At 40.4% G+C, this 72,089-nt stretch overlaps 1 protein-coding gene across 1 annotated transcript; it reads right to left on the bottom strand.

Moving 5' to 3' along the window:
* Window positions 1–25,989: 25,989 nt before the first annotated feature.
* PIWIL4 (piwi like RNA-mediated gene silencing 4) lies at window positions 25,990–67,402 on the bottom strand. Its single transcript, XM_079928765.1, has 20 exons — window positions 67,177–67,402; window positions 65,896–65,974; window positions 63,494–63,625; window positions 60,288–60,502; window positions 55,723–55,844; window positions 53,034–53,114; window positions 50,770–50,967; window positions 48,693–48,804; window positions 44,320–44,443; window positions 43,124–43,241; window positions 42,486–42,597; window positions 39,854–40,038; window positions 37,796–37,868; window positions 34,031–34,231; window positions 32,852–32,955; window positions 31,051–31,121; window positions 29,526–29,679; window positions 27,502–27,627; window positions 27,249–27,396; window positions 25,990–26,536 (listed from the first exon to the last, which is right to left on the bottom strand). The coding sequence occupies exons 1-20, from the start codon at window positions 67,261–67,263 to the stop codon at window positions 26,420–26,422; spliced, it is 2,559 nt and encodes an 852-aa protein (XP_079784891.1). The 5' UTR covers window positions 67,264–67,402; the 3' UTR covers window positions 25,990–26,419.
* Window positions 67,403–72,089: the final 4,687 nt, after the last annotated feature.

Here is a 72,089-nt window from a genome sequence, read left to right as displayed (position 1 = left end):
TTTTGAAAACTCAAAATAAAAAATACTCCCTTCTCATCCTTGTTCCAAACCACCCATTTTCGCCCTTTATGTTTTGTTCAGAAACTGGAAGCAACATAAAGAAAGTACTGTTTCCTTAATTAGGTAGTGCATTGAGGAAAAGTATAGTACAGTCTCCTATGTTCATTGCAGCCCTGTTTACAACAGCCAAGATGTGAAATCAACCTAAATGTCCATCAACAAGTGAATAAATATGATATATACATACAACAGAATAGTATTAAGTCTTTTAAAAAAAGAAAATTCTACAATATGCAACAACATAGAGGAACCTTGAGGGCACTATGCTAATTGGAATAAGCCTGTCACAGAAAGACAAATACTGCATGATTCTACTTACATGCGGTATCTAAAACAGTCACATTTATAGAATCAAAGAGTGGAATGGTGGTCACCCGGCTGGGGACAGAGGGAAATGGAGAGTTAATAATCAATGGGCTTCAAGTTTCAGTTAAGCAAGATGAATAAGCTCTAGAGATCTGCTGTACAACGTTATACCCATAGTCAAAAATTACGTATCATACACTTAACTATTTGTTGAGGGCACATCTCATATTAAGTGCTCTTATCACAAATAAATAAAATAAAATAAAAAGTTTGTGCTTCCTATAAAAATGCCGCACCTTGTGGAGTGATGTTGCCTCTAGGCAGTAAAGCCCTTGGCAGCAGGGATGGCTCTGATGACTCTGCACCTCCCGTCATCTGGCTCAGTGGTTGACAGAGAGGAGATGTGGAGTCAAGTTTCTCAAACAAAACCAATTAGGGAGCGTAAATTGCTGGCTTAGAGCAATGCCTCTGTTACATGTCAAGCTGATGGCAGGGCAGGGGCGAGTGCTCCCAGGCTGCATCTCTGCAGGAGGGCAGGACTCCTGTGTGACCCATGGGAGAGGGGAAGCAGGGGGACACGATTCACATAAAACACCAGCATGAAGGTCCTCATTTACCTAATGTCTAGTTCCTCAAGGCATCCCAGGTTCTGTAGAAAGTTTTCATGCTTTTTGGCTTCTGCCCACTCAACTCCTTACATCTCTGATACTTCTTTTTTTTTTTTTTTTGGTATAGTTTTTAAAATACAAAACTTGCAGAGAAATAGCAAACATCTCATACCTTTGTATCAAGAAGCGTCCTGACAGGAAATATACGGCAAAGGAGTGAGCAAGGTATAGGAAAGCCACAAGAGATAGTGCTGTACCCCAAGGATTCGGGAAACCTTAGCATCTTAAAGACACAAGGTGGGGACCTGTTACCAGAACCTGACAGAGAGGGCTTCCTAATAGGAGCTTGTATTTCTGCAGAGAGGGAAGGAGTGGAGGAATAAATACCATGACTCCCTCCCTTCCCTCCCTCCCATCTCTGCCCCTGTCCCAGCTGGATGAACCCAGTGGGAGCCAGAAGGCCGAGAATCTGAGCAGAGGGACCAGCCTCCTGGGGCATCGCAGGGTGGAGAATGGCGAAGTGTGGATCTGGAGAGCAACAGGGAATAACCCCCATAACCCTCCACCTGGAATTAACTACTGGGAACATTTTGCTACTTTTGCTCCTCATTTAAAAAATAAATAAATAGAACTTCACAAGGTAGAGTTAGAAGTCTTATTTGTTCACCTCACTGTTCCATTCTCCCCCTTCATCAGAGATAACCAATTGCATGAATTTGGTGTATGCCATTTGTGCATATGTTTTTTTTTTAACTTTTATTACGTATATATAAATAAGCACTGGATAGCATTATTTTGACATTTTAAGATTTTTATATAAATGTTTTCATGTCGTGCATATAATTCTGTGAATTGCTTTTTTCATTCAATGGTGTATGTGTTTTGGAGAGATTTGCACATTAGTATATATCAATATATTCATCTTAACTGTTGAATAGTATTCTACTCTATTTATCTATTCTCCTACTGATGGATACTTACCTTGTTTCCAATATTCACTATTCAAACAGTGCTGCATCCAGGCTCAGAGGGTCTGAACATTCTCAACTTTGCCAGAAATTGTCAAATTACTCTCCAGAATGGTTGTGCTAATTTATATTCTCACCAGCAACACATGAGGGTTCCTCTTCCCCCACATCCTCACCAACTTTCTGTGTTTCAGATTTTAATTTTTGCCTACATAACGGGGATGAAATGGTGTCCCGTTTAATTGCCATTTTCCTAATCACTAGTGAAGGTGAGCAATTTTTCAGACATTTATTGACCACCTGGCTTTCCTCTTCTGTGAATTGCCTGCCTCTATCCTTTGCCTACATTCTACTGAATTGTTTCTCTTTTCCTTTGTGCTTTGTAAGCCTGTATGTCTGTTCTGGATGTTAAATCTTTGTGTAAAATGTGAATTGCAACCCAAGACACTTCTAATTACCTCAGGATGAGGTTTTATAAAAATCTGAATCAAGGGCTTAACAGATACAAACATCTTCAAGGAAAGGAAAAGGCAAGGTGGCATTTGCTCACATTGCTTCAGGAATTTTTTCCAGCATACTGGAGAATAACAGGAAAGTCTCTAAAATTCCAAGGGAATCCCTGCATTAAATTGGGGCTTGATTATCTCTTCTCCACAGAGGTGCCTTGTTCCCTGGCTCCAGCTGCATGGCATCCTGAGGGGAAATTGTTGCTGTGTTTTCAGCATCGGCTGTTTGGCCTTGATGACACACTCCATGATGAATTGATGCTGCCAAGGAGGCATATATGTGCTGCATTTCAAGCCACTAATGTATGTGAGCTAAATCCCCCAATTCATCTCTCAGGAACAACTGCCCGAGGACAGGGCTCTCTCTGAAGACTCTGGTGACAGATTTAACTCAACACTGGCACCTTGTTTTAGAAAATGCTTCTTCAACGAGCAAAATAATTCACATCAGGACATATCAAGAGACACCTCTGTTTGGGGAGAGGTGGGGGAGAGGTAAGGGAGATTAGGTCCACCCATCATTTGTTCACCTGTGCAAATGTGTTTCTACTGTGTGGGCCCATCACTGAACACACTGCACACATGTCAGTGAATTAGACACAGGACCTGCCCTTGAAGAATTCACAGAGTAACAGGGAGAAGGATGTGTGAACCTGTGGTTAACATACAGTGGTAGGTGCCATAGAGAGGAATGTGCAAAGGGTTATGGGACCACAGATGGAGGGACTAATCCTCCAGCTCCTTCCAGACTCAGCTCGAGAATCTTCCTACCCCATTTCTGTACACCACTCCTCTCTCTTCACTTCCCACATTACGTTGGCATTGTCTGCTCTTGGGTTCCTCTCCCCAACAAGGCTTTAAGCCAGGGTGTCTCAACTTCAGTACTATTGACATTTCAGGCCAGATGAATGTTTGACTAAGGGAGGGGCTGTCCTGGAACTTTGCAGAATGTTCAACAGCATCCCTGACCCCCTACCCACTACATGCCAGTGTCACACACATGTATATACACAAACAGCACACACTCACATACATTATAATAACCAAAAACGTCTCTAGACATTGCCAATGTCCCCAGCTGAGAACCTCCTATAAACTCTAGCAAGGCAGTAACTACATTTTTTTCCTCGCTGATTCCTGGTGCCTTGGACAAGCCTGGCACTGTGAACCAAACAGAACTTTGTTTGGAGGGATAAGGAAAAGCCTTGTGTTAAAGAAGTATCAGATTTGGATTTTGAAGGATAGAGAGGAATAATCTATGTCAGCACTCTCCTGCAGAACTTTCTGTTATCATGGAAATATTCTATATACTTTCTAATACAGTAGGCACTACCATATGCAGCCTTTGAGCACCTGAAACGTCTGAACAAGAAACTGAATTTTTAGGGACTTCCCTGGTGGTCCACTGGTTAAGAGTCTGCCTTTCAATGCAAGGGACGTGGGTTCGATCCGTGGGCGGGGAATTAAGATCTCACATGCCGCAGGGCAACTAAGCCTGTGCATTGCAACTGCTGAGCCTGTGTGCTCAGGAGCCCATGAGCCACAACTAGAGAAAAGCCCGCACCACATCTAGGGAAGCCCCACACTACAATGAAAGAGCCCATGCACTGCAACAAAAAGATCCCACATGCCACAACTAAGACTTGACACAGACAAATAAATAAACATAAAATTATTTTTTTAAAAAACTGAACTTTTAATTTCATTCAGTTTTAATTTCTTTAAATTTCCAAGGCTACATGTGGCTAGAAGCTGCCATATTGGATAGCACAGCTCTAAGCATTGAGTAGCCCGCCCCACTGTAGGCACTACTCACCAAATGTGAGTTTGGGTTTGGATAATTTCCCAGATATTAAGAAACATATTTACACTACCAGTTTCTCTAACCATTATCCAAGACTAAAGCAATATGTTATGGAATAAAATGAATATTATCATGCTTTATTCTACAGAGGTGATAAAGGAGCCTCACCCCACCAATCACAAAGCAACCAGGGACAACGTTCTTGAGGGGCTTGAAGATGGATGCTGGTGGAATTCTCAGAATCACCCCATTTATTTAAAAGCAGTCCATCCATCTATCTATCCTTTCACACTTTTATCCAAGGAGCACATATTGAGAAACTGCCATGAGTTCTCACTGACATCACAAAAAAATATGCAAAACAGTCAGAGAGACAAATGTGTAAACAACTAACTAGAACACATTACAAGGAGAGCAGTGATGGAGTCCTGTGCGTGAGACCTTAAGTGCCTGACATGGATAGAGAAAGCTCGACAGCGAAGCTGATGCTAAGCTGAGCCTTAGAGTTAGGGAGACAACTAGGTGAGTCACTTTTCTAAATGTATCTGAACTATAAAAAAAAAAAAATCACCTAGAGGCTATTTTTTAAAATAAATTCTCTGGCTTCTTCTCTGGAAATTCCTGGCATAGAACTTAGAGTTTCACACATTTAGCAAGCACCCCTGGAAAATCTAGGAAAGAGGTGTTAGGAGGATGGGACCAATAATTGCCATGTGTAGATAGGAACAATGTCAGGTCTTAGTGATGGTCCTGATACCTGATATGTACCAATATATCATACCTGCCATATAATAAATAGTGGGAGTTTAAAAATAGGCATTTTTTTCTCAGATATCAAAAGCAATTGGAAACGTGGGAGATTAAGAAAAGTAAAAGAATTAAAGAGAAAAGAAAAGCCTATACATAGGCCCACCATCCAGACCTGATCATTGTCTGATATTTTTGATAAATATTTTGCTGGTCTTTTTCTTTGTATACACATACACACACACAAAATTGGAAAAATACTGTACCTATTCTGCTTTTAAATAAACTTTTCTATTTTAGAATAACTTTAGATTTAAAGTTGAGAAGGTGGAGATAGCCTCATCCACCAGAGGGCAGACAGCAGAAGCAAGAAGAACTACAATCCTACAGCCCATGGCACAAAAAACACATTCACAGAAAGACAGACAAGACGAAAAGGCAGAGGGCTATGTACCAGATGAAGGAACAAGATAAAACCCCAGAAAAACAGCTAAATGAAGTGGAGATAGGCAACCTTCCAGAAAAAGAATTCAGAATAATGATAGTGAAGATGATCCAGGACCTCGGAAAAAGAATGGAGGCAAAGATCGAGAAGATGCAAGAAATGTTTAACAAAAACCTAGAAGAATTAAAAAACAAACAAACAGAGATGAACAATACAATAACTGAAATGAAAACTACACTAGAAGGAATCAATAGCAGAATAACTGAGGCAGAAGAACAAATAAGTGACCTGGAAGACAGAATGCTGGAATTCACTGCCATGGAACAGAATAAAGAAAAAAGAATGAAAAGAAATGAAGACAGCCTAAGAGACCTCTGGGACAACATTAAATGCAACAACATTCACATTATAGGGGTCCCAGAAGGAGAAGACAGAGAGAAAGGACCTGAGAAAATATTTGAAGAGATAATAGTCGAAAACTTCCTTAACATGGGAAAGGAAATAGCCACCCAAGTCCAGGAAGTGCAGAGAGTCCCAGGCAGGATAAACCCAAGGAGAAACACACCGAGACACATAATAATCAAATTGGCAAATATTAAAGACAGAAAAATTATTGAAATCAGCAAGGGAAAAATGACAAATAACATACAAGGGAACTCCCATAAGGTTAACAGCTGATTTCTCAGCAGAAACTCTACAAGCCAGAAGGGAGTGGCATGATATACTTAAAGTGATGAAAGGGAAGACCTACAACCAAGATTACTCTACCCAGCAAGGATCTCATTCAGATTCGATGGAGAAATCAAAAGCTTTACAGACAAGCAAAAACTAGGGAATTCAGCACCACCAAACCAGCTCTAAAACAAATGCTAAAGGAACTTCTCTAAGTAGGAAACACAAGAGAAGAAAAGGACCTACAAACACAACCCAAAACAATTAAGAAAATGGTCATAGGAACATACATATCAATAATTACCTTAAACGTGAATGGATTGAATGCTCCAACCAAAAGACACAGGCTTGCAGTATGGATACAAAAATAAGACCAATATATATGCTGTCCACAAAAGACCCACTTCAGACCTAAAGACACATTCAGACTGAAAGTGAGGGGATGGAAAAAGATATTCCATGCAAATGGAAATCAAAAGAAAGCTGAAGTAGCAATACTCATATCAGATAATATAGATTTTAAAATAAAGAATGTTACAAGAGACAAGGAGGGACACTACATAATGATCAAGGGATAAGTCCAAGAAGAAGATATAACAATTATGAATATATATGCACCCAACATAGGAGCACCTCAATACATAAAGCAACTGTTAACAGCTATAAAAGAGGAAATTGACAGTAACACAATAATAGTGCGGGACTTTAACACCTCAATTACACCAATGGACAGATCATCCAAAATGAAAATAAATAAGGAAACAGAAGCTTAAAATGACACAATAGACCAGATAGATTTAATTGATATATATAGGACATTCCATCTAAAAACAGCAGACTACACTTTCTTCTCATGTGCGCACAGAACATCCTCCAGGATAGATCACAGCTTGGGTCACAAATCAAGCCTCAGTAAATTTAAGAAAATTGAAATCGTATCAAGCATCTTTTCTGATCACAATGCTATGAGATTAGAAATCAATTACAGGGAGTAAAACATAAAAAACACAAACATATGGAGGCTAAACAATACGTTACTAAATAACCAAGAGATCACTGAAGAAATCAAAGAGGAAATCAAAAACTACCTAGAGACAAATGACAATGAAAACACGACGATCCACAACCTATGGGATGCAGCAAAAGCAGTTCTAATACGGAAGTTTGTAGCTATACAAGCTTACCTCAAGAAACAATAAAAATCTCAAATAAACAATATAATCTTAAACCTAATGGAACCAGAGAAAGAAGAACAAACAAAACCCAAAGTTAGCAGAAGGAAAGAAATCATAAAGATCAAAGCAGAAATAAATGACATAGAAACAAAGAAAACAATAGCAAAGATCAATACAACTGAAAGCTCGATCTTTGAGAAGATAAACAAAATTGATAAACCATTAGCCAGACTCATCAAGAAAAAGAGGGAGAAGACTCAAATCAGTAAAATTAAAAATGAAAAAGAAGTTCCAACAGACACCGCAGAAATACAAAGCATCCTAAGAGACTAGTACAAGCAACTCTATGTCAATAAAATGGAAAACCTGCAAGAAATGGACAAATTCTTAGAAAGGTATAACCTTGCCAGGCTGAACTAGGAAGAAATAGAAAATATGAACAGACCAATCACAAGTAATGAAATTGAAACTGTGATTAAAAATCTTCCAACAAACAAAAGTCCAGGACCAGATGGCTTCTAAGGTGAATTCTATCGAATATTTAGAGAAGAGGTAACGTGCATCCTTCTCAAACTCTTCCAAAAATTAAGGAGGAAGGAGCACTCTCAAACTCATTCTATGAGGCCATCATCACCCTGATACCAAAACCAGCAAGGACTCTATAAAAAAAGAAAGTTACAAACCAATATCACTGATGAATATAGACGCAAAATTCCTCAAGAAAATACTAACAAACAGAATCCAACAACACATTAATAGGTTCATACACCATGATCAAGTGGGATTTATCCCATGGATGCAAGGATTCTTCAATATATGCAAATCAATGTGATACACCATATTAATAAATAGAAGGAGAATATCCATATGATCATGTCAATAGATGCAGAAAAAGCTTTTGACAAAATTCAACATCCATTTATGATAAAAACTCTCCAGAAAGTGGGCATACAGGGAACCTACCTCAACGTAATAAAGGCCATATACGACAAACCCACAGCAAACCTCATTCTCAGTGGTGAAAAACTGAAAGCATTTCCTCTAAGATCAGGAACAAGACAAGGATGTCCACTCTCACCTCTAATATTCAATATAGTTTTGGAAATTCTAGCCACAGCAATCAGAGAAGAAAAAGGAATAAAAGGAAATTAAATTGGAAAAGAAGTAAAACTGTCACTGTTTGCAGATGACATGATACTATACACATAGAATCCTAAAGATGCCACCAGATTACTATTAGAGCTAATCAATGAATTTGGTAAAGTTGCAAGATACAAGATTAATGCACAGAAATCTCTTGCATTCCTATACACTACTGATGAAAAATCTGACAGAAAAATTATGGAAACACTCCCATTTACCACTGCAACAAAAAGAATAAAATACTTAGGAATAAACCTACCTAGGGAGACAAAAGACCTGTATGCAGAAAACTATAAGACACTGATGAAAGAAATTAAAGATGATACCAACAGATGGAGAGATATACCATGTTCTTTGATTGGAAGAATCAATACTGTGAAAATGACTATACTACCCAAAACAATCTACAGATTCACTGCAATCCCTATCAAATTACCAATGGCATTTTTTTACGGAACTAGAACAAAAAAATCTTAAAATTTGTATGGAGACACAAAAGACCCCAAATAGCCAAAGCAGTCTTGCGGGAAAAAAACGGAGCTGGTGGTATCAGACTCCCTGACTTCAGACTATACTACAAAGCTACAGTAATCAAGACAATATGGTACTCGCACAAAAACAGAAACATAGATTAATGGAAGAGGATAGAAAGCCCAGAGATAAACCCACGCACCTATGGTCAACTAATCTATGACAAAGGAGGCAAGGATATACAATGAGAAAAGACAGTCTCTTCAATAAGTGGTGCTGGGAAAACTGGACAGCTACATGTAAAACAGTGAAATTAGAACACTCCCTAACACCATACAAAAAAATAAACTCAAAATGGATTAGAGACCTAAATGTAAGACAGGACACTATAAAACTCTTAGAGGAAAACATAGGAAAAACATTCTTTGACATAAATCACAGCAAGATCTTTTTTGATCCACCTCCTAGAGTAATGGAAACAAAAACAAAAATACACAAATCAGACCTAAGGAAACTTCAAACCTTTTGCACAGCAAAGGAAACCATAAACAATACGAAAAGACAACCCTCAGAATGAGAGAAAATATTTGCAGATGAATCAACAGACAAAGGATTAATCTCCAAAATATACAAACAGCTCATGCAGCTCAATATTAAGAAAACAAACAACCCAATCCAAAAATAGGCAGAAGACCTAAATAGACATTTCTCCAAGGAAGACATACAGACGGCTAAGAAGCAAATTGAAAGCTGCTCAACATCGCTAATTATTAGAGAAATGCAAATCAAAACTACAATGAGGCATCACCTCACACCAGTTAGAATGGGCATCAGAAACTCTACAACAACAAATGCTGGAGAGAGTGTGGAGAAAAGGGAACCCTCTTGCACTGTTGGTGGGAATGTAAATGGATACATCCACTATGGATAACAGTATGGTGGTTCCTTAAAAAACTAAAAATAGAATTATCATATGATCCAGCAATCCCACTACTGGGCATATACCCATAGAAAACCATAATTCTTTTTTTCTTTTTTTTTTTTTTTTTGCGGTACGCAGCCCTCTCACTGTTGTGGCCTCTCCCGTTGTGGAGCACAGGCTCCGGATGCGCAGGCTCAGAGGCCATGGCTCACGGACCCAGACGCTCCGCGGCATGTGGGATCTTCCCGGACCGGGGCACGAACCCGTGTCCCCTGCATCAGCAGGCGGACTCTCAACCACTGCACCACCAGGGTAGCCCCCAACATTATTTTTGAGAACCATTCATGTAGGTCTACATAGAACTAGCTAGCTCCTTTCTTTTAACTTCTATATAGTATTCTATAGTATGACTGTAGGATATTTAATTCATTCTCTTCCTTTACACACGTACAGGAGACTCTCGAAAGTACATACCTCAAAGTAGAATTGCTGGTTTGTAGGGTATAGGCCTTCCAGTATGGTTGTACAACTTCACACTCCAGAAACGATGTTTAAGTTTGTTTCCTTGCATTCTCAACAACAATTAGTATCAGAAGACTTTTTAATTTTTTCCAATGTTAGGAAAGTGAAATTAAATCTCATTAGTATTTTATTTTGAATTTTCCTGATTACTAGTGAACTTGAGCATCATCTCAAGTATTCATTAGTCATGTGGTTTCTTTTACCGTGAATTGCTTGTTCATCTTTTTGCCCACTTTTCTATTGGGTGTTGTTGTTTTTTTTTTTAATTAACTTAATAGCATTTTTTTTCACATTTTTGGAGTAATAATCCTTTTCTTATTGTACATGTTAAAAATATATTGTTTCAGTCTGTTGTTTGTCTTTTAACATTACTACTATCTCATTTGTCATTTGGAAGCTTACATTTTGACATGGTGAAAGTTAACAATTTTTTAAATTTATGCTTTTTAATGTATGGTTTAAAATATATAAAATACATTTCTCTACCCTAATATCTTAAAAATATTCCCTCTGTTTTCTTCTAATTGTTACAATTTTTGTTTTTAATGGTTAGGTCTTTAATCTACATGAAATTTCTTTTTTTCATGTAAGATGAAAATCTAACTTTCTTTGAGTAGGAAGCACAGCTACCTGGTCCCTTTGATTAAGTCATTCATCCTTTCCTTTCAGATCTGTAATGCCAGCTCCATTAAATAAGTTTCCATACATGTACTTGCTTTGGAATTTCTAATCTGCACAACTGATCTTTTATCTATGACTCAACCAAAGCCACACTGTTTTACTTATTTAGCTTTAAAATAAATTCTGATAATGGGTGGAATAAGCATTCCTTTCTTGTTATTCTTTTTCAGAATTACATTGGATATTTTGGGGCTTTTATTCTATCACATTAATTTTGAGATAACTTTACAAGTTTTATGAAAAACCATGTTAGGATTTTTATTGGAATTGCATTAAAAATTTAGATTTATTTGAAGGAGCGTTACCATCCTTACCATATTGAATCTTCCTATTCATGAGTACTGCATATCTGTTTACTTTTTTAAAGGTTTTTATATGTTTTTCAATACCATTTTTGAAATTTTCTCAGCAAAAAATTTTACAAAGTTTTTGTTTTATTTACTCTTAGGCATCAAATTACTTTTATTGCTAAATTAGATTTTTTTCAATTTCTTTGTATAATGCTAGCCTGTGGAAATGCTATGTTTTTGTTTTTGTTTTTTTGTGGTACGGGGCCTCTCACTGTTGTGGCCTCTCCCGTCGCCGAGCACAGGCTCCAGACGCTCAGGCCCAGCAGCCATGGCTCACGGGCCGAGCCGCTCCGCAGCACGTGGGATCCTCCCGGACCGGGGCATGAACCTGCATCCCCTGCATCGACAGGTGGACTCTCAACCACTGCGCCACCAGGGGAGCCCTGCTATTTGTTTTTGAAGGTAGTTTTATATGATCTATCCTGTTGAGTGATTTTATTAGTTCTGAAGAATTTCTTAGGTTTTCTAAATAGACAATCACACCATGAATGAATAATGATAATTTATATTAGATGTAATTATAACACAGTATTGATGATGTGGTAGTGGATATCTTTGTCTTGTTTTTGACTTTAATGGAAAGCTTCTAAGCACTTGTTTTATGTAATATGATAAAATTGATTATGATATGATGTACGTTTTTGTCAGATGCCTTTTTTTCAAGTCAAGGATGTTCAAGTTTTCTTCTATCTACACTTTGTTAAGAATTGTCTTTTTAAGTCACAAATTAGTTCTAAATTTTCTTGAAAGCTTAGTCTGCACCTTTTCAGTGATCATGTGGATTTTTTTTTTTTTTTTGTCTCTTTTACCCTGCTAACATGGTGAATTACACTGACAGATTTTCTTAAGTTAAAACTTCTGTACATCTCTGGGATAAATCATGCTAGGTTATATTTTTTAAATGTATTCTTCTATTCAGCTAAACTGGATCTGTTAACATTTTACTTGGATTTTTTACATCTATGTTTATAAGTGAGTTTGGCATGTGGTTTTCTTTTTTATAGTGTCTTTGGTTTGGGAAGCAAATTATATTGTCTCATAAAATAAACAGAATGGCTTTGTCTACTTGTCTACTCTCTGGAACAGTTTGTATAAGATAGGAATTATCTGTTCCTTGACTATAGTAAAACTCAGCTGTAAATCTTTCTGGCTCTGTTTCCTTTTTAGGGAGGACATTTTTGACTACCGATGCAATCTCTTGTTATTTTGTCACTACCATATTAGCAGTAGGTAACACTTACACAGTACGAGGCCCTTGTTCTAATCTAAGCATTTCAACAACAAATATTTATTTAATCAACACAACAGTCTTATGATCTAGGTGTAGTTATTATTCCCATTTTACATATGAGGAAACTCAGGCAAAGAAAAGTTAGGTAGCTTGCTGAAGTTCACACAGTTAACAGCAGAGCCAAAATCAAACACAGGCAGTCTGGCTGTAGGAGCTATGCTCTTAACCACTATAATATAGTAAATTTTTCTATTCATTTTGGGATAAATGGTCTTAATTTACATAGTTCTAGAAAATTATACCTTTCTTTCAAATGTTCAAAATTATTGGCATAATGGTGTTATTAACATGATATTTTAAGATCTCTACTGTGCATTTTTTACCCCTAACATTGTTTTATTTCTGCCTTCTCTTTTTCTTCATGAGTCTTGCTAAAACTATTTTCTACCGGTCTCTCCCCACAAAGAGCCAGATTTTAATTGTAGGATGTATAGATTTGCTTTAAAAATAATACAGCAAGGAATATATATATATATATATATATATATATAATCTGAAAAAGAATATATATATATATATAATCTGAAAAAGAATATATATATATATATATATATATATAATCTGAAAAAGAATGTATATATTCTTTTCCCATATAGGTTATTGCAAAATATTGAGTATAGTTCCCTCTGCTATACACTAGGTCCTTGTTGTTTATCTATTTAATATATAGTACTGTGTATATGTTACTCCCAAATTCCTAATTTACCCCTCCCCTCCAACCTTTTCCCTTTGGTAACTGTAAGTTGTTTTCTATGTCTGTGAGTCTGTTTCTGTTTTGTAAATAAAATTTTTTTGTATCATTCCTTTAGTGTCCACATATAAGGGATATCATGATATTTGTCTTTCTCTGTCTGATTTACTTCGCTTAGTATGATAATCTCTAGGCCCAACCATGTTGCTGCAAATGGCATTATTTCATTCTTTTTTATGGCTGAATAATATTGCATTGTGTATATATACCACATCTTCTTTATCCATTCATCGGCTGATAGACACTTAGGTTGTTTCTATGTCTTGGCTATTGTGAATAGTGCTGCTCTGAACATAGGGGTGCCTTTATCTTTTTTGATTTATAGTTTTGTCTGGATGTGTGTGTAGAAGTGAGATTGTTGAATCACATGACAACTCTGTTTTTAGTTTTTTAAGGAACTCCATACTGTTTTCCATAGTGGCTGCCCCAACTTACATTCCCATCAACATTATAGGAGGGTTCCTTTTTTTTTTCCACACCTTTTTTTTCCAGCATTTGCTATTTGTAGACTTTTTAACCATGGTCATTCTGACCCGTGTGAGGTGGTACCTCACTGCAGTTTTGATTTGCATTTCTCTAATAATTAACAATGATAAACATCTTTTCATGTGTCTATTGGCCATCTATATGTCTTCTTTGGAGAAGTGTCTATTTAGGTCTTCACCCATTTTTCAATTTTGTTTGTTGTTGTTGTTATTGAGTTGTATGAGCTTAAACAACCAATATTAGTTTAGATTTACAACATATTTTACTAATTTCTTTACTCATCTTTGCTTTGTTCAGTGGGTTTGTTTTCTGTTATACTGAAGTACATTCTTTAGTAGCTCTTTCAGCAAGGGTCTGTGGGCAGTAAACCCTCATTATATTTGAATTTTTAAATTTATCACTCATTCTTCAAAGTTCATTTAGCTGCACATAGATTATTCTTCATTATTCTTTTCTCTCAAGACTTTAAAGATATTATTCAATTTTTTTCTCACTTATTCTACAGGCAGTGTTATTGCTTCTTTGCAGGTGGTCTGCAAGTCTACACTTCTTTCTGGAAATCTTTTAAGATTTTCCCTTATACTTGATGTTCTATAATTTCATCAAACTGTATTAAGTATGAAACTTTCTTATTTATTCTCCTTGTGATTTTTTTTTTCACTCTAAGAATGTACGTTCCAATTTTGGAACATTTGAAGGCATTATCTCTTGAAAATTGCCTCCATCTTCTACCTGTTCTTTGTATTTCCTATTTCTGGAACTTCTACCAAATGTGTGGTGAGGTGTCTCATTTTACACTCCACGTGTAGCTCTTTGTACTGCATTCTAAATCTACTGATTTCCTAAAGTCTGCTTTCTGATTTATTAATCCTCTCTTTGTCTGGTTAACAAATCGATTGAGGTATTTATTTCAATGATTCTATTTTTAATTTTCAGGATTTATATTTGGTTCTCCTTTAACTCATCAATTCTCTTCCAGATTTGGGGAAAATAGCTTAGATACAGTACTCACTTTACACTAAAATATAATATAGATGGATTCACAGGACTATAGGAAAGGAAATAAAAACCAAGAAAAGGTCATATTTGTCAAATATCTAGACAGGGATAGATTTTCTAGGTTTCAAATCACACTCTGCTTTAGTAACATTAAAAGAAAACAGTGATAATTTGAATATATAAACTTAAAATTTCTGAAGCTGAAAAGACAACATAAACAAAATTTAAAAGCACATGGTAAATTAGAGACATAGGTACCAAAGTATGACAAATTATTAATATCTTTAAAATACAAAAGCCTTTGGGCTTCCCTGGTGGCGCAGTGGTTGAGAGTCCGCCTGCCCATGCAGGGGACACGGGTTCATGCCTCAGTCCGGGAGGATCCCACATGCTGCGGAGTGGCTGGGCCCCTGAGCCATGGCCGCTGAGCCTGCGCGTCCGGAGGCTGTGCTCCGCAACGGGAGAGGCCACGACAGCGAGAGGCCCGCATACCACAAAAAAAAAAAAGAAAAAAGCCTTACAGAAGTCAAGAAAAACACAAACAAAAAATACAAATGGCAAGAAGGACATGCTCTCACTCTCTCTTGTGAGAACACCAGAATCACAACTAACTGCTGAACAGTCATCGACAGGAAGACACTGGAACTTACCAAAAAAGATACCCCACATCCAAAGACAAAGGAGAAGCCACAATGTGATGGTAGGAGGGGCACAATCCCAATAAAATCAAATCCCATAACTGCGGGGTGGGTGACCCACAAACAGAAAACACTTATACAACAGAATTCCACCCACTGCAGTGAAGATTCTGAGCCCCATGTCCGGCTTCCCAACCTGGGGGTCCAGCAGTGGGAGGAGGAATTCCTAGAGAATCAGACTTTGAAATCTAGTGGGATTTGACTGCAAGACTTCGACAGGACTAGGGGAAACAGACTCCACTCTTGGAGGGCACACACAAAGTAGGGTGCGCATTGGGACACAGGGGAAGGAGCAGTGACCCCAAAGGAGATTGAACCAGACCTACCTGCTGGTGTTGGAGGGTCTCCTGCAGAGGCGGGGGATGGCTCTGTCTCATCATGAGGACAGGGACACTGGCGGTGGAGGTTCTGGGAAGTACTCCTTTGTCTCAGCACTCCCAGAGTCCACCATTAGCCTTACCAAGGAGCTCAGAAAGGCTCCAGTGTTGGGTCACCTCAGGCCAAACAACCAACTGGGAGGGTACCAGCCCCATTCATCAGCAGTCAAGTGGATTAAAGTTTTACTGCCCTCTGTCCACCAGAGAAACAGCCAGCTCCACCCACCACCAGTCCCTTCCATCAGAAAATTTGCAGAAGCCTCTTAGACAGCCTCATCCACCAGAGGGCAGACAGAAGAAGCAAGAAGAACTACAATCCTGAAGTTTCCAACCCTGTGGAACAAAAACCACATTTACAGAAAGATAGACAAGATGAAAAGGCAGAGGGCTATGTACCAGATGAAGGAACAAGATAAAACCCCAGAAAAACAGCTAAATGAAGTGGAGATAGGCAACTTTCCAGAAAAAGAATTCAGAATAATGATAGTGAAGATGATCCAGGACCTCGGAAAAAGAATGGAGGCAAAGATCGAGAAGATGCAAGAAATGTTTAACAAAAACCTAGAAGAATTAAAAAACAAACAAACAGAGATGAACAATACAATAACTGAAATGAAAACTACACTAGAAGGAATCAATAGCAGAATAACTGTGCAGAAGAATGGATAAGTGACCTGGAAGACAGAATTCTGGAATTCACTGCCATGGAACAGAATAAAGAAAAAAGAATGAAAAGAAATGAAGACAGCCTAAGAGACCTCTGGGACAACATGAAAGGCCACAACATTCGCATTGTAGGGGTCCCAGAAGGAGATGAGAGAGAGAAAGACCCAAGAAAATATCTGAAGAGATTATAGTCAAAAATGTCCCTAACATGGGAAAGGAAATAGCCACCCAAGTCCAGGAAGTGCAGAGTCACATATAGGATAAACCCAAGGAGAAACATGCTGAGACACATAGTGATCAAATTGGAAAAAATAAAAGACAAAGAAAAATTATTGAAAGCAGCAAGGAAAAAATGACAAATAATATATAAAGGAACACCCATAAGGTTAACAGCTGATTTCTCAGCAGAAACTCTACAAGCCAGAAGGGAGTGGCATGATATACTTAAAGTGATGAAAGGGAAGAACTACAACCAAGATTACTCTACCCAGCAAGGATCTCATTCAGATTCGATGGAGAAATCAAAAGCTTTACAGACAAGCAAAAGCTAGGGAATTCAGCACCACCAAACCAGCTCTAAAACAAATGCTAAAGGAACTTCTCTAAGTAGGAAACACAAGAGAAGAAAAGGACCTACAAACACAAACCCAAAACAATTAAGAAAATGGTCATAGGAACATACATATCAATAATTACCTTAAATGTGAATGGATTGAATGCTCCAACCAAAAGACACAGGCTTGCTGAATGGATACAAAAATAAGACCAATATATATGCTATCTACAAAAGACCCACTTCAGGCCTAGGGACACATACAGACTGAAAGTGAGGGGATGGAAAAAGATATTCCATGCAAATGGAAATCAAAAGAAAGCTGAAGTAGCAATACTCATATCAGATAATATAGATTTTAAAATAAAGAATGTTACAAGAGACAAGGAAGGACACTACATAATGATCAAGGGATAAGTCCAAGAAGAAGATATAACAATTATAAATATATATGCACCCAACATAGGAGCACCTCAATATATAAGGCAACTGCCAACAGTTATAAAAGAGGAAATCGACAGTAACACAATAATAGTACAGGACTTTAACACCTCACTTACACCAATGGACAGATCTACCAAACTGAAAATTTATAAGGAAACTCAAGCTTAAAATGACACAATAGACCAGATAGATTTAATCGATATTTATAGGACATTCCATCCAAAAACAGCAGACTACACTTTCTTCTCAAGTGTGCACAGAACATCCTCCAGGATAGATCACATCTTGGGTCACAAATCAAGCCTCAGTAAATTTAAGAAAACTGAAATCATATCAAGCATCTTTTCTGACCACAATGTTAGGAGATTAGAAATCATATACAGGGAACAAAACGTAAAAATCACAAACACACGGAGGCTAAACAATACGTTACTAAATAACCAATAGATCACTGAAGAAATCAAAAAATACCTAGAGACAAATGACAATGAAAAAACGACAATCCAAAACCTATGGGATGCAGCAAAAGCAGTTCTAAGAGGGAAGTTTATAGCTATACAAGCCTACCTCAAGAAACAAGAAAAATCTCAAATAAACAATATAACCTTAAATCTAAAGGAACTAGAGAAAGAAGAACAAACAAAACCCAAATTTAGCAGAAGGAAAGAAATCATAAAGATCAGAGCAGACATAAATAAAATAGAAAGAAAGAAAACAATAGCAAAGATCAATACAACTGAAAGCTTGTTCTTTGAGAAGATAAACAAAACTGATAAACCATTAGCTAGACTCATCAAGAAAAAGAGGGCAAGGACTCAAATCAATAAAATTAGAAGTGGAAAAGGAGAAGTTACAACAGACACCACAGAAATACAAAACATCCAAAGAGACTACTACAAGCAATTCTATGCCAATAAAATGGAAAACTTGGAAGAAATGGACAAATTCTTAGAAAGGTATAACCTTCCAAGACTGAACCAGGAAGAAATAGATAATATGAACAGACCAATCACAAGTAATGAAATTGAAACTGTGATTAAAAATCTTCCAACAAACAAAAGTCCAGGACCAGATGGCTTCAAAGGTGAATTCTATTGAACATTTAGAGAAGCACTAACACCTACCCTTCTCAAACTCTTCCAAAAATTTAAGGAGGAAGGAACACTCCCAAACTCATTCTATGAGGCCACCATCACCCTGATACCAAAAAAAGACAAATATACTACAAAAAAAGAAAGTTACAGACCAATATCACTGATAAATATAGATGCAAAAATCCTCAACAAAATACTAGCAAACAGAATCCAACAACACATTAAAAGGTTCATACACCATGATCAAGTGGGATTTATCCCAGGGATGCAAGGATTCTTCAGTATACGCAAATCAATCAATGTGATACACCATATTAACAAATTAAAGAAGAAACACCATATGATCATCTGAATAGATGCAGAAAAAGCTTTTGACAAAATTCAACACCCATTTATGATAGAAACTCTCCAGAAAGTGGGCATACAGGGAACCTCCCTCAACATAATAAAGGCCATATACAACAAACCCACAGCAAACATCATTCACAATGGTGAAAAACTGAAAGCATTTCCTCAAAGATCAGGAACAAGACAAGGATGTCCACTCTCACCACTATTATTCAAGATAGTTTTGGAAGTCCTAGCCATGGCAATCAGAGAAGAAAAAGAAATAAAAGGAATACAAATTGGAAAAGAAGTAAAACTGTCACTGTTTGCAGATGACATGATACAATACATAAAGAATCCTAAAGATGCCACCAGAAAAGTACTAGAGCTATCAATGAATTTGGTAAAGTTGCAGGATACAAAATTAATGCACAGAAATCTCTTGCATTCCTATATACTAATGATGAAAAATCTGAAAGAGAAATTAACGAAACACTTCAATTTACCATTGCAACAAAAAGAATAAAATAACCAGGAATAAACCTACCTAGGGAGACAAAAGATCCATATGCAGAAAACTGTAAGACACTGATGAAAGAAATTAAAGATGATACCAACAGATTGAGAGATATACCATGTTCTTGGATTGGAGGAATCAATATTGTGAAAATGACTGTACTACCCAAAGCAATCTACAGATTGAATGCAATCCCTATCAAATTACTAATGGTGTTTTTTACAGAACTAGAACAAAATAATCTGAAAATTTTTATGGAGACACAAAAGACCCTGAATCGTCAAAGCAGTCTTGTGGGAAAAAAAACAGAGCTGGAGGAATCAGACTCCCTGACTTCAGACTATAGTACAAAGCTACAGTAATCAAGACAATATGGTACTGGCACAAAAACAGAAACACAGATGAATGGAAGAAGATAGAAAGCCCAGAGATAAACCCACACACCTATGGTCAACTAATCTATGACAAAGGAGGCAAGGATATACAATGGAGAGAAGACAGTGTCTTCAATAAGTGGTGCTGGGAAAACTGGACAGCTACATGTAAAAGAATGAAATTAGAACACTCCCTAACACCATACACAAAAATAAACTCAAAATAGATTAGAGACCTAAATGTAAGACAGGACACTATAAAACTCTTAGAGGAAAACATTGGAAGAACACTCTTTGACATAAATCACAGCAAGATCTTTTTTGATCCACCTCCTAGAGTAATGGAAATAAAAACAAAAATAAACAAATGGGACCTAATGAAACTTCAAACCTTTTGCACAGCAAAGGAAACCATAAACAAGACAAAAAGACAATCCTCAGAATGGGAGAAAATATTTGCAGATGAATCAACAAAGGATTAATCTCCAAAATATATAAACAGTTCATGCAGATCAATATTAAAAAAACAAACAACCCAATCCAAAAATGGCAGAAGACCTAAATAGACATTTCTCCCAAGAAGACATACAGATGGCCAAGAAGCACATGAAAAGCTGCTCAACATTACCAATGGTTAGAGAAATGCAAATCAAAACTACAAGAAGGTATCACCTCACACCAGTTAGAATGGGCATCATCAGAAACTCTACAAACAACAAATGCTGGAGAGGGTGTGGAGAAAAGGGAACCCTCTGGCACTGTTGGTGGGAGTGTAAATTGATACAGCCACTATGGAGAACAGTATGGAGGTTCCTTAAAAAACTAAAAAATAGAATTACCATATGACCCACAATCCCACTACTGGGCATATACCTAGAGAAAACCATAGTTCAAAAAGACACATGACCCCAATGTTCACTACAGCACCATTTACAATAGTCAGGTCATGGAAACAACCTAAATGCCCTTCGACAGATGAATGGATAAAGAAGATGTGGTATATATATACAATGGAATATTACTCAGTTATAAAAAGAAACGAAATTGGGTCGTTTGTAGAGACGTGGATGGATCTAGAGACACTCATACAGAGTGAAGTAAGTCAGAAAGAGAAAAACAAATATCGTATATTAACGCATATATGTAGAACCTAGAAAAATGGTACAAATGAATCGGTTTGCAGGACAGAAATTGAGACACTGATGTGGAGAACAAATGTATGGACACAAAGGGGCAAAAGCCGTGGGGGTGGGGGTGGGGGTGATGTGATGAATTGGGAGATTGGGATTGACATGTATACACTGACGTGCATAAAATGGATGACTAATAAGAACCTGCTCTATAAAAAAATAAAATTCAAAAAAAATATATATATATATAAATGGCTAATACACATTTTCAAATTGTTTTCCTTTGCCAGTAATCAAATATATATAAATAAAAACGAACTATCTGACATCTACCATATTAACAACATATTTTGCTTCTAATGAGAATATACAAAACTTGTTAGCTGTGAGAGCCTAAGATATGACATTTTGGGGAAAAAATTTGCAATATATACCAAGCACCTAAAAAGTATTCTTTTTGATTTATTAATTTCACTTTTAAGAATCTAACCCAAGGAACAAACCCAAAATACTGTGAAGAAAAATTATGCCATCTTTTTATAGTAAGGGAAAATTCGAAACAACCTAGAGCTACAATAGAGAGCGAAATATGCAGTGGAATGGAGGAAGGATGGGCTGGGAGTTTGGGGTTAGCAGATGCAAACTATTATGTGTAGAATGGATAAACAACAAGGTCTTAGTGTACAGCACAGGGAACTATATTCAATATCCTGAAAAAGAATATGTATATATATATATATATATATCACTTTGCTGTACAGCAGAAATTAACACAACATTGTAACTCAGCTATATTTCAAGAAGATAAATTTTTAAAAAGAGAGGGGAAATTGTTACATCTGTACAATAAAATATTATTCAATCATTAAAATTTACGCTTACCAAATTTTTAACAAAAAACATGTTATAATCATATGTGAAAAATAAAGTATATAAAACTATATGTAGGGTATAGCTAAAGGACTAGATGAAAAGTATATATCAGAATGTTGACAGTATGTACTTCTGGGTAGTAGGTGTATTGGTGACTCTTTTTCCACCTCATTATATGTTTTTGTACATTCCAAATATTCCATAATGAAAGTCTATTTTTTTTTTTTTTTTTTTTTTTTTTTTTTTGTGGTATGCGGGCCTCTCACTGTTGTGGCCTCTCCCGTTGCAGAGCACAGGCTCCGGACGCGCAGGCTCAGCGGCCATGGCTCACGGGCCCAGCCGCTCCGCGGCATGTGGGATCTTCCCAGACCGGGGCACGAACCCATGTCCCCTGCATCGGCAGGCGGACTCTCAACCACTGCGCCACCAGGGAAGCCCAAAAGTCTATTATTTTTATAAATTTAAAATTAATTGAGGATTTTTTAAAACTTTCTCAGTAAATTGGAAGGAACTGGATTCCGTCTTAAATTCTTCAGTCATCCTCACTCTCTCCCCCTTCAAAACAAATCCTTTGCTCATCTTTCCCATCAGGACTGTTGGATTATCTTGCCCAGGGGGTAATGGGTCAAGTTGAAAGTGAAAAGTACAAATTTACCTGAGCAACAAAACTCAGGCATTTGACAGCACTTCTCAGAAGCAGGCATTTCATGTCTGAGATGTTGAAGTGTGTTAGGAAGAGTTAAGAGTAAACTGTCCTATGGGAAGTGGCTAACTTGAAATCCAATATTTTAAACATATGATATCTCAAGATAAATAGTTTTCTTTTAAATTTCAGGTTGTGGTCAATGGGGATTCCTAAGACTACGAATCAGCTCATTTTTATTAAAAACGTAAAAATGACTTAGTGGTTAAGGAAGTTGTGTCAGTTTGAGTCCCTCAAGAAACAGACACCAAGGCAGAATTAGACTTTTCAGAGATTTATTGAGAGAAAAGCCTGTGAAGGATGAAAGTGAGAGGGGGTAGTTAAGCACGGAGAGCATACAGACCAAGATGCCAGTCTGACATCCATGAAAGGAGAGGGGGAAGGGAAGTGGGTTGGTAGGAAGAGCCCCAGACTACAGGGCAGTTCTGAGAAAGCCTTGGTCAAGTCAAAGAGGACTGCCCAATAGTGGAGTCCCATGTTGGGCAGAAATGGCCCAAATCTAGCACCTCTGCTGGGCCCAGTCAGTGGCAAGGAGCAGCCTGGGGTGAGCCTGCTCTCAACATCACCACTGCAGTGGACCCTGAGCGTAGCATCTGGAGGCTGTCAGCCAGTTGCAGGAGGTGTGATTAGTGCCCTTCATGGCTGCCATGGAAATGTATTCAAAGTATGCTCTCTTCCAGAGCCTGCTTTCCAACCCCCAAATAAAAGCAAAACCAAAAAACTCACTCCCTAAAACAGCAACTGGTAGACTGCTTATATCTAGAGAAAACATTAAGCTTTCCTTTAAGCAAGATTGTAGAATTCAGAACCTAGCATAGCACCTGGCACATTACATGGACCTGTATTTGCTGACTAATAAATTATGTCACTTCATGTCTCATGAAGTATAATAACATGGCGCTCTTGTTTAAACCCAGATACCCTAGACTGGACATTTCTACACATTTCTACAATGTGAACATTGTTAGGTGTCTTTACAGGTAGATACATTGAGGCTCAGAGACGTTAAGTCACTTGCCCAAGGTCATACAGCTGGTAAGTGGTGGTTCTGGGATTCAAACCCAGGACTACTGCCCTAGACCAGTAGTCCTCAACCCTGGCTAACCGTCAGCATCACCTGATGATCAGACTTCACCTCAGACCAATAAAATCATTATTTCTGGAAGTGGGCCCAGGTGCCAATGTTTTTTTACAAAGCTTTTAAATATAGGAAGTTCTAATGTTTCCATGGTTGAGCGCTACTGGTCTACTCCAACCCCTTCTCACATTGCAAATTGGGTAACAGTCTCATAGAGGAGAAGTTATCACATCCCAATCACATCCCAAAGCTAAAAGAGTTGGAACCAGAGCTCAAATGAAGAGTTTCCTAATCTATGCTGCCCTCTGGCAGCTCACTTGGGGTTGGCTATTCTTCCACAATCTGTTGTACCGCATGGACCAGGCAAAGGCCGGGGGCTCGGCCTATACGACAGTCCTTGTGTGCCCCCTGGTGGGTTAAAATGGTAAAGAGCCGCTACCTTGGACAGTGCTTAATAGGTAAAAGGATGAAGAACTCTACAGGCCTGTGGCTTGTCTCATCAACGTGCTGCATGTAGGTTTATACAAGCCGGCTGTTAGCTGGTGGCGCTTTACATCATCCTTGTACTTGGAAGGAAGAAAACCACGTCGTCAACACAAAAACACAACCACTCTGGATTTATACAGTGCCTTGCCTCTAAGACTTGCTATTCAAGGCCGATTTTAAGGCATATAAGGCACTCCCTCATCTAAGAACTCTGGGAGAAGTTTTTTTTTAATCTTTTATTAAGGCAGTAGAGTCTTGTGGTTCACCTCTGAGGCTTTGGAGTCAAACACACCTGAGGACAAGTTCTAGCTCCACAATTATTAATTTTATAAACTTTGGTTAGCCACACGGCTCAGTTTCACCACCTGTAAAATGGTCATTATAATGCCTAATTCATATAGTTGTTGTGAAGAGTTAATGTGTATGTAAAGTGCTTAGCACTGTGCCTGCAATGTATTAACCCCCCCTCCACCCTTATACCCCACAAAAGGTTATTGTTACTATTACTGGAGTGGACCCATGGTGGGTGCATTTTTGCCCGGCCCGGACAAAACTCTCAAACAGGAGAAGACTGTGCTCTCTTAAACGATCTCTGCATTGGTGTCTGCTTCCCCTCATCCCTCAGAGAGAACCTTCTGCTCTCTGCTTCCCACTTCACCGCAGCCTTTCACACACTCTCTCCCCTGGGAGAAGAATCTGGAACTCTGAACTTTCCTGCATCGAAATATGCTCATCCCTGGGGCAGTCTTGTGAAAGGGAGAGAAGATGAGGAGAAACCAGCAACGGAAACTGAGAATGAGTGATGGATGCAACAGGAGAGAAACCAGGAGAGTGTTATCCTAGAGGCCACGTGGAGTGTCTCAAGATGGAGGAAATGACCAACTGGGTCAAATGCTGTGACAGGTCAGGGAAGGTGAGGACTGAGAATTGACCATCGGATTTAATAAAACGGAGGTCACTGGCCACCTTGACAAAAGCAATTTTGCTCTCGTGGTTGTGGTGAAATTCTGAGTGGAGTATGGAACTGGGTTCATTTTTCTGTAAAGAGGAGCAAAGAAATGGGGTGGGAGCTGGAGGGCAAATGTTTCTGTTTTAATATGGAAGAAATAAGAGTAGATTTACAATGCTGATGGGAATAATCCAGTGCGAGAGGGAAATTGATGATGCAGAAGGGAGAGGGAAGGATTGCTAAAGCAGTGTTCTTGATAGAGCAGAGGGAACGGGATTTAGTACACCAGTGGAGGGCCTTCCACAGGAGCGCAGACACAGTTTATTTATGATAATGAGGCGAGGGGCAGGGTCTATGCACAGAGATGCCCTTAGGTGGGTAGATGGGATGGTAGCCTGTGCAAGTTCTCTCCTCATGGCGTCTGTCTTTTCTGTGCAGTAGGAAGCAAGGTCATCAATGAGAGCAGTTGCTACTAAGTGAAATAAAATTCCCTAAGAGAAATAAAATTCCCTAAAAGAACAAATGAAATCTGAAAAAGAATATATATATATATACACACACACACACACACATATATATATATATCACTGAATCATTTTGCTGTACACTTGAAACACAACATTGTAAATTAACTACACTTCAATTTTCAAAAAGAGAGAATAAGTGAAATATTCATTTTTAGAAATATAACTCAAAGAGTGATGGTGAAGTGGTCTACTGGGTAAGAGTCTTTGCTGAAAACCCTTAAATAATGAAATTCACATGAAATGCCAACTGAAATCTGAATAACAGTAAACACACATGTGATGCTCTGAATGTTCTTTATTTTCTAACAACTATTTAAACCACTCAACAAAACGCTCTGTAACATAATTTAAGAAAACTTCTGCAAATTTTAGTGTAGAACGTAGACCCCGTTTGCCTACCATCAAAACATCATGCAAACATTTATTTTCTTAGAAGCTATTTAGCTTTGTAGTATTACTTTCAGATGATAGTACATTTTAATTCCGTACACCACAATAAGCATTCACTTCAAGCAAGTAACCTTTAAAATAAAACAACATACATTTCTTTTGAACCATTTCAGATTCAGTTATTTGGGGTTTTTTTCTTTTCCGTAAGTTAAAACTAAACTGAATCTCCTTCCCCCAGTCACAGCCTCGAGCTCACAGCAGATTTGTACGAAGTACACCAACGACTCCTCAGAAACCTCCGCTAGGGATGCCCGTGGTTCGTGTCATCACAGGTAGAAGAGAGAATTGGCTAATTCCAAACTTGGTTCTTTATGAGTGCTTTGTGCCACCAGAAAGGTCAGCTTGTGTGCATACTGACACGGGGCTGGAACACTGATTAGGCCCTAAGGAGGAAAAAGTATTGGTAATGATTAAGAGAATAACTTCCTCTTCAAAGTGATATTTTTTTCCTGAGTTTTTTCATCCACTAGTTTTATACAAGATAGAATGTAAGTCAATTGGAAGCAAACTCAATCAACAAAGGGCACCCTTTCTCCTGGGAACTTAAATTCACTTAGCAAGATGGGAGAGCAGAGAGGGCCAGTCTGGCTTCCCGGTGCTGGGACCTGCGAGCCACATGCTTAGGGCTGATCTAAGTTTCCTACAATTTGATGGTCCAAGGGGCTCAGAGCAAATCTTGACTTTGGACTTGGTGAGCAGCTCTGGGCCTAATGTATAGGAATACAGAACAGAGCCAAGCCTGTTACTTTCCCACCAGACACAACATCTGAGTTGTCTTCAATTGCCTCATCTGTAACTTGGAAATAACAATACCCTGATTTCCTCCCAGGCTGGCATAAGAAAATGTATATAATAAAGTCTTCTAGAAAAATTATCAACGCTAATGCATTATAGAGTTACTGCTATTTTACGCCTATGATAGACTGGGTTTCATCCACTGTGGACTTAAGAAGTCATTCATTCATTCATTCATCCCTCCTTTGTGGAAAATCAGGCATTGTGCCAGGGGTTGGGACACCAAGGTGAATTGGGTGACAATTCCCTGGTAGGCACCTCGAGTACCACTCTGTACCTAAATAAACAGCTGTCACTTACTGGCCAGTTGTAGTAGAGGTGGCACAGTTTGAATGTGAGTCTCTGCATGTGGTCAGGCTTCAGGCCGTTGTCATCATAAATGACATTATAGTAGGTGGGATTAAGGGTTCCCCGACAGGCAACCCGGCTGATCAAGTAAAAGTCATACCTGAGGGGAAAAGAAGGACTGTGAGAAAGAAAGCTTGCAGAACAGGACTGAACCTGACCACACACAGTCAAGCTTTGTTAAAAACGGATTTTCTAACAGACTTGCCATTCAGGCCGCGTTGCTCCTGAATCCACGATGGTGCCAAGAGGTGGGTTCTGCAGAGTTCGGCCTGTTTCCATCAAGAATCGTGGCATGCACTTCTTCCTGACCACGATCACTGACAGTTTGGGGCTTGGAACAAGAGAGGCAAAATAATAAATAAATAAATAAATAAATATGGAGAGAACTAAACCAAGCCATGCAACTTTCTATCTATTTATATATATTTTTTGGTAATCTTAAAATGAAATAAATTGATCAGCGAAACATTGCAAAACAAAGAAAAATTACCCCCAATCTCCCCTCCCCCAGAGACACAAACAATTTTTTAAATCAAGGATTGTCTTCATTTGTTGCAAAAGCGTGGTATGCTCAGTCATTTGACCAATTTATATCACTGAGGCGGGACAGGGGAGAATGGTTCACAGGACAATGAACTACAATCAGCACTTCTAAAGAAAGATTTTTCAGAATTATCCGTGGAGACAATACTTTCTTCCCATTAGCAATCATCTCTATTTTCACCTTCAGTCTTCTCAATTTCTGAATAGCAAAGGAAGAACCAGAAGTTCCTCTTATTCTTCAAATCAACGCTTCTGAATCCTGCAAAACACGCACCTGGGAGGATCGATGGACGGTCCACATACGCATATGGGCCAAATGCTAAATGACCAAGTGTTAAGTCAGTATTTGGTAAAATCCAAATCCAAATCCAAATATTCCCATCATGGAAGAAACCTCTAGGATGCAAGGGTCACTGAAATTTCACTTTAAGTGTTTTAATTTTTTTTTTTTTTTTTTGCGGTACGCGGGCCTCTCACTGTTGTGGCCTCTCCCGTTGCGGAGCACAGGCTCTGGACGCGCAGGCTCAGCGGCCATGGCTCAGGGGCCCAGCCACTCTGCGGCATGTGGGATCTTCCCGGACCGGGGCACGAACACGTGTCCCCTGCGTCGGCAGGCGGACCCTCAACCACTGCGCCACCAAGGAAGCCCTAAGTGTTTTAATTATTTTAAAAATATATTATTAATGTTTTCAATCTTGAAACTTTTTAAAAGTTGATGTTATAGTGCAGGAGAACTAACTCCTTAGCACCGTCAGCTGCTAAATTTACTCCTGTGATCCCCAAATTGCATGGAGGTGATTCTTAATAAAATCTAACTAACCCAAGGTCAGCGGGGAATGAGAAATTTTGGCTTTGATATTTTGGATACAGCTAAAGGTGGTTCTGCCTCCAAACTATGATTCTCTCCCTCCTTTCTGATGGTTACTAATGAGGTCAAGGCTCAGCTCCTTTGGGGCTCGTGGCTGCGACACTTTGGTTGACGGTGGTGACGACGGTGTAACCCTACAGACCAAGCTCTATGCACAACAGAATAAGACGCTTTCTGAGCATTTTAAGAAGCCAATTTAAGATCGTCATCCTCCTCCATTTTCTAGTTCTAACATTTTTCTTGCACTTAACACTTGACACAGTCATGGAGGAAAATATACCCAGACACTGAATCTAGAAGTGTGACAGCAGAGCAAGGTACTTGGTGTTTAGCATGGTCTGATTTTCATATGTAGCCCAGCTTTCACAGCACACACACCACTCTCAGCCCCTTCTGCAGACCTGAGCTGCACATCAGTGCCTGCAGGTCAGAGGCTTTTGCCCTGTGTCTTGATTTAGGCCTCAAAGTTGAAACCACAGCTTGTTTTTTCCCCTAGCATGTTAATAGGTGTGAAGCATCTTCACCTGCCAGCAGCCCTGCAGGCTTCCTGCTGAATCTCAGTGTCAGGCACCCTGGAGGATTCCTGCCTTCTTCTGGTGCCCCAACCCAGGGCCCCCAAAAGCTCATACCACCCAGACTATTTACGTAATACCATCCCAACTACCCTCCAATCTAGGGTTGGTTGTACTTGCATAATGCAGAAATGTAGTGAAACTTAACTGCATGGAAAAAAAAAAGAGATGCTGGCATATAGTAATTTTAATAGTTGCGATGAATATGCTAGAATTGGAAGTGGGGGAAGGATACTAATTTGATACCTGGTATTTGAACTTGCTTCTGTCACACTGCTCAGTAGCTGTGGAACTTCATATTCAATGAGTGTTCTTAGCTGACCATCCCCTACACCGTCACGGTACACAATTATCCGTCCTGGCAAACCCTGGTTATGCTTGTACCATCTGTTCAGTGCCCCTGCAGGATTTGGTGTTAGTAAGAAAAGAATGACTTGCTTGATGCCAACAAAGAATAACATTCCCATATATTTTAACATTTAAATAGCTTGCTAGTTCAGACCATGATAAGACAGGGTAATACCTAATTTGGGTTGTATTTGCAATAATATAAAAATGGATACCTTTCCAGAACATTCCTGCAACTCTGCTATTTAAGGAATCATTATGGTTTCTATGGCATAATGTATTCTCAAACTTAGCATCTCTCTTTAGTAAAATTTTAATATTTAAGCAATAAATTAAAATTTAATTCATGCAATAGACATACAAATTTCCCAAACCCATATTAATACTAATTTAGTTTCTTTAAATCTATAAATCCTCTCAATAAGGACAGACTGGATAATTTTATGTAAATTTCTTCTCTAATGAGCATAAATATGAAAACATAAGGAAACGACTTGGCTGTTCCTCTAAAAGCATCTCTTCACGTGGATTCACCCATCACTCTCGCTGACAATATGAACTCTGAAAATTTTCCACTCGCTCTAAGAAATTGCCTGAAGAGCAGAGGCCAGACAGTGACTCCTGCCCAACAGAGGCTTTTCATAACTGCTAATAAGGTTTTGAAGTGAGGGGAAAGTAATATGATAAAATATTTCTTTTCATGCATATACGGCACCATTGTTTTAGGAGAGTTTATTGCCCAGGAAATTCATTTGTTTGATAGAAGATGACCGTATATGTAAGCCCACTACCAAAATATGTCACCAAATTCACCTTTTTTGGAAACAAATATTTATGACCCCCCAAAGTTGATAGCTGGGACGATGCAAATCGGGGAGTGATTTGCACAGGTCACAATGCTAGGGAATGACCAAGCCAGATTCAGACCAGGGTTGGAAAGGGCATGGGAACCCCAGACCCCCTCTTTCTACTGCATCCCATTGTAAGGAGGGCACCCTCCCCATCTGCTGCCTTTCCCATCTTCTCCTGCCACGCCACACTTGATGTGTCAGCATCCCCATCCCAGTCCCAAAAGCTTCTCTCCTATTTCTAGACCTAATGCTGGTCTGTCATAATCCTTGCTCCTCCAGGGTAGGTTTATTCTGACCTTCAAACTGCTTGCAAGAGCCACCAGCAGCTACAGACTTTTTTTCCTCCTGGCTTTTAGTTTATCACACACAGACACAAATGTAAATAACAGAGTAACAGAGCCTGTCTGTTAGCTTGAGTCAGGCCACAACTTCAGGGTCTCCTACTGGGTGGCAGTCAACTCAGGCAGGCTTGAGAAGTCTGTTTCCACCTGTCTGGTCTGCTAGAGGCTTATGAATTTGGGGTCTGAAAGAACAGTGCTTGGAGCCCACCCCCATTGTTACACTTTCAGTACCAGTCATGAAAACTTTTAAGCAATCTGCAACATCAGCCGTTGTTCTCTGAAGCATACAGCGGGAGAACCATCTAAAGTAAGCAAAGAACAAAAGTAAAGTTCAGTTTCAAAATTTCTATTCTAAGCATGCATTAGTATTAAGAAATAGACATAAGTAAATTAATGTTCATAATTTTATATACACTGTATGATTACAATTATATTAAAATGCTCTCCCTCACTGCCCCCCCCTCAATAAAATTTATTGATACGAGAAACTAAAGCACAGTGCTAGCATCAGACGTCTCTGGGTTCAAATCCTGGCTGGTATACTCACCAGCTACATGACTTTTTTATGTGAACCTAAGCCTCAGTTTCCTCATTTGTGCCAAGGAAATTTATAAGATAGTAAGGTAGTTACTACCTCATAGGGTTGTTGTAAAAATTAAACTAGATAATATATGTAAAGTACTTAGCACAGCACTTGGTACATAATAAGCATTGATAAATAGAGGCCACTACATTATTATTATAAGGGAATTTATTAGTTTAGCAGATCTACTTTAAAAATATTCAAAGATTTCTCAAGCATAAACTTCATTTCTATAGGTAAGCTTTCGGGAATTGAAATCTTAACATGATTAACTTATTTAGATTTCAGAAGCAAGTTCTCTTGCTAAAATTATTCATTAAAAGCACTTGGAAAATGAAGATCATGACTTAGTGGTATATATGTGTCCACGTTATTCCAGTTCTCTAAATCTGTGCAATAATAACGATGCAATTAGAAATGCTGCTAACAGTCGGAAGTCCCTCATGTGCTTGATTAAGGAAGTGACATACAGAACAGGGATCTCATACAACCTGGGCTGAAGTCAGGGGCACGCAGTTACATTGCTGCTTTTCCTGTCTCCCACAATCCCCAATATATACCTGATCACAATTTAGAGGAGTACATCACATAGCTTAATTCTAGGAAGAAAACATGGTTCAAAACAGCCTCAAAACACATTGTTTAGTTACGAATATTGAAACACTTCAAAGAACTACAATTTAACATGTACTATGAGTCAATGCTTAATGTGTTATCCCTCATCCTTGCCTATGTTTTTTTTTGTTGGTTTTTTTTTGCGGTACGCGGGCCTCTCACTGCTATGGCCTCTCCCGTTGCAGAGCACAGGCTCCAGACGCGCAGGCTCAGCGGCCATGGCTCATGGGCCCAGCCACTCCGCGGCATGTGGGATCTTCGCGGACCGGGGCACGAACCCGTGTCCCCTGCATCGGCAGGCGGACTCTCAACCACTGCGCCACCAGGGAAGCCCCTTGCCTATGTTTTTAATAGCTGTGTAAACCACCACCACATCAAGTTTCTGTGAGCATTAAAAACAACAATAACAGCAAGCATGTCTTGAGCATTTACCATAATAGGTAAGTGACAGATCAGGATATAAATCCAGGCAATCTGATTCTCAACTGCTTGACATCGTGTATGTAAACTTCCTAGTATGGAGCCCAATACAGTGCAGGTGTTCAGAAAACAAATGCACAAGAATTTCTACACGGCCATCATTTGGGGAATATGATTTGCATACGAGCAATAGCTTGTCCTAATGTATGTATAAAAATGGTTTTTTAATGAACTACACTTTACCCCAATATTATCCATCACATTTATAGATGTAAGTATAATTTATGACCATAAGTGTCCATATTTTAAAAATGAGTGAAGAATACAAACTATTCCTTTCTGTAAAGTCTTTAGTTAAACCACAAGTAATAGTCTAAATAACTGAAGAGTATGTTAGGGTAATTTTAAAAGTACCTGGTGATTCTGGGGTTAATACTGGCCACAAATCCAACCACCACCATTCCCTGGTTGAATGCATCTTTACAGACATCAATACCAACCACCATCAGGGACTTTAACTGTAAAATTAAAATTTTTCATGATTTAATGGAATGAGGTGTTTTCCCAAGCAATGATGTATTATGAAGTTTTTAAAAGACTGTCCCTAGTTATTGAATTATTGAAGTTAAGCTATGTGCCAGGGAGATCAAGGTCGAGATGAGGCAGATTATTAAACCAGAAACCAGAGAAACTTAAAGATGAAGGGAATAATAAGAACCTGCTTCAAAGAAAAACAAAAAGCAAAAAGATGGAGGGAACAATATAGTACATACTTTGCTTAAGAGACTCATTGTAATAGAAAATGGCCACCATCCTTTATGGGGGTGGGCAAGGGCCATCAGTGGCTCAAGAGATCCTGGTAAAGTGGCCCGTCCATTTCTCCCCTGTCTCGAGGCTGAAGGAATCTGAAGGGAAATTCCATTCCCCATTCTTCAGCTCTCTAAGGAATCCTCACTTGTCTATGTCCTCCAGGAGGGGCAGCTGGGGGTAACCTTGTACATCCTGGTTAAGGGAATAGGCAACATTCCCTCATTCCTCACCCTCCTCACTTCCTCCCATGGTGGCCATAGCTCAGGAAAGAGGAGATGATTTTCTCAGTTCCCAACACGACTTGGAGGTTTGTATCACAGGCTCTGCCGGTTCCCCAAGCTCTAGTGGGGGCGTCCCATCCAGGATTCAAGGCTACTCTGCAAAGTATCACCCTGCTGAAAGCAGGTAAAGGCACAGGCCATGGAGCACAGATTTTAAACCACGGCTGGGAGGCTCCAAATCAAGTGCCTCCAAGTCGATGCCAAACTAGATTCTCTTTCACGAGAGATTCTGTTATTAGCTTAACCGAAGCTCCATGAGAACACGGAGGCCACGCCTCCGTGGCCACGCCTCGGAGTGGGGCCACGCCTCACCTTCTGGATACCCTCCCAGTGGCTGGTGTAACGGAGCCCAGAGCAGACAAACATACAACCCACCAACCCACCAAACAAAGCAAATATTTCTAGGATCACGTGAAAAGATCTCCTCCTACTTTGATTTAATTTTTAAAATTCATTAATAGATAGATTGATGACTAAAAGAAAAAGAGTGACGGTTCCTCACAGGGATCTCCACAGCCCACAGCTCGCCTCCGAGTTTACAGGTCATCTGCAAGGCAATCTTGGTGGCGATGCTCATCAACATTCCCTGTTTATTCAACGTCTGAGCAAGCACACACTGGCTGGGGACGGGGCAGTCGGAGCTCAAATATTTTTTAATGGAATCATAATAGCTATTCTGATTAGAAGGCAGAATACACATTACCTGAAAGTCAAAAAAAAAAAAAAACAGAAGAAAAGAAAGTTCATTTACTTATGTTCAGAGGAAGCTTTAAAAAAACACGAATATATGGATGCAAACATCTTTTGCCCTCAAGTTCCCAAGAAGCAAATATTAACATCCCCACAGTTCTTCTCTTTTCTATTATTTTTTTTTGTTTGGCCACACCACACAGCTTGCAGTATCTTAGTTCCCTGACCAGGGATTGAGCATGGGCCACGGCAGTGAAAGCACCAAGTCTTAACCACTGGACCACCAGGGAATTGCCCCTACAGTTCTTCTCTTAAATGGCCTTTAAAGAGCAATGAATCTAAGCGATTTGAAATGCCTTCTCATCAGCCATCCACTCTGCAAAGCCTCCCTCCAACCCTACCACTTCCCTTGGCTCTTCCTTCCTCCTTGCTTCTCTGCCAATCTGATTCTGCCAGTCTCCTCAAATTCCCTTCCATCCTAGCTCTTCCTCCAGCTGCCTCCCTTACTGCAGTGATCCTTCCCTGTAGCTCTCCAGCTATCATCCCCACTGCCTCCTCCCCAACTTCATCCACAGATAAGCAAAGTGGAGAATTAGCTTAAATTGTGGTCTTTTTCCCATTAGGCGCTGGACAGGCAAAATAAAAGGAAGAAGCAACAACACATTTTTTGTTAACCTGGACTTGAGTGTAAGGTATGAGGGGAGGGAAAATAAGGAAAAAGAAGGTTCAGGTGCTCTGGTATTTTTAAATTCCACCCTTCTCTCTCACTGCCTCTACTTCCCATCAAGTACTTCCCTCACAGAAGGACCTCTCCTGGCCTAACTCCATCTCCTTCCTATGTTTTATTCTCTACTTTCAAAACACCCAAATTACAGAAAAGATAGGCACTGTCATAATTAACAGAGAACAACGTGATTTTTGTCACCTATAGGACTGTTCATTATCATAATGTCAAGGGCTAAAATTATTTACACTTAATTATATAAAGTTGGGAAAAATATTTTTAAATTATCAGCAAAATTCTCTTAGGGGGGTTTCCTGCCTTCCATCCCATGAGTCTGGGGCTAAGCAAGGTAGGTGGAAGAACAAGGAATAGCCCAATGGGGACCAGGACCAAAAGAAGGCGGGAGTCAAGTGAGACTGGTAACACACCACGGATAAAGAAGCAAGTATGTGGAGAATAATAAGGGCCATGTTTCTCACTATTAGAGAGATGAGGTACAAATATGGAAAGGGGGAACACTTTCCTGTGGCACTGGGTTGCAACTGGAGGCGTGAACACGTTTTTAATCTTTAAAATTTTAATAAAATATTTTAACATATACATAACTACATACAGTAATAAAATGGATGCAAGTGTGTATGTATATATATGTACACACATACATATACATATTTCTTAGCTTTGCCCATTGGGAAAGCCTAGGGCCAGTGACACCCCAGTAGCAAATAAACACACCCAGCGCCCAGATCTTGGTTTCTAAATACTGTTCTCTACCAAAAGGAATCAGGGCTCATTGGGAAAACATATGATTCTAGAGTTCGACAGCAAAACTTAGATTAACCTGGAATGTCTTATTGTGCCAGACAGTAAGGAATTGTTCCAAGAAAGTTGGGAAGGTGTCAAAAAGACACACAAGTCAGCTTGAATGGGGCTCCCACTGGCAAAACCAAGGACAATTTGGATATCGAAATAAATAACAGTAGTGATAGACTATAAGCTGGTAAATAAAATAGGAATCCATGAATCCATACTGATGTAAATAAGTGAACAAACAAACAAATGGGAAGAAGAGAAAGCTCTTCCTTATAATGCCAACTAATAATTATAGAAGGAAGTACAAAATTAGAAAGCCACCATTTGGCCACCATCAGAGTAGTAATGGATTCAGACAAGAATTATCAATGGATTCTAAAACTAGTAGGAAAAATCTGATGAAGAACAGGATATTTTCATAGTCTCAAAGTATCTCCCTACCAAAAAAATAAAGAAAAAAACCTGATTAATTACAAAGAGAAAAAGTGTAACTTTACAATGGAGAAAATTGACAGAAACCATCTCAATCAATGGAGTCCCCCCTGGGAAGATGCAGTAAGAACACAGAATCATTGCTGTGATACTCCTGCCAAAAGCGCATAACCTGAATTTAATCATAAGGAAACATTAGACAAACCCAAATTGAGGGACATTATATAAAATAACTGGTTTATGCTCTTCAAAACTGGAAGGTCATCAAAGTCAAGGGAAAACTAGGGAACTGTTACAGACTGAAGGAGAGATGAAAGCGACAGGGAAACTAAGGGCAACATATTAGATCCTTTTAATGGAAGACATTTGGGGGACAAATGGAGAAATATGAGTGGAGTCTGTGGATTAGCTAGTTGTACTGCTCCCTGATTTTGATGGTTGTTCTATGGTTCCATAGGAGAGTGGCCTTGTTTGTACGAAATGGGTGCAAATGTATTTTTTAAAAGGTAATGGGCATCACTCCTGTAACTTACACTCAAATGGTTCAGGAAAAAAATAGGATAGATAGGAAGGGAGGGAGGTGGAAAATGATAGAAAATCATAAATAAAATGTCAAAAATTGGGGAATCTGGGTGAATGATATATTACAGTTCTTTGTACTATTCCTGCAACTTTTCTGTTAGTTTGATTTTACTTTTTAAAGTGAAAAATAAATGCTCTTAGGATGATAACTTCCTGTATTGTAACATCCTTACGGGCCATTTTTTGTGGAAACAAAGAGATAGCTAAGCTGCTTTGCATGCACTATGAATAGGAAAGTTGGGAGTTGGGATGAATGAGCTAGGGGGATCAGACAGGAGATGGGACAGAAAAGCACTGCAGTACTGTGGGAGACTGAGAGAACATTTCCAAGAAATAGGAATGATTGAGAGATTTTTTAAGAAAGGGATGTCAATTTTAACTTGTCTGGAATGTTGACATGTGATATAACCATGCCTTGGCCCCAAACCCTCAGCAAAGTCAGATACATCACACACACACAGGACACACACAGGACACACACATACACCAACACACACACACATACCACACGCACACACACACACAATACTTTGGGAAATGAAGCAATTGTAGGTGTCCCTCAGGGTGATGCAATGCAGGAGGAAAAGGTACCCATGAAAGCGGGCAAGAATTCAGAGGAGGCAGGGACATGGGGCCATAGGTGACATGGAGACACTTAAACCTTCCAAGAATCTCCTGAAACAATGGGGAGAACACAGGGTGCCCCAACACTTATGGGATAAGATGGGAGTCAATTTATCTTAAATCTTGAGTGAAAGATGATCCTCCCAGTAAGTTGGAAAATATGTAGACATCCAAGAGGCTGATACAGGAGTAACAAAAAGTATTTAAAAATTAATATTAGAAACATGAAAGGAAAACAAAATATTGATTAAAATATCAAGATAAATACTTTCTTGAGTGCTTGGGGAAATGCACAGCAATTTGTAAACATATCATGGGAGAACATGTTCAAATTCCTTCTTTCAAGGCTATTAGATATGAAGAAAAATTAAAATTATACCTCAAGAATTATCCTATACTTACCAACTGAACCTCAGGATCAACATATTTCTGTATAGCGTGAAGAAATGCAGCTGGATTTTCTTGTACTTTTATGCTACAGAAAAAAAATTAATTTTGAAAATGCATAGTTCCCTTCTTAGTAGCACATAATCATATAGAACTAAAAATAATATTAGTTGATTTTTATAACAGACTATAAGTTGAGGAAAAAATCATTAAAGTGAAAGCTTTTGAGTCTAAACTTGCTTCTCCCACACGTGATACACCAGCAACATTTCATTACCATTTTTATTAACTTAAAAAAATAGTTTGGTGAAAAATGAAATTTTCTCCATTGTATAGAGTCCCTACAGATGCTATTTGAACAATTCTGTTGTTCAAAATGGAGTTGAAAGTGAACTTCTGAAACACAAGTCTCAATATCAAATGACTGAAACAGAGTTCAAGTTAAACTGGGATTAACAATTCTCTAATTCTGAATCTCCCTGGGAACTTTAAAATAAAAATCATTAGGTTGATGAGATCAAGATGTTCAGTTAATCTGTATGATTTATACTAAAACCTTCCTTTTTTCCTTAATGGCACACTGTGTGGAGCCTGGAATATTTAGCCATAATCAATCAATCAGTGGACAAGTATCAATACTTATCAATTATCAGTTCTGTGGTTCCATTATATTAGGGGCCAGATGCTACAGAAAAAAATTGCCACGGAGAAGAATTTTTAGATCTGTTTTCTTGACATAGGTTCAGCCTCTCATATGTAAATATAATGGGACTTTCCCAATACCCAGTGGCCTTTTGAAAGTTGACCAGCAGGTGGCAGGAGCACTGTCTGCCGCTTGCGGGTTCTAACAGGAGTGGCCAGCAACGTTGTTTCAGATGGAAGAAAACTACACATATAAATCTAGTAAATAAATGGATACTTCATAGGGAAAAAAAAGGATGGACTAAAATATGAGCTTTCAAATAAAACAGGCCAAGGACCGAACACGGGCATGGGCTTGTTGGAATTTGGGTGAGAAAGAGCCTATGATGCCAGCCCAGGTTCCGGGACTGTGGCTTCTTTCATGAATCTTTTCCTGCCTTATTACCTCATGGGTTAAGAGAAATTAGAGCAGGTGAAACTCAAACCAGGCGATTTGTTAACAGATTTGATAAGAGAAGAATTCTATACTACAGTGTAAAATGAGACTTTGGGAACAGCTATGGTTTTCAACAATGCTTATGCTGCTGATGTAATTAATTAGTAACCATGTGTTTAAAGAATAACTTCCCACCCTGCCAATTTAGGACATTTGCACCTCCACTACAACAAAGAAAAAGAAGTATCTGTTGCTCTTTTTTATGCATAGCGAGCTCAATGAAGTAAGGTATGACCAACTTTACGGCTTTTCTAAAGCAAAACAATATTCGACTTTGAGCGTGGCTGTATGTGAATGGATCCCTTATTAAATTGAAAGCATCATATTTACCTCATCCCATGCAAATAGCATAGCATTTAGTATGTAGTAGCAGATACTCAATAAATGTTCAAAGGCTAAATGAATGACCTGGTTCTATCAGAAACTATCTAGATGACTAATCTTATGCTACAGGAACAGAATAAGAAGAGCTTATTTCAGATCTATTCTTACATTAAATTTTAAAACATAAAATCTATCAAATAAGTCAGGAAATGCAACATTTATTTGTTAATATCCTGTTTGCTGTTCAGTTTTATAAGTAAGTGATATGGAAGAATTAAGAAAAGAAACTGAGGAGGCACTATATGGATTTATTAAGGATTTATACCCCAACTAGTACTGGAAAGACACTGAGCTAATGAGAGTACTGCCTAGGAAGAACTATGAAAATAAAGTTTTATAAAGACCAACATAAAATACATTTCAACTGGATAAAAATTTAATCATTGCCAAATCTATCTACTTATAACTGCTTGGCATTCTACGTTAGGAAACTTTACTGACATTAAAAAAAAAAAACACTTTTGTAAATATATCAGCCGTCATCTCCGATCTTTTAACCAAACCAAATTAATATGTGAAAAAAGTTGGGATGATTTTCTGCATCTTCTCACATTTTGGGGTGGTTCACATTAAATCCTATGGGCCTTCCAACTCTTCTCAAGCAGTTCAAAAAGCTCTCCGTCACACGTTCAGCTCTGTTGCTACACATAACCAACCATTTATTCAAAGACTGCGCACTTAAAATCTTGCAAGTTCGCATATCCTTGGACCAGTCAGCCGCAGACACAGGTTGACACTGAGAAAAATAATGATTGTGAAAGGGTTGAACAAATTTACTCAGAGAACAATTAAATAAAAAAGACAGTGTGGAAATAGTTCATATTTGTCATAACAGAACTATTTAGTACAGTCTGCTATTCTCAGACTTAAAACACAGATACAAGCACTGCACATCTGAACACAACACATGTGCTTCCGGGGAGTGGACGTAGCTCGGCACCATCCCAGGTTAGCCGTTCCTTGCCTGCAGATCCTTGGCAAGTCCCTTTACTTCACGGGGCTCTGCTGTGGGCAAGGAAAGGCGCCTGGTTCAAATCTCTAGGTTCCCTTCCAGCTCTAAAAGTCTACGACCTTTACTATGAATGTAAAAGCCAGGCTACTGGCTGTCCAGTTTGGTCTCTTTGCTTTAGGTACCTAGATATCTCAAATAGAAAATGCTGATGACTGACACAATGCAGGTCATCATACTGAAACTAACAAACCCTACAATTAAAGACTATACATTATGCCAAGAGTAGATACGTCTAGGAGCAAAGTTGAGGCCAGGACACAAGCTCCTTTCTCATTCTTTGGAAGGTTCCCCAGATGACCAGGAAAAACAAGCTCCCTGCCTTGAAGAGGGGAGCCTTCAGACTGGTCCCTAGCCTTCTGTTTATATCCATGGACTGGAATCAAATGGAAATGTTCTTGGTGTGGTAAACCAGGAAGAGTCACTGTTAGAATTTAAAAAAACACTGCAATCTAATCTCTTGCTACTGAAAGTGTTGCCTTGTAGCAGCATGGCTATCTCCCGAGAGCTCGTTAGAAATGCAGAGTCCTGGGCCCAATCCCAGACCCACTGAATCAGAATCTGCATGTTAACAAGTTCCCCAGTGATTCATCTGCACATTACCGTTTAAGAAGCATTCCAATTCCCTTGTTTTACAGGTTCCAAAGACATGGCTGAAAAGGGTGATGGAGCCAGTTGGTGGCACTGAAGGTTTAGAATACTGCTTTTGTCTTTGCAACCAGGGCCCTTTCCAGCAAGCACTCTGACTTCCAGGCCCCAGCCAATCTCACGGTGGCCAGGCAGGGACTCAACTTCAGGAAGCAACCTTAGCCTGAGAATGAAGGGGAAGGGCTAGGCCTCCATAAAGGCTTCTGTCTGGAGCTAGGATTCGTTCCTTCCCTTTACAACCAGTGTGAAGAGAGCCACAGCTCTCTCACCTACACTCCTACCTGTTATGGGCCGGCAGGGGGCCCAGGACAAATGGCCACGGGCCACTCTGAAGCCTGTGAACCTTTAGTGTACTCAGTTCCTCAAACCCAATTTCCAGAAAGCAGGATCAGCTGAGAAGTCGAGGACACAGCCACCTCTAGCCCACCCACCATCGCCTCTAGGGGGCGGGTTCTCCACCTTAGTGCCCCTTCTCCTATGGAGACCTGTTTCCAGGCCAAAAAATGCAAACAAATCTCTGACAAGTATGACTCGACCTAGAGATGATGAGACAGACCATTTTAAATATTTCCCATCTCACTTCACGTGTGGAACCGAAACTGAGCTTCTCTTTACTGACTCCTGAACAAGATCTTAATGGGGGTCTACATTTTAGGACTTGACAAAGTTTTGTTTTGTTCTGCTTTTAAAGTAGTTTTTCTTCAGCTTCTCCAATAAGGGTTTCGGTTGCTTGGATAGATTATCAAAAAGAAATGATGAGAAAAATCTCCATTCTGCCAACAGAAAACCATTCGCTTGCTCAGTCGTTAGTCTTGATATGTTGGCTTACTTATTGTATCAAATAAAGGCAAGAAGAGTGCCTTTAAAAATGAAATGTAATTGGCTTTAAAAATGGGCAAAACAGAGGGGAAAAAGTAGAAAGAGAATGTGCAATTTTTGCATAAAATAGGTTCATTTTTAAATGGAAGCCCCAAAGAAGCAATGATTTGTCTCTCCAGGTTTCAGAGTGCCTCTCCGCCCAAATGCCGTGGCTGGGATGGGCTCTGTGCAAACTTCTTCACGTTTATACCAACTGAGCAGCATTTTACTCTGGGGGAGAAAAAACCCTGAGGTATCAGGAAATATGGTCTATTGGAATTAATCTTTAGCAGTTAAAAGAATTTTCTCAGGTACCATAGATTTTTTTTTTAAGTGATGTAAGAGTACTACAACACGCAATAATAGGTTGGCATGTTTTGATTGCAATGGCTTGAAATACCATTTTCTAACTCATCTTTAAATGTGACACCACATCACAGTGACTGACCTAAATTATGTCCGCTGGGTGCCGCGAAGCCTTTCAAAAGTACACTCGGATTAAAAAGCAAAACAGAGGGACCTGGAGGTTTAGAACAAAGGAAAGGCAGGGACATGGCCATGGAAAAACCAAATGAATATTCTAAGCCCACTAGTCATTCTGGCATATGATCAAACTGACACACATTCAAGAAAATACTTTTAAATGAAAATAAAATCACTGCACTTACTGTGTGGTCTTGTATTATTATATTTTCTGAAGGCACAACCCGGCCAGTCAGAGACATCTGGCATCCAAAATGCAGACCCCAGGTCTCCAGCTCAAAACGAGCATCCTTGTTTCTGTTGATAGAGTTGAGTTTTAAATCATTAAAGGGCTTACTTTCTAAAGAATTTTAATCATTAGAGATAAAATTACAACTTAATTATTCGGACTGATTTTTTTAGGGCTCCTGACTTCTATTTCTACTCACCATTGTTTTCGCTGCTCAAGAGAATTATAGGAAGACTGCACCCATGGGGGACACGCAGGGATGGAAAGGCTCCCAGTGTGGCTCACTGGTTAGCAAAATGGGACTTTGAGCCAGACAGACCAGACTTCAACTCCGAGTGCTGACATTTAATAACATGTGACCTTGAGCAAACTCTGAAATCTTTTAAAGCTGTGGTTTCCTTATTGGCAAAAGGTAGGACTAACTGACTACTTCACAGGGCTGATGTAAAAATTAAACATGACAATACATGGACAGTGCTACCACACTGCCTGGTACATGTTAAGTGCTCAATAAAGGTGAGATAACATTGCTGATGACAAACTTATCACTAAAGAGATACTGTGAAGCGTCTGGATGTGGAGATGTCCCTGTACCTCTGGATATCATCTGCGAGCCTGGCCAGGCGCTGCTGCCTTCCCAAAGGACTGAGGCGCGTTTCTTCAGCCACAGCCTTCATCAGCCGGAAATCAGACGTTGCCTCGCCCGGCAGCCCTATTCAACGTGAATGAAAACAAAGTGAAAAATGGCCAGTCCTTGATGTAACCCCAGCCCGTCTCAGGCACAGGGTAATAAAAGTTTTCACTTAAACTGAATCAGATTCACCGTCTGGATAGCACCATCTGACAGCAGTGCAAGCCATGTGTCATTTAAAATTTTCGGTAGTAGCCACATTAAAAAAAAGCCAAAAAGAAACAGATGCAATTATTCAAATAGTATATATTACTTAACTCAATATATCCAAAATATTATCATTTCAACATGCAGCCAATATGAAAAATTTGTCAATGAGGTAGTTTCCCTTTTCTTTTCATACTACGTCTTAGGCATCCAGTCTGTATTTGACACTTACAGCACTTCCCCAGCCAGTCCCTCAGTCGCACTAGTCATGTGTCAAGTGCTCAGTGACCACGTGTGGCTAGAGGCCACCGTGGGGACTGTGCAGACCTGGGATGTCCTAGTACCACTAAGAATGGGCATCCCTCCCTGCAGGGATGATGTCCTTGTTAACTTTTCTAATCACGAAAGAAATACATACACATGATAACTGATCCGAGCAATACAAAGCGTAAAAAGTAGAAAGTCCACCCTTAGTCTCACCCTGGTAATCAGACGAGCATGATTAAAAGCACCTGAGACAGTTACTCAGCTTCTACTAGAGAGCGAAGATTACCTTGAAGCTTATGCAAAAAGAAAATAAGGAGCATTTTGGCACCACTCAAAGAATATACCTGAAGAAAATTAAATCACGTGGCTTCTTAGCCTAGTGAAGTTCAAAAAATGCGGAAGAACAGCTTGGTTTTAGGAAAACATCTGGGGACCATTTTAACATCAAATTAACAAACAGAATACACGAGATAAAGGAAATAGATAGCTTTCACCGTGCTGAGCAATTTCCAAAGAGCACTCTACCCTTCCACTTCCTCTGTGATGAAATAAATAACTTAAGGTTCATCCTCCATGGGTTAAATTAGTGCTCCAGCACTCAGCTAACTTAAGGAGGCTCTACCCACCGCAAAGTATCAGGAATCTGTGACTGAGAGCCTGACAGCATATAAAACGTAAACATCACCTGTTAGAAAGCAGAGCTCGGGGATCAGGTGGGCCATCCGAACCTCAGCGTCATCATTTCTCTTGCTTTTCAACAGACTAACGAGCACTGGCTGGTTTAGGTCAGATAAGGTAATATCATATTGCTGTAGGATGCAAGATTAATGAGGGAAAAGTTAATATGGAAACACTGTAAAACGAGCATCCTTGCTTATGAGCAGCAAGGTAATCCCCAAATGAATAGATAAGCAAAACCATTCAATAGAGGAAAAAAAGTTCCTACTAATCCGTATGGTTACGTACTCATTTCTACTTCCTTCCTAGGACCTATCTCTTATATCTCAGGGTCAGTTTCATGATTTTATTATCTTTTATAATGCAATACTGTTGTTTTTTTTTTCATTCATTTCCTTGCTCTCTTCTGAGTTTCATCCAGAGACAGAATAGCCTTCAGCTAGCTCCATCCATAATGCCATGACCCCACTGCAGCATTTCCACCGTTGGAGACTGAGGCAGACTGCCCCATGTATAACTAACTGGTTCTAAGCGCCTGTGCTCATTTGGAAAATATCTATACACAAGTTGGAGGCAAGGGTTATATTGAGTCAATCTCAGATTTCCCAAAAGGGCACGACTGTCCTTCATTCCTAGGATAGTATGACGCTATAGGGAAACAGCTTTGAACTCCAACAAATGTAAATCTGATCCCCAGCTCTTCTGTCAGTGCGTACGTGGACTGTGACACTGGGGAAGTTACTTACCTTTCCTCATCTATGACATGAGGAGAACGGTAGCTCAGAGGTGTCCCATGTAAACCACTAGCGTGGTGTCTGGTTTATAATGAGTCCTCAGCAATCATTAGTTCCTACCCCACCCCCTTTCCCTTTGTAAACTTGAATTTCAACATTCTCACCTTGCCACGAGTTCATTTACCTTCCAACGGCAAAGTTTCCAATGAACACTCATTCCCAGTATAATTTACTCAATACTGATGACAGAACAACTGGAATTATAATTTACCAACTGCCTGGCAACTATATGACACTGACATCAATAATTATAATTAAGGAAGCTAGCAGTGAGTGCTTCTCTATTCAATTAGGACTTTAAGTCTTTAAAAACAATTCAGGAAATGTGATCATTGCAACAATGCTATGGCTGAAAAGCCTGGAGAAGGCTTCACAGAGAGTTTTTATATGTGACTTCATTAATTCACATCTCGTGCTTGCTATATTCCAGGAACAGCGGGGGATACAAAGATAAAAGAGGCACAGTTCCTACGTTTACACATAACTACATTATCTACAAAGCAAAGTAGACCAGTAGCACAAATAATATATGCTAAGCACTTATATTTTCCCTCATTTAGTCTTTTTTTAATGGATGTGTACTATGTTTTTTTTTTAACTGAAGTGTAGTTGATTTACAACGTTGTGTTAGTTTCTGGTGTACAGCAAAGTCATAGTTATACAAACACACACACACACACACACGTACGTATTCTCTTTCAGATTCTTTTCCATTATAGGTTGCTACAAGATATTGAGTATAGTTCCCTGTGCTATACAATAGGTCCTTGTTGTTTATCTATTTTATATATAGTAGTGTGTATCTGTTAATCCCAAACTCCTCATTTATCCCCCACCCTTTCCCCTTTGGTGACTGTAAGTTTGTTTTCTATGTTTGTGAGTCTATTTCTGTTTGGTAAATTAATTCATTTCCTCCTTTAATCTTAACCACGATGAGTCAAATACTATCATCATCCCCTTCACTGATGAGGAAACAGCATCAGAAATTAAGTAACTTTCCCAAGGTCCCATAACTGTACATTAGCACAGCCAGGATTCATCCCTTAAGACCTGGGAACCTCTGCTTGTTACACCACTCAGGACTGGGTCCCTCGCAAGGAGTAGGGAACAGGGTGGTAGTGAAAACAATTTCTGGCTGGTAAATCAGGGAAGGCTTCGTGAAGGAAGTAGAATCCAAGAGAGAACCTTGAAGAAAACGTGGGAGTATTACAAGTTCCAGGAACAGCTCAAGCAAAAGTGGGACATGTTCCAGGAAGAGGATATTCCATTTACCTGGAACATGGCCAGGAATTCTACCCACTAAGCTGTGTCATCAGCTGAACTTTACTCTCTCCCGTGCCCCAATTTTCTTAGCGTTTGAAAATATTTTTCATGATAAGATAAAATAGAGAAATATAAAGGTCAATATCAAGATGTCTTCCACTTTGAAAGTTGACTGCATAATAATTAGCATTCCTTTCCTAGGACAGAGAGGAGGACATTCTAGAAATTGGCACCATTTTCTTTTTCTCCCTAATATATATGCAGTGAACCACAACTCATTACACAGGAAAGTGAGTGGGATTTTATCATGATTCCCTTTTCAAAATGTCACGGGTCCTAAAATACATCAAAGAAAAATGAATTTAACTGTGCAGAAAAAAAAATGTTTAACAAACTTTGTGTCTGATAAACGAACACTTATGGAGCACATTTTCTGCACAAGACGCTTTGCCAAATGTCAAATGCCATCTGTGTTCTGTAAGGAAGACGTGTTCTGGAAGCAGTGTGGAATGTTCTACAAGTGCTCAGGGAAGAGAACAGCTAGCTCTTCTGTGAGTGTGAGAGGGAGCAAAGTCAGAGAGGACTTCACTAACGAGATGACATTTGACCTTGAAGAGGAAAGGTACAGTGAGGCTTTATGCCAATGTCTCTTGAACATGAGCGAAGGCTGAGTGACAGCAAGTAGACTGGGGTGATGGCAGCATGGGGTGCGTGGTGGGAGTGCCGTGAGAGATGAGGTCAAACTGTGTGATGCTACAGTTGAAGAAAGGAAGTGCTCATCACCTGCAGGAACTGGACTAAAAGCTCTGCGTGGACGATTCAGCGCTTACACAACTGAACGAGGAGGTGACGGTAAAGATGAGGAAGTACCAAAATGTCTTCCTGAGAGGCAGAATTCCCAAGGAGAGAGGGAAGTGGGAAAGACAATGAATTCAGTTTGAATTATGTTAGTGTGAGATGCCTGCAGGATATTCATGCAAATACAGTCTGAAACGGAGATGAGGATATAATTTAGGAATAAGGGCAAGGCAAAAATACCATATTTGAACAATCTCAAAATATGAAGCAAAGATCCTCTGCAAGGGGACCACAGTGAATAATAGCATTTAATGTCTGGAGGAAATGAAGAAGGAAGATGTCAAAAGAGGCTGAGAAAGAACCACCTGAAACCTAGCAGAGAACCACCAGGGATGTGCGGAGGGGCCACGGAAGAAGAGTTCAGCTCAGTGGGAGTGGTTACTAGTGTCCAAAGCCACCGAAAGCCCCTCCGAAGAAGAACAGTAGCTGAATTTGACCTTGGAGGGCTATTTCCATAGCAGCAGAACCGGGTACCAGACTACTGAGGCTTCAGGACGGAAGAACTGAAGAGGTGTTTGGAGCTAGTTTAGACAACCTTCTAAAGAAATGAGCTAAGGAGGAAAAAGAGATCGTTTTTCCTGAAGGTATAGAAAGGTCAAGGCAGGGTTTTTGCTTTCTGGTTTTGTTTTTAAAACAGTGAGATTTTGGAGACTGAAATACGACTGCACATTAAAGAGAAGGCACCTCTGAAAGGAACTGAAGTTGGATGGTGGGGATGAGGAAATTGTCATCACTGTGAATCAAGCTCCCAGAGTCAGCAGGAGATTCCATCAGTAAATGTTTGAGTACCTACTACATGCCACCCTGGGCATCCAGAAATCAAGAGCTCAGCGCTGAGGAGGGGAGTCAGACCACTCGTGTCCTTTCTGTGATAGTCGTCTGCAGCTAAGTGCAGGGAGGGGACCCGGGGGAGAGCATCCTAGGGCTCCCTTAAGAGCTGACTGCTGAGCTGAGTACTGAAGGGTGTTCAGTGACCGGCTGGCTATGAGGGGGCATCAAGGAAGAGGAAGCAACATGTGTGAAAATGCATAGGGGGGTAACTGACTCGAGGAACCACGAATGGTGGGCACAGCAGAACCCAAGAGGAAACAGGGGATGGTAAGTGATGAGACTCAAGAGACAGGGAGGGGCCAGATCATAAAGGACCTGGGGAATTCTGCCCAGGAGCTTAGATCTGACTTCTAAAGCAACAGAGAGCCATGGGAATATTTTAAGCGGGGAAGTGACGTTATCAGATATGTTTTAAAGGAGGTAACTCAGACTACAGGAAGGACCACAGGAGACAGGATGAGGGTCTGAGCCAATACAGGAACGGTGGAGATGGAGGGGAAGGGACAGGTCAGAAAATTATGTCAGAGGCAGACTCAGCCCGACAGACTGGGGGACTTGTTGGATTGGAAAGGAACAGGGACCCTCTTCTGAGCTAAGCAGAAGGGAGATGAGGATGAAGGAAGACAAGTCCCACCTGCTTGTAGTAATCCACATAGGTGATCTCGGTGCCATCCCGCTTCTGGAAGGTGTGTGTGGGCTTCACTGACCAGTCAATGTCATCGATGCGATAGGTTTTGTTATTGTATCTGGTAAAGGCAAGAAATCTTTAAGTTCTTTTCCCAAATCCTACAAGGTAAGTGGCTCTTTCACTATACTTTTTTTTTTTTTTTTTTTTTTTGCGGTACGCGGGCCTCTCCCGTTGTGGAGCGCAGGCTCCGGACACGCAGGCCCAGCGGCCATGGCTCACGGGCCCAGCCACTCCGCGGCATGTGGGATCTTCCTGGACCGGGACACAAACCCATGTCCCCTGCATCGGCTGGCGGACTCTCAACCACTGCGCCACCAGGGAAGCCCTTCACTATACTTTTAATTCAAAGTATTATTCTCAAGAATTTCAGAAATTATGAAAGATAATAACTCAAGAATAGCCACTTTAAAAAAAAAAAAGGATCAGCTCTTATCTGAGAAGAGCATTAATTAACTCTTCGTTCACAGGAGGACCTCTACCAGTGGGAGAGTCATTAGACCACCAGGTGCTTTTCTCACTGAGATACACTGCCACTTCAGGTACATCATTCTTAAATGTTCAAAGGCTGAAGCATGGCTCAAAACTTTCCCATCAGCTTCTGGTGCCACTAAGATTTTCTGAACTCCCAACTAGCGCTTCTGATAAAAAGCACCCCAAGCAGGCTGATGGACCACCCAATTCTGGAAGCCTGCTTCCTCTCCCATCTAGGGCTGGCCTGGGCAAAACTGCAAAGCAGGTCGGCTGAGATCTTTCTAAGCTCTTTCTCCCCTTCATCAGGTACCGTGTGGCCTGGAACATTCTCTCATGCCACCACAGCCTTGGGACAGAAACCTCCTTGTCAGGTTTCTTCTGGGCTCTGGGTACCTTGCAGGGTGACTCTGAAATAGTGTGATAACTTAATCCATGAAGATCATGACAGGAGAATAAGGGGGCAGCGTGGAATTCAATCCGCACCACCTCTCTACTCTGTAACCCAGAAAGACAACTTCAAGTGGAAATTCCAAGCCAGACTAGGAGAAGACTAGTGCGTCCCTGGACCAGCAGCTGCATAGGCGGGGCTTTTTGGTCCTCACGAAGTCACCTAACCGCCCGTGTCCCATTCAGTTGAAATGTGCATTGATGACAGATGTATACACAGACAAACCTAGAGACTTGAAAGGTCTCAGCCTTGACGGCCTCATAATCTTACAGCAGAGATGAGACACGGACCTGATGTTCTGTCCTGTTGTTACTGAATCAGACTTGGGTCTGCTCACCCACGCACAGTAAAGCCAGTCTGCTGACACACTGGGTTGTGGTGAAGGAAATGTGCATCAGATACTGTTCTTTGGGTACTTCAGAGAGGAGCTAAGAAAGAGGATATGGGGCAGAAGTCCGCCTGGGAAGGCCCCATAGGGTCCTGCTTGTTTACACTGTGATGTAATAAAATGAAATAAAATGGCTCTAAAGAGGTGGCTTACAAACACTGGACTTTGGGAATTGCCTGGCGGTCCAGTGGTTAGGACTCCGAGCCTCCACTGCCGAGGGCGCGGGTTCAAATCCCCTGTCAGGGAACTAAGATCCTACAAGTCGCATGGTGTGGCCAAAAAAAAAAAGAAAGAAAGAAAGAAAAAAGAGCACTGGGTTTGGGGAGCAGCACAGGGGCAGGAACTGAATAATTCCAACTGAATGGACAGGTGGAAGCTTCAGAAAAGCAGTAACGTTTGAGCTGGACTTTGTGGGAGCAGAAATCTAAAAGGCAGAAATGGGGGTGCGGGAACCAGGCAGAGGGGCTGGAGCAGCAAAATGCAGACCACTGGCGATTAAGGGAGAGGCTACAGCAGGAGGTAAGGAAGGACCAGGTCAGACTGTGGACCACCAAGCATGCCCCTCGAGGAAGCCTGCACTCTAGACAACTGAGAACGGTCAGGTCTGTAACAGGTGAGTAGACTGATCAGGTCTGGGCTCAGGCCAGTGCCCTGTTCCCACACGGGATACATAATGCATTCTCTAGAGAAGAGTCTATTTAAACGCAGGCTTTTACCTTGTAATGACAATGAGCCCAATCAGCTGTTTCTCACACGTCTGGGTAAAGCAGGACATGCCAGTTTTGTGGCAGAGATCCGTCATGAATTCTAGAACAGTCTCATTCCTGAGTATCTTATAACTCACGTCAGCACAAAACAGGAGCCTGCTTTCGAAATGTGACACAGAAACGGCAAACCCAGGCCAAAGGGACAATCTTCAAAATAAATAAATAAATTGTAATTAATAAAATTTTTTTAAATGTTTTAAATGTTATATCAGGAAAACAATAAACATTTTAAAATGGCGACTTTACATTCCAATTCTCTAGATTTCATGAAACAATTTTTCTTTAATCTGATTTCTTTCAGTGGCTGACTTAACACTTCAGTTATTTCCAGCTGGAGTGTCTTAAACATATATTTAGGATAAAATACATTCCTGTAGAGCTGCATTGTTTTGACCTTGATACTACTGACATTTGGACTGGAAAATTCTTTGTCAGGGGCTCTCGTGTGTATTGCAGGATGTTTAGCAATACCCCTGGCCTCCACCCACTAGATGCCAGTATCAGCCCCCAAACTGTGACCACCAAAAATATCTCCAGACATTGCCAAATGTCCCCCTGGGGAGCAAAATCGCCTCTGGTTGAGAGTACACCTGTAGGATTAAAAATGTTTATGGGGGGATCCATCCCAGTATGAAAACATCTAGGTTCAGAAAAGCACACTGGCTCAATGGTGAAGACAATGACTACACTTAATAATGAGATTAAGAAATAATCTAAGTGATATCACGTACAGACATACAAGGAAAACTGGAGCAGTGGCTACATCCCCTTTCCACATTTATGAATATCATAGTCTGAAGTCTTAAGTAAGAAAATGTTATGGAAATGGCATGAAAGAATAGACAAATATTTTTAAAAAATCATGTCAGTTTATGTTTTGTGGACTTCATTTGCTGTGATACTCATGCCAGTTTTCAGGACAAGCATATGCACTAGGACCAGCTCTAGCTCAGCACAACACTGGGCCCACGAGGATTTCTAACCCAGGTGGAGAGATAAGTGACGGGGGTGAATGAATAGGATGCTTTAGACAGACCACTCTGACACACTGAATTAACATACAGAAACCCCGCCCTTTTCCTCTACCTGGCAGAAGCCAAACTCCCTGCCTCCACTTTCTATCTTTTCTGTACAGATCTCCCTCAACTTATGATGGGTTTTCATCTTGATAAACCCACCATAAGCTGAAAATATCCTCAGTAGAAAATGCATTTAATACACCTAACCTACCAAACATCATAGCCTAGCCAACTTAAACGTGCTCAGAACACTTACATTAGCTGACAGTTGGGCAAAATTATCAAACACAAAGCCTATTTTATAAGAAAGTGTTGAATATCTCATGTCATTTATTGGGTACTGTACTGAACGTGAAAAAGAGAATGACTGTGCGGGTCCATCATGGTTGTAAGTGTGTCGGTCGTTTACCCTCGTGATCGGGTGGCTGCCTGGGAGTCGTGGCTGCCGCCGCCCAACCTCATCAGCGAGTATCATCTCCACATCCACTAGCCCGGGGAAAGGTCAAAGTTCACAATTTGAGGTATGGTTTCTACTGAATGTGCATGGCTCGCACATCATCATAAAGTCGAAATATCGTAAATCGAAATATTGTAAGGCAGGGACCGTCCGAACTTCTCCATTTGTTTCGTGTCTGTCTTTGGGTTACTGGCTGCCTCTGTCTTTGGCACAGCTACTTATTTTGGAGAGCTGAGTAACAACCAGTTCAAGACACAGCCGATCACATTCCCTGCAGCATCTACCTCCCAGTTTAGGGTAAAAACTCTGCGAGTGTTCCTAACAGTTCACTAGGGCAGCTTAGCCGGCTTGTGTGTCTGACATCTGCTTACCCAATAATTTCCAATCAACCACCCTGGCTGTGTTAACCTTCTATCAGCAAGAAAACAGAGCCCCAGCTATGTGGTATAACATAATAGAGCTTATTCTGCTCTCATTACGACTTGTCATACACAGAAAACTCAGTTTCTGAATTCCTTCTAGGATTTATGATAACGACCTAGCACACTAATATAAGAAAACAGGCTGCTAGCTTTTGACATTCACCATTCTATAAAGAACTTGAAAATTTTAAAAATCCATTATTTTTCATACCACAGAATCTCTCATAGGAGGCATAATGGTATAATATTGCATCATAAATTATGCTGTTCACATTATAACAATTTCAGAGTAACAGAACACATAAATAAACCTACTTGTGCTGGGGAATTTCCACTGGCTCCGAAGGCTTATAGAAGTTCCGTCCAATCTGGTACATGGACAACTTTTTTAAGATCCTGCAAGTATATATTTTTAAAATCTGTTAAACAACCGTTGATAACAGTATACTTCCAAGTTTGTATGCATGCTGAAAGAAAAATAGTAGAAAAGTCCAGAACTCTTATTGTTATAACACTGGAAGGTTTAGCTGCTAAATGTACATATGAGTGTATATACAAGAACTATCACTTCATGTTTGGGAATGACACAATTGAAATTAGTTCTATCTCTCTGGGTTTAACTGCAATAAGGAGGTGGTCACTTTCCAGTTATGACTGTGACTGTAACATTCTGGTTGCTGTGGATGAGGTGAGAAAAGCCATGTCCACAGGCTCTTCTGGCCTCTTTCTTATTTTGAGATGAGGAGGCTGTTTCCCTTCTTTTTCTTTCTTATTTTTTGTATAGTTAATTTACAATGTTGTGTTAGTTTCAGGTGTACAACAAAGTGATTCAGTTATATATATTCTTTTTCAGATTCTTTTCTATTGTAGGTTATTACAAGATATTGAATATAGTTCCCTGTGCCATACAGTAGGTCCTTGTTGTTTATTTTACATATCGTAGTGTGTATATGTTAATCCCAAACTCCTAATTTATCTCTCCCCCCCGCATCCCCTTTGGTAACCATAAATTTGTTTCCTATGTCTGTGGGTCTATTTCTGTCTTGTAAATAAGTTCACTTGTATCATTTTTTTAGATTCCACATATAAGCAACATTGTATGATATTTGTCTCTCTCTGCCTGGCTTACTTCACTGAGTATGATCGTCTCTAGGTCCATCCATATTGCTGCAGATGGCATTATTTCATTCTTTTTTATGGCTGAGTAGTACTCCATTTTATATATGTACCACATCTTTATCCATTCATCTCTCGATGGACATTTAGGTTGCTTCCGTGTCTTGGCTATTATAAATAGTGCTTCTATGAACATTGGGGTGCATGTCTCTTTTCGAATTAGAGTTTTCTCCACATATCAGGAGTAGAACTGCTGGGTCACATGGTAATTCTATTTTTAGTGTTTTAAGGAACCTCCATACTGTTCTCCATAGCGGCTGCACCAATTTACATTCCCAAGGAGGCTGTTGCTAATGAGGCTACTCAGGCTTCCCAGCGCTACCAAATGACAAGGTTGCCTCTTCAGCAACTAATCCTGGTCACCTTTGTAACGTGACACATCACTGATCTGAGGCTGCCCCATGCATGGGGGAAACAGGAGAGTTTCACATCTGAAAACAGGGGTTCCAACTGCATGATTTTTGGCTGTCCAATGTCATCTGAGCCTCAGTCCCCTCATCTGTAAAACGGGGATTTTTTTTTTTTTTTTTTTTTTTTTTTTGGCGGTACGCGGGCCTCTCACTGTTGTGGCCTCTCCCGTTGCAGAGCACAGGCTCCGGATGCGCAGACTCAGTGGCTATGGCTCACGGGCCTAGCCACTCCGCGGCATGTGGGACCTTCCCGGACCGGGGCACGAACCCGTGTCCCCTGCATTGGCAGGCGGACTCTCAACCACTGTGCCACCAGGGAAGTCCTAAAACGGGGATTTTAATCACACCTGCCTCAGGGCTCTCGAGTAAGGATCAAGGAAGCTCTAACACCACACAAAGAGCTTTGTCACTGCAAAGCACCTTGCAAACGTCAGCTGACTTAAAATAGTCCCCTCTCAGGGGGGCACATGCAAGACTGGCTGCTGAAGGGCATTTTACAGTGCTGAGCTGAGGCCCAGATATGATCTAAAGACGCTCAGCAAGATGTCTGACTAGAATTAGAAAGCAACGTTATCTGTGTGATGAAAGTTCCTTTACGTGCCCTACTCAGCAAACCCCCAAACGCCCCGTCCTCATCCTGTCCAGAGGCCACTGTTGAGTGAAGGGCTCAAATCTTAGGTTCTTAACACATCCTGCTAGTGATCCACACCCGTAGCGGGGAAAACGGTGGTTCTCAAGCTTTCGTGCTGCCACGTGTCATCCGGGAAGCTTGCTAAAAATGTGGGTTTTCAGGCCCCATGCATGAAATTCTATTCACTAGGTCCAGCGAGGCGCTAGGGAATCTGCATTTTGTCGAGTCCCACCCAACGTCCAAGATGACATGGAAGCAAGTGATCCTCAGGTCAGTTTGAAGAACACTGAGAAGCTTGGTGACAACCTCCCTTCTGCCCCCAGGGACACATGGGGAAGGAAAGGGGGCTGAGAGGCAAGTGACAGCAGAAAGCAGATGCTGATGGCCTTTCACACCTAAAATCCATCAGCCAGGAGAAAAACCAATCCTTCCGTTTACTAACCCAGACACACGCATCTTTTAAGTCTGGCGGTGGAGGCTGGGAGCGGGCACAGAAAAAGAAGAAAAGGGAAGAGGCACCTGCCCTGCAGCCACTGAGACATCACAACCCTCGAGTCCTTTGTCTCCACACAGATGATACTGGATAGTAACAGAGGTGCCAGTCTGAGGCCGTGATGGACTGTGGTGTGTATTATTGCACAAGTACATGAAAGGATATGGAAGATTTCCCTAAAGATGACACTGCTGCTGGTACACTGCCTACAAAATGGTTAATACTTTTAATACCCAGGCTCTACCACGACAGGCATCATGAGCCTAAATTAGATTCACATTTAAGGCACTTTACTTCTTGAAGATGATACTGAAGACCTGCATGCACACGGGAGAACTTGCCGGCAGCTCCCTCGTCAGAGTGATAGTCATCTTTACAGTCTCGCCTCTTCGAGTTTCACTTGACAATTCCGTGACCTGAAAAAAGAAGTACTTAAAATGCACTCTACGGATTATCCTCAAGGGCACAGAATGTGGATATGCTAAAGCCGTCCCAACTTAATAGGCATTAACAAAAACAAAACTGCAGGTGTCAGTAATGTAATAATCTAATGATTACGTTACGTGTGGAAGGTTTTTTTCGCTGTTATTTTGCTAATACCAGAAAAGCGACACATCTCTTTCCTCTCGAACTTCTTAATAGAGAATCAAAACCGGCCTCGGGGTTCAAACATTCAATCCAAAGAGAATCCAGAGCAGCGGTTCTTGACCTTTTTGGGAAGTGGGGGTGGGAAGACAGGTCACAACCTACTTTGAGAGTCTGATCAAAGTTACAGACATTCTCCAAAGAAAATGTCACATATGTACATACAGAAGCAATGTATACAATGTACCCATTTTCAGATGTTCACGGATGCCCAGAAGCCTACTAATGAACTTTCCTGCCCATCCTGGGTTCATGGATTTCAGAGGGAAGCCTCTCAAAAGTTCATTCAAAAAAACAGAGGAACAGAGAAGAAGAAAGCAAAGGATAGGGAACAGACGAGAGGGAAACATAAATGTGGAAAGAGAGAGGAGAAAATGGTGAAAGTTTAAACAGATATGAAATCTGATTTTATTAACTTTTGTAAGGTCTAGAGAAATCCCTAGGGTTCCTATAATCTGGAACAACGTTCTAACAATTAAAATGAACGCATGAATAGGTCTTTATACCAGATGCCTAACTAAATTTAAAGCTCTTCAGATCAGGGAGGGCTCAGGATAGATTTCTGGAATAAAAAACGACAAATCAGTCAGTAAAAATCTATGATCAAGGGTTTTTCAGAAGGGTAAGGAATTACAAGAGGTCAGTTTATTAGCAGGCATTTATGTATTTTACCCCTACTTTCCATGGTGAAAGTGTCGTTTTAATGGCTTTTAGGTTGAACCAAGAATGTAGGGAAGGGATAGTTCACTTCAGGGAAACAAAGAGAAATGTGTCCTTTCACAGGGGATGAAATATTTCACTGAGGCGTTTCTTGCTTCAGATAAAACTGTAGAGAAGTCAGAGGTGGCGAGTTGCAGGAAGAGCTTATCAACGTCCAGAAGTCTAAGGCGCAGGAGATGGGGGAGCGGCCCTCAGACTGCTGCCAGGATCTCAGAACAAAGGCGTAAGCCAACAAAGTATGCAGGGATGAGTGGCTGGCAGCAGACGGTCCCCACGCAGAGCGTTATTCAGGAACCCCATTCGTAACAGCCAGCAAAGAGCAAAATCGGCAGCACCCCCTGCACTTCCCCCACCAAACACCACTCCTCCTCGCTTCCCGCCTGTTCTGCATCCCACACCCTCACTCTCAGAGTGCGCTTTCACTTCCTCCTCTCCATCCACTTATCTAACGGGTTGGCAAGTCTTCGCCCTTCTACACCAGTTTCTCTACTCCATTTCAGCTGTTCCAATACCAATATTTACCACCGAGCCCAAGAGCACGTGACGTGGAGTTACACAGACCCTGGTTCTCTGCCTCTTGCAGCCTGTATGATGCAGAGCAAGTTACTGCAACTCTTTAAGACCTTTTCCCATCTCTAACGTGGGAGTGAGACCAGAAAAACGAAGATTAAATGGGATAATTCATGGATCTTATCCCTATCCGTAGCAGTGCTTTGTACCTTGTTCGAGTCCTTTCGACAGCCTGCCCAGATTATTCCAGCGGCACTTTATTAATCGTCCCACTTTGTTCTGTCAGCCATTCAATAGGATGTGATCAGAGTCACTGAAATGTAACACAGCTCTATGGAAACTCTCTCTCAAAGGCTTCAGGGGTCCACGGAGGACAGTTCTTGTTCCTCAGCAGGACATTCAACGTTCTCCCTACCTTTGGAGCCACAACTTGCAAGCCTTCCCAGCTAAGCCTGAACAACCAGAAGTTTCTAAACTATGCCCTTCACTTCCCATCTTTGTGCCTTTGCTCCTCCGGTCCTCCCCATCTCCCCCTTCATTAATTCAAATCCTGCCCAGGAGATAAATTAATGACCATTCCCACTGAAGTGTCCTGCTGGGAATAACCTTTCCTTTCATCACCTCTTTCTGAAGACCTTGGGTAAGACACTTAACCTCTCTAAGGCTCCAGGGGTGATGAGAGGATTAAATGAGTTCATGCATACAGCAGCCTGGCAGAGTAAGTGCTCATCAAATGTAATCCAGTGGTAGGTGGGACATAAAACACAGATCTGCTCATCTCAAGAGAGCTGTGCTGGGGCTAATCCAGAGAACAACCAAGCAGAGCACCTAACACCTTGTAAATGCTCGATAAATGCTAGCATAACAAAACCACTAATTATTATTATGCCGCTTATGTCATTCTATCTGGCACTGAATTTATTTGTAAATAACTTCAGTACTAAATTGAAATGCTTCTGACAACAAGAACCTTGTTCTATTTATCTTGGTTTCCTCCAAGGTGCCAGCACCCTGCCTGCTACACAGTAGGCTCTTTATAAGTGCAGAAGGAATGCATGAGAGTGGCAAATAGATGTGACAGGAGACAGCAACCTGGGTCGTGGCCACAGATGCACAGATGGGGTCTGAAAGACAGTGGAAGGCCAGGAGGCAGCAGAACAGGACTTCTAGAACTGCACCATTTGGGGGTGCAATGAGTGAATCAGTGGAGGGGCTCTTTCCATGAAAATAAGCATCCTATAAAGTGTGTAGGGGATGGATGGGAGCACAGGATTAAGCCTGAGTCAGTGTTAAGACCAGAAGAAAAAGATGAGACTAGCAACCTTTGTTAGGACAGTTTCTTTTTACTATCTCATTTTTACTGTCATTAGGTGGCAGGTCATATGTTGATAGAAATTAAGACAACACTCTTCTGTCTAAATCTAGTATCCCTTGTGTCTGGAAGACAGAAGCAACAGGTCTGATCTGTCACACCACGTTTTCACCATCTATTTACTCCCTGCATCCTCATTAGACTCCATGCCCAACAATAAGAAGATGTGTGGCGTATACTACATGCTCACTTTGAATAAGAAATGAGTAATATTAACTTATTCCTAGCATCTGTAGAGTAAAATTCCTCCATTTTCCTTACGTAAAATTGAAGAAAGCTGGACCATTCAAGGGGGCTATGTGATTTTAATATATCCAAATTTCCAAACTGTTACTGCAAATGTGTTTAGAAGAACAAGATCTTTAATGATAGTAATGCCCTTGAAATATATCATTTAGGTATGAGAGGCCATATTAGCATGCTATCAACATCTAGTCATAGGACAAAATACTGAGGGATCACTAAGGATTCATGATGAATAAAAATGTTTCTAAATTTACAGATCCAGATTTTCCAAGTCCTTAAATTTAATCATATGGTAGAATTTTTAAACTCCATATTCGGATGAAATAAACACTCAAGCAGCTCCTATAAATCTCACAGTCTCATAAAAGGAAAAAGGTTCCAAGAGTGCTCAGAAACATACTTCTTGAGGAAATTAACAAAGATACACATGGAATCTAGAAATTTACATTTATGCTCTTGGTGTTCAAAATGCTGAACTTAAAAAAAATTTAAAAAAATTAAGCTTTCCAAGGGATAGAAGCGTCAAGTTTTAATCCAATACTCTGTTTTAATTTTTCATACAGAAACCAGTTCTTTCTCATAATTTTCATACTGCTTTAGAACAAAGCATATGATAAAAACCTCAATAACAATACCTTGATTTTAGGGCTAAAAATGTGGAAGGCGTAAAAAAATAAAATAAAGGGCTATGAATCTTGCAATTGCCATATCCAATGGTCATAACCATTAAAAATATCCTTAAGATTGACATAAATGACTCCTATTTCATATGATGGAACAAGTCATGAAAGAAATGACACTTTTAGAATCAGGATTGATGTAAAGTTCTTTGGACACGTGGACACAATCTGCAGGAGCAAAAAAATGTAGAGTAAATTTAAAGCTCTTAGGCCATAGGGTAAATGGTGTTTTTTAAACTTTTTTTTTTTTGTCCACACCCTGCAGCATGTGGGATTCTCCAACCAGGGATCAAACCCATGCCCCCTGCGTTGGGGGCTCGGAGTCTTAACCACTGGACCACCAGGGAAGTCCCTGTTACTTAAACTCTTGCCTATTTGGGAAAAGTTGAAAAGGATTCCTATTTCAAGGACACTTTGCCTTTAAAAAAGTAGTTGAAAAAGCAGTGTTTGTATTACAGCTCTTCTTTTTTAAATGCCAGACCATCAGCTTCTTAATTAAGAAATCAATCCTGATGAGGTCTTAATTAAGAAGTCTTTCGCTCTCAGGCATGGGAATAGGAAAGAGAAAAGGAGTGAGTGACATACTCATTCCAACTGTCATGAAAATCAGCTAACCTCTAAAATCTACATGAAGGAGTATAAATATATGCACACATGTGTGTATTAAAAAATTTAAAATACCATACCTTTTCCTCTAGCTTTTGGGAGAGAAAAAGGATGACACCATCAAATGCTTTTGCTTTGTTGGAAAGTTCCGTGTGACTATAAAGCAGAGCAATTCTCAGCCTTCTAGATTCTATATCTGGACTGTATGTCACATGATACTGGTAGAGCTGCCAGTCCTGGGGCAGGTCTAAATTAAAAAGATTTGTGACCAGTTTCACAGGTATTCCACTGGAACCTGAAGAAAACAAACAAAAAACATGTTTTAACCAAAAAAACAAAAAAAAAACCCATCGTGTTCATATTAATCACAGCATTCAAAAAATTTATTTGCATATGCATAATCGTTGCTAGAAAGCAAGGATTCTTGTTCAGTGACACAAGGTAAGCTCTAGTAACCAGCTGCCTGATAACCTTTGGAGCCCCGCAAGCAAAAGGATCCTGTGTAAGGCAGGCCTCATAAGAACCTGAGAGCAGACACTGACATTCTTGTTTTGGGGAGAAAAGAAACATCTGAATTCAACTACCCTAGGACTCCTTCCAAAGCTTGCCTTCCAGCTGATTCTCAAATCGATCAAGTAAGCATTTTGTAACCAAGCAGGACCCCATGGGGCCTCCCCCATATCCTCTGCTTTAGCTCCTTGCTGAAGTATGTAGGTAACAGTATCTAGTGTACATTTCCTGAATTGTTTTACAGATGCTAAAACCCCTACCAAATGGAAGAAATTAACTACTTGATGACCATTAGCTCCCTCCAGACCTACTGGCAGCAAAGGATTGATAATATTAACCCGTTACCTCACCATCAACCAACCAGAGAATTGTGCAGGAGCTGATCACAGACCCTGGGGCGCCCCTCTTTCACTTTGCCTTTAAACATGCTTTGCTGAAACCCTTCGGGAAGTTTGGGCTTTTTGAGCACTAGCCGTCCTAGACTCCTCGTACAGCGCCTCATAATAAACGCTGCACTTCCCTTCACCACAGCCCAATGTCAGTAGATTGGCTTTACTGAGCATGGGGGAAGGGACCCAAGTTTAGTTCAGTAACAGTTTCAGATGCTGCTCTGGAATTATGGTGCTCTCAGATTATAAAGAAACTCTCCAGTTTTTATCATGAATACAACCCCCATCCGCTTGGAAATCCAGATAATCAAAAGTTCACCATACTTCGGAAAATTCTGAAATCACTTCATTCAGTGATTAGATGGCTCTGTAGGTCCCAGCGAAGGCCCCCCAGAGATAAGGGGGCGACTGGGGATGGAAGAAGAAATTTTACATCTTCCCTGTGTGAGAACAGACAGGGCTCTGGGCTTCTGTTTTTTTGCAAGCACAGGGAGGCCATGTGGGCTTCCAGGAATTCCATCCCCTACAGAATTTTTATTCACCTCTTCAAAATCTACAGGACAAATTCAGAGATGGCCACGATGTCGCTGGTCAGTGCCCAGGATGGCATAAACTCCATCCAGGACAGACTCTAGGAGGGCATAAAGGAAGTACTTCTCACCTCTCCTTGGAGGGAATCATCCAGTGTTCGTCTTATAGGAAAGAATTATCAAATAGTCACTATTTGCCTTTCTGGTGGAGGAGGTGGAAACATGAGCCCTGAGGTGGTGAGGAAGAAAAAGTATCATGTATACCTTACGTAGTATTCCCTCAGTTTTGACCTGTGTATCTACTGAGAAATAATGCACAACCTAAAAGGTAAGAGTTACGTTTTATTCAGCGGACAAAACTGAGGGCTTAAGCCCAGGACACAGCAGCTCAGTTCTGAGGGACTGCTCCCAAGAGGTAAGGGAAGAGCCAGGATATATAGGAGCTTTCGCAACAAAGACCGGAACATCATAAGATTACTTTTAATTAAGGAAAACCATATGTCTCGAGTTAATGAATTTAGCGCTTTTCTATGTTTGGGAAGATGCAAAAGTCAGGGCTCACTGAAATCATTCCTTTGATCTGCACCTCAGCTATCTGGGGCCAGTATCCTGTTCTTTCCCACCCTGAGTCTCCTTAGGGGGCGTCATTGGAGGCTGGCTGCAGTGACTGAAGACTTGGCAGCCGGCGCCCCGTTTGTCTCCATCCTGAGTTCCCTCAGGGCTCACCGTGGGAGTGGCTGCAGCGGCTTCATGGCTGCAACATCTTTTGTGTACTGATAAGGTAGGCAATATTTTTTTCATTGACGTGCAAATATCCAGTAGGAACAAGGAATCTTTGTGCTATTTTAATTAAAGAAAAGGGTTTTTTTTTGTTGTTCTCCCAGAGGACATGCTCATATTAATGGACAAAGAGAAGTCATCTAGAATATCAGAGCTGGCAATACCCTTCAAGACCACTTACAACAGTGTGTTCCAACTGTAATCATGACCCATTAATTAGTGCTGCAGTTATGAAAGTAAGTGAGGTGAACCGTCATGTTTCATAGAAAGACTGGAATACAATAGAATGGATCGGAGTGTGCTGCCCATAGGAAGGGCAAACATTGTTTCATGAAACTTTGTTTCAGTTGCGTTTGTGTAGTGTGTGTATGCTGGAGAACAATTTATGTACTTATTTTTGCTGCATGGTTTGAAAGAGTTTGAAAAAGACTGATCTGCATCAGTGAGGCTTAACTTTTAGAGGGAGTTACAAAGCCTTTTGAGAATCCTATGAAAACAATATGCCTACTTTTCCTGAAAATACACATGCAATCCTAGGTTAAATTTCAGGGGTGAGCCCCGAATCTGCCTAAAGAATTCCCCAAAGAGGCTACATTTTTCTTTTTAGACCTCAAGTCCAGAAAGGTTATTCCCCATATAGGAAAAAGGTTGGGAAAGAGACAAAGCATCTTTGCTGACCCCTACCTCAGGTGTAAGGAGAAAAGGTTTTCAACAAGTGAAATGTAGTTCTGGAGAAAATGTTACTCTTCCTATTAATGAAAGAGAGAATTAAGGCTAAAACAACTAGTGCCTAGACAATGCTTGAATATAGCAGATGTTCAATACATATCTTTTAAGTCAATATATGAACTTGTTTATTTTATTAAATTTAAATTAAAATTTCTTAAGCAAAATTTGGTAACATTAAAAAAAAGTAAGAAATTCTCTGGCAGTCCAGTGGTTAGGACTCTCTGCTTCCACTGCAGGGGGTCTGGGTTCAATCCCTGGTCGGGGAACTAAGATCCCACAAGCAGCATGGCATGGCCAAAAAAATAAATAAATAAAAATTTTAAAATAAGTAACATGAAGACTGGGTACCTCTTTTGCAGTCTCTCACATGGGCCAATTTCTCTCTGGTACAAACACTCAAATCCATCATCTCTCGTCTGATTTTCCCAACTCTTTCCTTGAAGGTACATCCAGCATCACCAGAAGATAGACCACCTTCACCTAAAATATGAAGGGAACACCAAAATGTTATATATTATTAATATTATATACATCAATAACATTTCATGCTAGTGATATCGTTTACAACTATCATATCAAAAATGCATCTAGGGCTTCCCTGGTGGTGCAGTGGTTGAGAGTCCGCCTGCCGATGCAGGGCACACGGGTTCGTGCCCCGGTCCGGGAAGATCCCACATGCCGCGGAGCGGCTGGGCCCGTGAGCCATGGCCGCTGAGCCTGCGCATCCGGAGCCTGTGCTCCGCAACGGGAGAGGCCACAACAGTGAGAGGCCCGCGTACCGCAAAAAAAAAAAAAAAAAAAAAGCATCTAGAGGGAATTCCCTGGCAGTCCAGTGGTTAGGACTCCGAGCTCTCACTGTCAAGGGCACCAGGTTCAATGCCTGGTCAGGGAACTAAGATCCCGCATGCCCCTTGGCACAGCCAGGAAAAAAGATGCATCTAGAACCAAAGCTCAGATTTTTGTAGCTTTAATAAAACTGGCCCGCATTGCTGAAAACAGTCATGACCATACAGAAGTCTGCAGCCTGAAAATTGAAAACTGTGAAGGAAGCATGGCGTGTTTTGTTAGAAATAACAGACTCTGAGTTAGTCCTACCTCATAACATTTGGGGCTTACCTGATTCTCCCCTTGGCTAAGGAGAAAGCTCTATCTCCCTATATCCCACTCCACACCCATTTATGGAAGGCTGGTCTCCCTCCTGTAGCTCTTGTGTAACACCCAAAGAATTACAGACTAAGACTGGCCACATCAACTTCTGTACAGATTGGGGCTGAACCTTTCCCCCTTCTCAATCACAAGAAGAGAAATGCCCATACACTGCCGTCAGTGTTTATGCTAGATCATTCCCCTGAGAATGAAAGTCAGCACGTCACCTTGGGACGTGTCACTTACTCTTAGGTTCTAGAAAATGGGAAATTAAAATCTGTTTCCTGATGACTATTTTCTTTTTTAAATGAGTACAAAAAGATGCTAATTTTTCGGATACAACTTTGGCACTTTGAAATGTGAAAATATAAATTTTATATTACAGAATTATTACTACAAAGTAATGTGGCTAATAGTATGACAAACCTCTAGGACACTGACTTGACCACTGTCCTTTGATACAGTCACTGTATGCAACTACCCCAAATGGCGCTACCCACTTGCCCAAAACTGCTGTCCATACCCTTCTCAGTGGAGTTGGAGTCTCCCAGGAAAATCACAAAATTTATTTAATTTTTTAAAAATTCGATTATTCTCACTAGATTATCCATATCATTTACTGCTCTTGGTTTCAAAAGATGTTTGATGGTTTCTAAAAATTCAATCTACCATAGAACGGTAGTTCCCAGAATCTGGGGGTGGGAGGGGCACATGAGGAGTTCTTGTTTAATGGGTACAGAGTTTCAATTTTGTAAGATGAAAAACTGTTCTAGAGACGGATGGTGGTGATGGTTGCACAGCAATGTGAATGTCCTCAATGCCACTGGACTGTACACTTAAACACTGTTAAAATGGTCAACTTTATATTAGACCTATTTTACCACAATTTTTAAAAATAAAAAAAAAATCAGTCTACCCTCAAAGGATAAAGAGTTTCCATCACTTGCTAGTCACAAGAAGGCACAGCAGATGCGAAGGAAATTCCCAAAGAAAAGTTGGAATAACACTTGAATGGTGGCAGTAGGGCTGGAATTATAGGACATTTCTACCGTTTAAGCCACCCAGTCTGTGGTACTTTGTCATGGCAGCCCTAGCAAATTAGTGCATCGGGCATGCCAAATTATACTGTGTGGTAGGGGCTACTTGGACTAGCACGTTGACAAGTATCTTGAGGCCAAACCTGGATTTGCAGGTAAGAGAGCCACCACCAAATGGTGAGGTCTACCGTGGGCGGGGAAGGAAGAAGAGAGAAGGGGCAACAGGCATGTGAGGTTACTACCATCCCTGCAAGGCAATGGTATTGGCATTTATGTGTCACAAAGAATTTAAAAATACGTTTTCAAAATTATTCAGTAAACAGACAGAATCAGAAAAACTGGTTTCCTAATATCTGGGGGTTCCCAACTGCTAAGCACCATCAGGAAATTCAGTGGCAGATTCTGTGTTTGGAAGTCCCAAAGAAACACAACAAACACTGGGGGATCCTTCAAAAAAGGAAGATAAGATGCTCAAGAAGTGAGTCTGCTGCTGAAAGGCTTAGTAGAGTCACTCCTATTCCATTCAGATGGGACGGAACTGGATGGAACAGACAGAGCTGCACTTACATTTCTGTGAAATCCTGCTGGTTCCCACGTGGTCACTGCTAGAAGATGCTTCACTGTCACTAAGCGCAACAGACAGAGGCTAAAACAGGGAAAAAATAGTCAGATTTAAGATGTTAAGTCATAAACCAAAATTTTATCACAAGATGAGAATGGTATCACGTCCTATGTCATTGGATTACCGTGAGCTAGGAAAAGAAAATGTTGGCAGGTAAGATGCTTGAGAGAGGAGAAAAGATTGCCCATTTCAGAAGAAAGATAAGGACAAGCTACGGTCTTTCCCATTCATCAATCTTTGATTTCAGTGCCAACTGTGAGCCAGATACAGCCCTTAGCCCCTGGAGGTGGAAAGAGGCAGAGGTGTGATCCTTGCACCCGAGGAGCTCATCAGAGCTCCTCTGGAAGGTGGTACAGGTGATCGCAGACCTCATGCTCCTGTAGCCTTCAGACATGGGGCCTCTGATGTGAACATATTTGTAGCAAGAAAATAAACTGAGCCCAGAGGATCTGGGCCACCAGCTCAGATGATGACCCTCCTGAATAAACTGCTCCAAAAGTTCACAAAACAGGTGAAGGGAACCATTAATATTTTCTCTTCAGGGTAATTACTTCTCTGTTCAAGAAGGTATAAATCAGCCTGCTAAAAAAAATGGATGATACCAAGAGAAGACCTCTCTATGAGCATAAAGGCATAGACTACTCACTTGAACACTTCTGGTCTAAGATATTGCTCCAAATACTGAGTTTTTGCTAAGTACTGCTCCAAATACTAAATGTAACATCACTCAAAAATTGCTGGTTTGCCACTCAATTCAACCTAGTTGTCTAAGTCTAATAAGGAGCCCTATGCGCAGTGGTTGCTCAAGAAACAGTGGTTGATTCTAAACTTCATTTGTGTCTGAGATTATTTCTTTTTATATATAAATTAGCGAGACAGATCATATTAGATTATATACCACATAATGGTACCTTTGAAGGGACAGCCATTTTCACGAGGAGACTTACAAACGAATGAAGTAATTAACACTTAATGATATACTTGCCTCCCATTTTCAACCTTTTTCACTGACCGAAATATCTATCTTAATATCTTACTCAGATAAGCTCCCCAACAGGGAAAAAAAAAAATGTGAGAAACCCTGGAAGAACTCAAAGTTGAAAGAGAAGATAAGCCACTACTTCGTAGCAGAGAGGAAGAGATATCTGCCGAGGAAGGCGGTGTCCACGAAGGAAACAGAGGTAGGAGTGAGCGAGACAATGCCAGCTGCTAAGCTTTCTACCCACCAACTGCGAGGCCTGGACGCGCCCCACGTCCGCGGCGCTGGGGCTGAGGGCCATGCCTCGCGCCCTCACTCGGGCCCGGCCGCTCATGTTCCAGATGCGCCCAGAGTGACTTCAAAGGCAGCCAAGTCTCAACGAGGGTATTTTGTCACCGGTACCCAGATGACAAGGCTGCGACAGAAGCGGTGGAAGTAGTGGGTCCTGGGCTGGAATGGCAGCCGAGGCGCACGAGTGGGTGGAGCCAAGCGCACAGCCCACCAGGTCCCGTGGTAGGGGCGGGGGGAGCACGTGGGCGGGAGGCGGTGTGAGGGCTGCGGCCAGACTTCTCTTTTCATCCACAGCCCCCACCATATTTGGAATTATCCAGCTTTCTAGTTTTTGCCCATCATTATGTGTATATAAGGTTGCATCACACTGTTACCTTTTGTCTGTATTATCTGCTCACTTCTACTCCTGGCTTCTAGATGTCTTTGAATATGTCATGTAAATGTTGTTTCTGGGAAATATCTGACTCACCTATTGGGGGATGGGGAGCATTTATTTTAAAATGTGCATGAATGCCAAAGAAAACACAAAAGGGTAACCACCTCTTCATATATGTGATAGCTGTGGCGTTTTTGTTGTTGATGTTGTTCTGTGAATTGTCTGTTTATATCCGTTGCTGTTTTAAATTGGATTTCTCATGTTTTTCTTGTCATTTGGAAGAATTTTTTCTTAACATAGAATATATCTACTCCCTATTTATGAATTATTAATTTTAACTTTGAAGTTCTTTAATCAAAAGTCAATTTTGATGGAGTCAAATCTACTAATTTTTAATTTTATGGTTTGTGCTTTTTGGGGTTTTCTTGAAAGAAAATTTTCCCTGCCCTAAATTTACAAGGATGTTATATGACATTTTCTTTTATTAACTTTATAAGTTTACTATTCACATTAGCTATCTTGTATCCTTCGAGTTTATTTATATTTATATATATATATTTATATGATATGTAGAATGTGAGGTAGGGATCTAACTTTATCTCCTTAGAGTGAGCCGTTTTCCCCGAATGTCATCTATTAAAATGTATATAATGGTTTGTGCAGCAACGACCAGCAAATCACAAATTCTCATATATACCTAGATCTAATTTTGTGCTTTCTAGTTCTATTCTACTTATCTATATCTGCTCTGCACCAGTACTTTACCACTTGTAATTGCTATTTCTTTATATTACTCCTGAAATCTGGTGGGGCAAGTCTTTATTCTTTGATATTTTCAATTCATTTATTTTTTGCCAACTGTATTCTTCCATATAAATTTTTAAAATAAGTTTGTCAAGTTTCTTTAAAACTCCTTAATTTCTAATTGGCATTGTATGGAATATATAAATTAGTCTGGGAAGAACTGCCCCTCTTACAGTGTTATAGTTCTTCATTTATTCAAGTTTGTCTTTATGTCCTTTAATAGAGTTTAATTTTTTCAGAAAAGTCTTGTGTATTGTTTAATTGATAGAAATTTATGGTTTTATTAGTATTTTGAAGTATATCTTGTTTTCATTATATTTTCTAATTGTTTATTATTAATATAGATACATGATATTGATTTTTGTAAGTTGATACTGTTTATCAAATTTGCTGAACTCCTTAGTTCATATAGCTTGTCCTTTGATCTCATTGAATTTGCATGTAGATGATTATATCATCTACAAATAATAGTAATTTTATCTCATCCCTTTTATTCTTATTTCTTTTTCTTGTCTTATCATGTTGATCAAGTTTTCCTGTACAATGTTGAAAGTGACTGTGATAGCTGAAATTCTTGAGTCACTTAAGTGACTCATCCAAGGTACTACAGTTTGTGTGGCAGAGCTGGGATTCCAACTCTGGTCTATCTACCTTAAAGCCCACATCATATCCCCTCATCTCTTATTCATCTCCCTCCAAAAAGGTGATCTGCCTGACTTTAGATACAGCCTGTACTATAGAAAAAAGCCCCAGTCCTGTGTAAAATGCCATGCTCTTCTTTCTATTTATTTCCCATCAGAATACTCTTTTATTCAGTTGTCTTGGGAAATCATTATCCCTGAGGGCTGTCAAGTGCAAGAGGTATGATGGCCTTGGACAGAGATGGCCAGTCTTGGACTTGGCTCAGTGAAGCCACTCTAATGAATAACACATTTCTTTGAAAACGAATGAGTCTGACAGTTCTGAATGATCATAAACTGCATGCTAAAAAGTAGGGCAGGTGGAAAACAGAATCTGGACAAGGAATCTACTTTTGAAAATCTGTGCTTTGTTTCTGAATATAAAAATAATCTTTACCTCATGTTTTCCAAATTGACCACCTCCTGGTAAATTTGACTTGTACTGATGTGAGAACACTAAGAGTGATGAGAAATGCTGAGAACACATGTAGGCAACTTCAAACAGTCAAATCCTTTCAATTTTCCAAATACTAACTCATTATGAAATCAGAAATATCAGTTATTTCCAATCGTTAACTGCATTTTCAACTCCCTGTTATAATTACTATATGTGACATAAAAATCATTCACACTGTGCCCTGCACATATGATTTTTAAAGGCACTTATGTATTGACTGTAATAGGGAATGTATGGCATGGTTACAAGCATACATGGGCTTTAGGGTCAGACAGACTAGAATTTACATCCCAACTCCATCACCTACTAGCTTTCTGACTCAAGAAAATGTACTTAATTTCATTTAGCCTCAGTTTCTTCAACTGTAAAATGGGGATAAAGTTATGCCAGGATTTCTCAACGTTGGCACTATTCACATTTTGGGCCTGATAATTTGCTATTTGAGGGGGTCTGTCCTATACATTATAGGATGTTTAGCAGTAATCTTGGCCTCTACTCACTAGACACCAGTATCTCTTCTCCTTGTGAGAACCAAAAATGTCTGTAGATACTGCCAGATGTCTCCTGGAGGGCAAATTGCCCCAGATTAAGAACCACTTTGATATGGCTACCTCTCAGGCTTGTTTCAAGGGTTAAATGAAATAATAATAATGACACTTAGTGTAGTGTTTGGCATGTAATAAAAATTGGATAATTAGTTATTATCAATACCAGAGGGTACATTCTTGTCTCATGGCAGAAAGAATTCAGAGATGAGACAGGGAGGTCAAGAAAGCAAAGTGAGGATTTATTTAGGTGATAGTATGCTCTCAAGGGGAGAGCAGGCAAACTCAGGGGAGTAGCTGACCTGAGTTTCTTTGGCAAGCTGGTTATGTGGGGTGTAGAAAAGAAGAGGTGAAATATTCATTGGGGAGGGAAGGTTTTGGGAGTCATATTCCCTGATTTTTATCTCAGCTCCACCTTCCTGAGATGGGGAGGGATTTTTGTCCTTATTTAGTCTTGATCGGAAGCGTCATGGTGGAGGTGCTCAATGGGTACTTCTTATCTGCAAGGCTGATTTCATTGTAATGAGAGCATAATGAGCAAAAGATTACATTTGGAAGCCAGAGATTTTCCCACCTTTTCTCACCTTCCTTTGTCTGCCTCCCGGACATTTATCACCCCAAAATGTGTGGTTCCCTGTCAGTCTGGAGATTCCTGCTCTTCTTTGCCTCCCCAAGGACCCCCGTTGTTTACAAGATGTGTGGGTTCCTGCCATTTGGCCCATATCCCCTTTCTCTGCTCATATCTAGCTAACTGCCTGCTTTGACATTTTTATCATAAGAATGTGTGATGGACACATTTTACAAAAATTCACTTACTACAATTTTTGCCATGTTTCGTATTTGTGTCAGATCCCTTCACGTACACATACTGGCCATGATGTTCTAGGCACAGACAACTCTTGTCTTGTGCCATCCTTCACATTCTCCTCTGCCCACCTTTTAACTCCAGCTGTTTCTGTGGTGATCATCTGCACACAGCGTAACCTCAGCTGCACCATACCTCTCTCGTTTCTGTCCTGAGGCATCTCTGCTGCTGCAGGATACATGCCCAGAGGAACCCACTTAGCCATTCCGACACATGAGCAAACCTAGAAGTGCGAAGGGGTTGACATATCATGGGGCAATGCTTAGCCAATGTAGCGTGGAAGATGGTGGATAAATACACCGTCCTCCATCCACTGGGCAAACTGTTTTGTGGTGCATTCTACGGCTTCACAGAGGGTCTGAGTGGGATCAAGTATCAGATGTCACAGTGGTGATCACCTCGGTAATGCATTCTTTCTTTTTTTTTTTTTTTTTGTGGTACGCGGGCCTCTCACTGTTGTGGCCTCTCCCGATGCGGAGCACAGGCTCCGGACGCGCAGGCTCAGCGGCCATGGCTCACGGGCCCAGCCGCTGCGCGGCATATGGGATCTTCCCGGACCGGGGCACGAACCCGTGTCCCCTGCATCGGCAGGCGGACTCTCAACCACTGCGCCACCAGGGAAGCCCCGGTAATGCATTCTTGAGTTGACATCATCCTTCTCTCTTTCACTCTTCCCACTCGCTCTCTACTATTTCTTGCAATCACTTCCCAAAATAAACTACCAGCATGCAAGCCCCCATCTCAGGTTCTGTTTGGAGGGAAGCTAGGCTAGTCTAGTTCAGTAAGAGAATATAGTATTCACTCACTTAAAACATATTTCATGCCCACTGTGGACCTAAGCATGGGTATTTGAATTTTATCAATGATGAAAAATAAATTAAAATATTTACCTAAACTCATCCTCCAAGTCAGCTGTAAAATCAGTTTTTCAGTTATTCAGTCCTGTGGTTGTACCTTAATTTTTTTTAATGATTTTTATTAGGAAAACACTAAATAATGACAACTTATAAGTGCAGACATGTTCAGATCAGCTAATTTATTTGTTCAGTGGTTTCTCTGTGGCTCCTGCTAGTACAAAACTAATTTCCCAGGCACAGGTGTAGATGGTTGAACCTGTGAAATTAGTGCATCAGTGTGTTGTC

This window comes from Stenella coeruleoalba (genome assembly GCF_951394435.1).
Source record: "Stenella coeruleoalba genome assembly, chromosome: 8".
NCBI classification, from domain to species: domain Eukaryota; kingdom Metazoa; phylum Chordata; class Mammalia; order Artiodactyla; family Delphinidae; genus Stenella; species Stenella coeruleoalba.
Note: the sequence above shows the minus strand (reverse complement) of the source record. Positions and strands in the feature narration are given on the sequence as shown.

Bases quoted from the DNA above. Each gene is read 5' to 3' on its own strand.
- PIWIL4 (XM_079928765.1), bottom strand. From the start codon at position 67,263: ATGAGCGGCCGGGCCCGAGTGAGGGCGCGAGGCATGGCCCTCAGCCCC. The intron at 63,626-65,895 runs GTAAGTGCAGCT...TTCATATTTTAG, and splicing joins CAGCAGGATTTCACAGAAAT to GTGAAGGTGGTCTATCTTCT. The intron at 50,968-53,033 runs GTAGGTTTATTT...TTTATTTTGAAG, and splicing joins GTGGAAATTCCCCAGCACAA to ATTGTCCCTTTGGCCTGGGT.